General features: G+C 48.7%; 2 protein-coding genes across 2 annotated transcripts; both read right to left on the bottom strand.

Annotated features, from left to right (window-relative positions):
• Positions 1–29,107: 29,107 nt before the first annotated feature.
• On the bottom strand, positions 29,108–29,437 carry LOC147965351 (uncharacterized). The gene has a single exon (XM_087530423.1). The coding sequence runs from the start codon at positions 29,435–29,437 to the stop codon at positions 29,108–29,110; it is 330 nt and encodes a 109-aa protein (XP_087386549.1).
• An 18,029-nt stretch (positions 29,438–47,466) lies between these two features.
• LOC125517128 (ergosterol biosynthetic protein 28) lies at positions 47,467–48,783 on the bottom strand. The gene is made up of 3 exons (XM_048682316.2): positions 48,542–48,783; positions 48,266–48,472; positions 47,467–47,706 (listed from the first exon to the last, which is right to left on the bottom strand). The coding sequence occupies exons 1-3, from the start codon at positions 48,684–48,686 to the stop codon at positions 47,636–47,638; spliced, it is 423 nt and encodes a 140-aa protein (XP_048538273.2). The 5' UTR covers positions 48,687–48,783; the 3' UTR covers positions 47,467–47,635.
• Between the last annotated feature and the right edge of the window lie 23,306 nt (positions 48,784–72,089).

Raw genomic sequence — 72,089 nt, 5'->3', positions numbered from 1 at the left:
GTCAAGCCCCCAAGGGTACAAGGGTAATGTTACAACACCGTAGGGTCGGGTTGTCAGTGTCCGGGAACCCGGCGCTGGGACCCACCGGTACCAGGGCTCGCCGGGTTCTCCGGGCGTGGGCCCCATGCGCCTAGGGGGCACTGTGCACCGTCTTGTCGATTGTCAGGGCGTGGCCGAGTTGAGTCGGCTACAGTGGCGCTCCGTCAGGTCACCGCTTGTTGGCGTCATGGGTCACGTCGGGTGCACTGTTGCTACGCTAGCCATGGTCAGCGGGTAGGTGAGGGGCACTGTTGCTTTGTCCGGCTGACCAGAGGCATGGGCGGGGTACTGTGGCTTCGGTCGTTAGTTGGTGGAGACTCATCCCATCGTACGGCTGGGATGGGACGGCCGCTGACCCTCGTCCAGGTTTGGAGAACATGCCAAGGGCGGTGCTGGCTTGCTGGGGAAGTCTTGAGCTTGGTTGTTGGGGCCGAGTTGAGGAGTCTGGCCGGGTTGCAGAGCTCGGCCGGGTCGCAGGGCTTGGCCGGGTTGAGTGACCCGGTCAAGCGCGAGCCGGGTTGAGGGGCGATGTTGGCCTCGTTGTTTTTTAAAAGGATTCGGGTTGCGTTGCTTGCCTGGGGTCCATCCCCCCTGTCAGTGTCAAAACCGGCGGATCTCGGGTAGGGGGTCCCGAACTGTGCGTCTAAGGCGGATGGTAACATGAGGCAGGGGACACGATGTTTACCCAGGTTCGGGCCCTCTTGATGGAGGTAATACCCTACGTCCTGCTTGATTGTTCTTGATGATATGAGTATTACAAGAGTTGATCTACCACGAGATCGTAGAGGCTAAACCCTAGAAGCTAGCCTATGGTATGATTGTATGTTGTCCTACAGACTAAAACCCTTCGGTTTATATAGACACCAGAGGGGGCTAGGGTTACACAAGGGAGGAGATATACATATCCGTATTGCCTAGCTTGCCTTCCACGCCAAGTAGAGTCCCATCCAGACACGGGACGAAGTCTTCAATCTTGTATATATTCATAGTCCAATAGTCCGACCAAAGGATATAGTCCGGCTTTCCGGAGACCCCCTAATCCAAGACTCGCTCAGTAGCCCCTGAACCAGGCTTCAATGCTGATGAGTCCGGCGCACAGTATTGTCTTCGGCATTGCAAGGCGGGTTCCTCCTCCGAATACTCCATGGAAGAGTTTGAACACACGGATAATGTCCGACCCTGCAAAACAAGTTCCACATACCACCGTAGAGAGAATAATATTTCCACAAATCTAATCTGCTGACACGTTTTGACATCATGACATCACGCCACGGCCCGGTCATTATTCGAACCGTTTTTCTCAACCAGCACCGCACATATCGCGAGTCGGTTTTCTTGACACGTCTTGTCAAAGCAGAGATCGTGTTCCCCTTATCACGGGATTCTCATCAATACGGATGTGGGTAACCCAACCGCGCCATCAATTATGGCGCCTGGGGAATAAACGGTTTTACCAGGCAAGTGGGGAGACACATCGCCTCTTCCGCCCTTATAAAGGGACAAGGATTTACTCTTTTCACCCACGCCTTCTTCCTCCTTGCTTACCCATTCCCGCACACTTGAGCTCTAGCGCCCAAGCTCGTGTTCTTCTTCTCAAACCACTCCAAGCATGTTCGGAGCAGGAGGCAAGTGGATGGTCTCCTCCTTCACGAAGGAGAACATCAAAAAGTTACGGGAAGCCGGATATCTGGCCACGGATATCGCGCACCGGCTGCCAGATGCGGGGCAGATCATCCCTACGCCTGAACCCCATGAGAGGGTAGTTTTTCTTACCCACTTCATCCGCGGACTGGGATTTTCCCTCCACCCGTTCTTCCGCGGGCTCATGTTCTACTACGGGCTGGATTTTCATGATTTGGCCCCCAATTTCATCCTCAACATCTCGGCGTTTATCGTCGTGTGCGAGGCTTTCCTCTGCATCAAGCCCCATTTCGGCATGTGGCTGAAGACCTTCAATGTCAAACCGAAGGTGGTGGTCGGCCAGCAGGCAGAGTGCAGAGGCTCCATGGTGGGCAAGATGCCTAACATCACCTGGCTCGAAGGCTCCTATGTGGAGACCATAAAGGGGTGGCAATCGGGGTGGTTCTACATCACCGAGCCGCGCGACTCCAACTGGGTGGCGGCCCCAAATTTCGATCCGGAGTTCCCATGCGGCTCACCTCCTGGAAAGAGAAGGGCCTATCCTGGGGTTCTTCGGTAGAGCTGACCGGACTCCAGACCTGCATCCAGAACATGACGAACAACAAAATCAAGCTTGTCAACATGGTCCAGGTTATGCTCTTCCACCGGATCCTTCCGTGTCAATGACGGGCATTTGATTTGTGGGAGTTCGACTCGGCCAAGCACCAGACGCTGCGAGAGCTCTATGACATGACGCACGAGGACGTCTGGACGGTGCTGTTCAAGAGCGCCGAGACTCCTCCCTCCCTCAATGAGGACCGTGGACTCAGCGCAAAGTGCCGCGCCAATCCGGTGGGCTTTTATGTCTCTCAGGGTATTTGTTTGCCCCGGTTTAGTTATGTGCAGGATCTAAGCTTCCATGTCATTAACAGGACTGGATAGAGACGGCGGAGCAGCTTGATTGCCCAGCCCCTCTGCCCGAAGATCCCGCAGACGCTCTTCTAACGAAGATGCTGACTCTGACACCTTACGAGGTGCCGGCAAAGAAGGCCAAGAAGAAGTCCACGGGGACCCAAAAGGGTCTCCGGTGCAAGGTTGTATCGGACTCATAGTCCGATGACTCCAATGCGCACTCCTCCCACGGAAACGAGGAGGAGGAGGAGAAAAGTTCTCCCCCAGCCGAGGAGACAAGAAAAGGAAGGCCTATCCATCCGGGGAGGCCGAAGGGTCCAAGAAGGGAAGGACCCTCCCTCCGGACTGCGCCACGACGGCCGCCGACGGCGGCGACGAGTGGCTACCCAGGGTCAAGCCCCTGGCGAAGTCGTAAGTGTCCGGGCACCATAGTAATTCATGGTATGTTTTATTGCACTGCTTCTCCTTATGCCGAACATGATTATGCAGTCCGTCCCGAGCCCATATCGACGTATCTTCCTCGAGCGGTTCATTGGACTCGTCAGATGTGAACAGTGGTTCTCTCCCGACTGCTTCCACCCCTCGCCCTACGGACAACGTCGAGGTGTTGTCTCAAAAGGCACCGAGCCAAGGGGGGTGGTCCTGGGGGCGCCTCGAGGCGACTTCCCGGACCCTGGGTACCAAGGGAGCGAGGCACCTACGGGCTCCGAGTTCGGCCTCCAGCCGAACACTGTGCCGGAACCTTTGATGGTTTCGGACTCCGGGAGGCAGAACCCCGTTAAGGGGGGCCAACCATCCATGCCGGTGTCCTGTGTCCATCCAGAGGCACCGGACAACTTGCTGGAAGCGCTTCGCAGCGCTTCCATCGACGAAGAGCACCGCACTATCATGAGTGCGGTGGTCGAGAAGGTTCAGTCCGCCAAAAACGGGCTGACCGAAGCTTACGCCAGCCTCCTAACAGGCTTTGAGGTAAGTAATCAAAATATAAGAAAATATTACCATATAGATAGTAGCCCCTGATGCTCTGTTGGTGTTCAAGAAGAAAAGCAGAAGAAAAGCCGAATAGAGGATCAAATGATGACTCAGGAGTCTAATCAGAATGTATCTATGTGTATGTGCAGGCTTCACTGCTAGCCGCTGCCGCACGTACTGCGGAGGTCTCTGCACTAAAGCATGACCTGGAGCGGTCCGAGACTGAGCTAGGCCTTACAAAGAGGCAGCTCGAGGAGAACAAAGGTAAGCAATACCTTTGTCTGTGTATTTAAAAAGAAGTTCGGGTGTAAAGTAATAGGATCATCATGGGTTTGCCAGGGGCCACGACCGAAGTGGCGACCCTGAGGAAGGCATTGTCTGAGGGCGAAGACAAAGCGGCCAAGGAGCGCATTGAACGGGAGAAGCAAGAAGCCCGAGTAGGCGAGGTGCAGTAAGAGCTCGAGGCTCTCGCAAAAAAGCACGAGTCCTTGGAGCTTTGACTCTAAGACGTGAGAGTCTGAGCTCATGCAGGCACTTGAAAGCATCCGAAGCGCCAAGGCCGAAGCCCACAAGGCCCTCCAGGAGATTGACGCGGTGAAGAAGATAGCAGCGGGTAAGGCATTCGTTATGAAAAGCAAGCACGTGAAGGAGACTTTCCTTTTTCTTACCCGAGTTCGGAGCTCTCCAGGAGCGTTTGCAGATCTTCCCCGTAGTGTACTGGATGCCGCGGAGTTTTACCGAGCTGAGGAGGGGAGCTCGACGGAGAAGTTGTTCTGGTCTCAGTATACTAGGACCGAACACCCCGTGCCCTTGAGCGACCAGCTGAAGCAGTTGGTCGAGCTTCACAAGGCGGCCGAACAGGCCATGAGGGGCCTTATAATCTGGATGTGGCCTGGCGAGCCCCTGTCCGACAGCTACTTCGGTCTGGTGAGGCGGCTTGTGGAAGCCTGCCCACGGCTTGAAGTCATAAAGCGGTCCGCCTGCATCGAGGGTGCGCGCAGGGCTTTTGCCCGGGCGAAGGTGCACTGGGCGAAGCTGGACGCCATGAAGCTGGTGAAGGAGGGGCCGCCGGAGGGCAAGGAGCATCGCTGCCCTGAGAATTATTATGAGAGTGTCCTGAAGGGTTCCCGCCTAGTGGGGGATGAGTGTGCCAAGGATGTAATTTTTGAATGAGCATGCTCATGTGATCCTGTAATATGAAACGAGTTCATTTGCGCCATGCGATGCTTTCTTAATTAATTTAAAATATTACCTTCTGTGCGGCTGTTTATAAAATCTGAGAGTTGGGCAGTCGTCGGCTTCTGCCCCCATGTAACTAGTACTGGGGTGTTCGGGATAAAACTGAGCACTCTTTACCCCAATTTTGGGTCCTTCGAGGGAGGTGTTCAGCGCAACGAACCAGGCAATGGGACTATAATGCTTTATCACTCTCACTTAGCCATAGAAGTCTATAATTTTAAATTTTGGCAAAGCCCCTGGTATTCGAAGGGCCGAATTTGGGGCGCTATACACGCCTAAGCCGGACAAGGCCGACTCCTCGCCCGAAGCGAAAAAAGTCTTTAAGGACTTGAGACCTCTCGAACAGCGACCAGTCTCTCGCCTTATCATGACAGTCAGTTTTCGGCTTTCTCTACTGAGGTGCTCGTCCGGAAGAACCGAGACACAATCATAGTAGTTCTCCCACCGCTACCTTAGCCGATACAGCTGAACGTAAGGTACCATAGCATGGGAGCCAGGCAAACCCAACATTTGACCAAAGACATGATTCGGAGCTGATGCATATAATGCTATAAGTTCGGGGCGCCGCACTGTCGAAAGTGTTCGGACTTCTTGCGCCGTATTATGGGGTAAACGAGAGCCCCTGGTGTACTGACCATACCCGAACGTACAGGTGCGGATTGTCGTAAATGGACATATAAGAGAGAAAAGAAAAAAGCTTAAATAATGCAATGATAGACTATCGATATGCATTGTTATTCAAATAACACGTTGAAGCGTACTAGTACAAGTAGTGTAATAAGCAGAAAGTAGGGCAATTCGAAAAGTCCTATCCCAGGGCAAGCTGCACATAGATAGTAAAAAACGGGTATATCAATTATTATTAGAGACCACCTGGGGGTTCCCGTGTTCATCTTAGCTTCTTGCCGCCTTGGTTGTTGCTTCCGGAATGTGTCTGGCAATCGTACTGCCGGAAAGGGCTTCCAGAGAGTTAGGCCCTGAAAGAGAAAAGGAATGATAAAGGTATATAGCCCCTAGGGCGGTTAAGCCACATTGCGGGGCGTGTCCTGATCGTGCCCCCACCTATGTCCATGGTATTTTCAATGCGTAGTTATGTACGCGCGGCACGGATTTTGTCGCTTGACTGGGACTGGGACGGGGGCCGAATTGCTAGGCGAGCTCTGATCCTGCCAGGCGACCCTGTTGCAGCTTGTTACGGACTCGCTTGAAGGTGTCCGGGGGCTGTGACGCCGAATGAGTGGTCTGCCTTAAAAGGATGCTTTGTGCTTCTGCTGCAAGGGCCGCAGTGTGCTCTTCCGTGCGGAGCGAGGGTTCTGTGTTTCCATTTACTGTTATGACCCCCTGGGTCCTGGCATCTTGAGCTTGAGGTATGCGCAATGCGGCGCTGCATTAAATTTTGTAAATGGTGTCCGTTCGAGCAGTGCGTGATAGCCACTGCGAAACGGGACGATATCGAAGATTAACTCTTCGCTTCGGAAGTTGTCTGGTGATCCGAAGACCACTTCCAGTGTGATTGAGCCTGTGCAATGGGCCTCTACACCTGGGATGACGCCTTTAAAGGTGGTTTTGCTGGGTTTGATCCTCGAGGGATCGATACCCATTTTTCGCACTGTATCCTAATAGAGCAGGTTCAGGCTGCTGCCGCCGTCCATAAGGACTCGAGTGAGGTGAAATCCGTCAATGATGGGGTCTAGGACCAGTGCGGTGGATCCGCCATGACGGATGCTAGTGGGGTGGTCTCTGCGATCGAAGGTGATTGGGCAAGCAGACCATGGATTGAACTTTGGGGCGACGGGCTCCATCGCATAGACGTCCCTTAGTGCACGCTTCCGCTCCCTTTTGGGAATGTGGGTTGCGTATATCATGTTCACCGTCTTCACTTGTGGGGGAAACCCCTTCTGTCCTCCTGTGTTTGGCGGCCGGGGCTCCTCCTCGTCATCGCTATGCAGCCCCTTGTCCTTGTTTTCGGCATTTAACTTGCCAGCCTGCTTGAACACCTAGCATTCTCTGTTGGTGTGATTGGCTGGCTTGTCGGGGGTGCCGTGGATTTGACACGAGCGATCCAGTATGCGCTCCAAACTGGACGGAGCCGGAGTATTTCTTTTAAATGGCTTTTTCCGCTGACCGGATCTAGAGCCTCTGAATCCGGCATTGGCTGTCGTATCTTCGGTGTTATCACCGTTATTGCGGCGCTTTGGTCTGTTACGATGTTGCCTACTGTTAACATCTTTGGTATCTGAGGTGTCCGGATTCCTCGATGTGTTGTTGCTACGAGCCAGCCAGCTATCCTCGCCCGCGCAAAAGCGGGTCATGAGTATTGTGAGGGCTGCCATGGAGTTCGGCTTCTCCTGGCCGAGGTGGCGGGCGAGCCACTCGTCGTGGATGTTATGCTTGAATGCCGCTAGGGCCTCTGCGTCCGGACAGTCTAAAATTTGGTTTTTCTTAGTCAGGAACCGTGTCCAAAATTGTCTGGCCGATTCCCCTAGCTGCTAGATTATGTGGCTCAAGTCATCAGCATCCGGTGGCCGCACATAAGTGCCCTAGAAGTTGTCAAGAAATGCATCTTCCAGATCCGCCCAACTGCCGACGAAATCTGCTGGCATGCTGTTCAGCCAATGCCGAGCTGGTCCTTTGAGTTTTAGTGGGAGGTACTTGATGGCATGTAGATCATCATGGCGAGCCATGTGGATGTGAAGGAGGAAATCCTCAATCCATACAACGGGATCTGTTGTGCCATCGTATGATTCGATATTTACGGGTTTGAAACCCTCCGGGAATTCGTGATTCATAACTTCATCAGTGAAGCATAGGGGGTGTGCGGTGCCTCTGTGCCGGGCTATATCCCGACGCAGTTCATATGAATCTTGTCTGCTATATTCGGCCCGGCCGGATTTACTCTTGGTGTATCCGACGCGACGATCACCGTCCCGTCTTGGCGCACGTGTCCCTGACCCATATATTAACCTTGCGATTTTTGCCTTACTGTCCAATACGTCTTGCAGGTTCCTTGTGTTGTCCCGGGCCTTAGTATTTTTGATTGAGTGGCAGCGGGGTGCAGGCTGAACTTCAGGCTGAAACGCCTCTCTGGCTCGGCCATGCTATGGACGTTCAGCCGCATCGTACACTGGTGAATGAGGTTTCAATGCTTCCTCCTCGAGGTGAGGTAGCAACCTGCGTTTTGGGTAACTCTTGGAGGGGCGCTCGAGTTCATACTCCTCGGCCACAAGGACTTCGGTCCACTTGTCTGCTAGCAAGTCTTGATCAGCTTGAAGCTGTTGCTGCTTTTTCTTCAGGCTATTTGCCGTGGCCATAAGCCGGCGCTTGAAGCGCTCTTGCTCGACGGGTCCTCAGGCACGATAAATTCTTCGTCGCCGAGGCTCGCCTCGTCTTCGGAGAGAGGCATGTAATTGTCCTCCTCCGTTTCTCCATCTGCTGCATGTTCTGGAGGGCTAGCTAGTTCGTTCTCCGGCTCTACATCGTGCTGGAGAGGATTGTTGTTGTCTTCGGCACTATCGGAGTGTTATTATCTCTTGTGCCGGTATCACTGCTCTTGCTGTGGTGGGACTTAGAGCGGCGCCGCTGACATCGGCGCTTGGGTTGCTTCTTGGAGGGGTCATCCTCCGCTGTCTCGTCGCCATTGCCTTCTTTGGGTGTGTCCACCATGTATATATCATATGCTGAGGTGGCGGTCCAGCGCCCTGTGGGCGGTGGTTCCTATTCGTCTCTGGTGTCGTCGTCCATACCATCGAAGTCTTCGAAGTCGAAGTCAAGCATGTCGGTTAAGTCGTCGACAGTGGCTACTAAGTGGGTTGTGGGTGGGCAACGAATTTCTTCGTCGTCCGCATTCCATTCTAGCTGGACATAGTTCGGCCAATGTTCTCCTGACAGGGAGAGAGACCTTAGTGAATTTAGCACATTGCCGAAAGGTGAGTGCTGAGATATATCCGTGAAGGTGAACTCCATGATCGGCGCCCAATCGGATTCGATGGGTGCGGATGCAGGCGGCTCGGAGCCCGTGGCCGGAGAAGAATCCAGTGGTTCGGCGACGCGGCTCTCGTAAAGGGTGAAGTCAGTATCCGGCTCTATCGCCACTGAGAGTGTGGCCTCCATGGCGGGGTCTATCCCTCCGCTCTCGGATGGCGCAATTTGCTCCGTATTGATGGCCGGAGTAGTTGCAGATGCAATCTCCCGAACATTGTCCGACGGCATAGTTACGTCACGCTCGTCGCGACTAAGCGGCACACCTGACATTGTCTCAAATCCGTCGAAGATCAAGTCTCCGCGGATGTCGGCCGTGTAGTTCAAGTTTCCGAATTTGACCGGATGTCCAGGTGCGTAGCTCTCTATCTGCCCCAGATGGCCAAGCGAATTGGCCCGCAGTGTGAAGCCGCCGAATACAAAAATCTGCCCGGGGAGGAAAACCTCACCTTGGACCGTATCGCTAGCGATGATTGAAGGAGCCATCAAGCCTTACGGTGACAACACAGTGGAACTCTCAATGAAAGCACCAATGTCGGTGTCAAAACCGGCGGATCTCGGGTAGGGGGTCCCAAACTGTGCGTCTAAGGCGGATGGTAACAGGAGGCAGGGGACACGATGTTTACCCAGGTTCGGGCCCTCTTGATGGAGGTAATACCTACATCCTGCTTGATTATTCTTGATGATATGAGTATTACAAGAGTTGATCTACCACGAGATCGTAGAGGCTAAACCCTAGAAGCTAGCCTATGGTATGATTGTATGTTGTCCTACGGACTAAAACCCTCCGGTTTATATAGACACCGGAGGGGGGTAGGGTTACACAAGGTCGGTTACAAGGGAGGAGATATACATATCCATATTTCCTAGCTTGCCTTCCACGCCAAGTAGAGTCCCATCCGGACACAGGACGAAGTCTTCAATCTTGTATCTTCATAGTCCAACAGTCCGGCTGTCCGGAGACCCCCTAATCCAGGACTCCCTCACCCCCAACAGTAGTCCCCGAAGCTGTGAAGGTCCGCCGTCTTCAGATGGGTGGGTCTTCGCAGTTTCCTCCTTTGCAGAGGCGGATTTGGTGACCGCTGGGTTCGGCAACACCCACTGTGTGTCGGCTTCCGGAAGCCGGATCACAGCGTCTCGCTCGTGGTGGGAAACCAGGAGTTCGACGAATCTTGGGCAATCTTTCGGGCTTCGCGTGGCCGCCATGTGGCGCCTGGGAGCCGGAAGGGCCTGACAGGCCACGCGCATGATGGGGCGACGGCCTGGGGCCTGCCGCCGTGCGCCCTCGGCCCACGCGCGCAGATTTATTGCGGCATCCGCGGGTCGGTTCCCATTCTCAAGGCAGTTACTGCATTCGTACGTGCGCACTTATTGCGAGGAAGTGGGAGGGGCGAGCGCAAAAGATCCCACTTCCCCACGTTTCGAATCGTGGCCTATGAATTGGGGGCAAGGGGGCGGCGGAGATCATTCACGCTCGCGCTCCCCTGCCTCTTCATCCTCCCTCAGCTTCCGACGGTCGCCGCTAGCTGCGATGCCCGCCGTCATGAGCAAAGCTTTCTTGCCATCTTCTACTCCCTCTCCTTATTCTTCATGCAGGGGTCGATGGCGCTGCTGTCAGGGTCGTGGATGCGCTCGACCGTCACCTTTGACGACATCGCCTACCTCCACGACACCAGGCGCATGCCGAGGGCAGAGGAGGTCGAGGCACGCCTCCCGCAAGGCGAGCGGGAGCCGCGGCCCAAGGGCTCGGAGCAGGTGGTCTTCCTACCGCACTTCAAGCGCGGGTTCGGGCTGCCTGCGAGCGGCTTCTTCCACGAGTTTCTGGAGTTCTTTGGGCTCCAGCCCCATCATCTTGGTGCCCGCGCGATCGTGCAGCTGCCCGGCTTCGTCACCCTCTGCGAGGGGTACCTGGGGGTCGAGCCTTCGATCGACCTCTGGGTGCACTTCTTGTCTCTGAAGCAGCAGGGGCCGAAGGCCGGAGAGATGTCCGAGTGCGGGGCGGCCGTCATCACCAAGCGGTCGGGTGCCAACTGCCCGAAGGTGCCACTGGAGGGTTCTGCCAAGAAATGGCAGAATTCTTTCTTCTATGTCCGCAGTCTTGGCGAGGACCGCATCAACCTCCCGCCGTTCATCAACTCGCCGCCGTGGGGGAAGCAGAAATGGGGTACTACCCCAAGCACCCGTCGCAGGAGGTGCTCAACCTGTGCGAGCGGGTGTCGGTGATGAAGGAGCGGGAGGGGCTCACCGGCACCGACCTCATCGCCGCCTTCATCGTCCGGCGGGTGCTGCCGATGCAGGTTCATTCCATCCTAGGCCAGGTCAAGACCACAAGGTAAGTATATGCATCAAAATCATGAGTATGAGGAGTTCTTGCTTATGTACATACTGTTTGCAAGAAGGACTCACGAGCATGAAGGTATTTTCCTTGATAATCTTTTGCTCTGATGCATATGGCCAAGATACATGTAACACATTGCGTACTCTGTCATGGTTATGCTCTCACATGCCTCTATATTTCATATTTACATGAGTGCATACATGTAGGGGGAGCCTATGCTTGTTACATGTCCTTCCAAAGCTTTACTTGCTGTTCTTTATATCTTTATCTAAAGCTTTGATGTATGTTGCCATCAATTACCAAAAAGGGGGAGATTGAAAGCACAAGTGCTCCCTAGGTGGTTTTGATAATTGATGACAACATATCTCTTGTTGGACTAACATTTCGATCTAGCATGTTTCAGATAAGTTCAACAGTGGAGTGTCATGGATGTGAAAGTGGAACCCTCAAAATGCTAAGGAAAAAGGATTGGCTCAAGCTCAAAAGCTCAAGACTCTTCATTTTATATTTTAGTGATCCAAGATCACATTGAGTCTTTAGGAAAAGCCAATACTATCAAGGAGGGATGAGGTGTTGCTTAATGAGCCTCTTGCTTCATGTGCTTAGTGATATGCTCCAAAAACCCTCAACTACTTTCCCATATCCACATATGACCTAAACCCTAAGCCAAACTCGGTCCTACCGATTCTTCCTATCCGGCGCCACCGAGTTTCACTTGTCATTAGCCACTGCCGAACCCTAGCAATTCGGCTCTACCGATAGGGATCTCGGTCTCACCGAGATGGGATTGCAAACTCTCTGTTTCCCTTTCGTAACTTTTCGGTCTCACCGAAAGAGCGAATCGGTGCCACCGAGATTGCAATGTAAATTCAGTGTTTCCCCTTTGTAACTTTTCGGTCTCACCGAAAGAGCAAATCGGTCCCACCGAGTTTGCCTGACCAACTCTCTGGTTAGCTAATTACCAAATTCAGTCTCACCGAGTTTGTGTAATCGGTCTCACCGAGATTAGTTATGCCCAAACCCTAACCATATCGGTCCTACCGAGTTGCATGTCAGTCCCACCGAAAATCTCTAACGGTCACTAGGTTTACATTTTCGGTCCGACTGAGTTTGTTGATTCGGTCCCACCGAGATTGGAAAACTGTGTGTAACGGTTGGATTTTGTGTGGAGGCTATATATACCCCTCCACCTCCTCTTCATTCGAAGAGAGAGCCATCAGAACGCATACACCATTCCAACTCATATGTTCTGAGACAGAACCACCTACTCATGTGTTGAGACCAAGATATTTCATTCCTACCATATGAATCTTGATCTCTAGCCTTCCCAAGTTGCTTTCCACTCAAATCTTCTTTCCACCAAATCCAAATCCTATGAGAGAGAGTTGCGTGTTGGGGAGACTATCATTTGAAGCACAAGAGCAATAAGTTCATTACCTACACACCATTTGTTACTTCTTGGAGAGTGGTGTCTCCTAGATTGGCTAGGTGTCACTTGGGAGCCTCCGACAAGATTGTGGAGTTGAACCAAGGAGTTTGTAAGGGCAAGGAGATCGCCTACTTCGTGAAGATCTACCGCTAGTGAGGCAAGTTCTGTGTGGGCGATGGCCATGGTGGGATAGACAAGGTTGCTTCTTCGTGGACCCTTTGTGGGTGGTTGCTTCTTCGTGGACCCTTCGTGGGTGGAGCCCTGTGTGGACTCGCGCAACCATTACCCTTTGTGGGTGGAGCCCTATGTGGACTCTCGCAACCGTTACCCTTTGTGGGTTGAAGTCTCCATCAACGTGGATGTAGGATAGCACCACCTATCCGAACCACGGGAAAAACATCCGTGTCTCAAATTGCGTTTGATCTCTCCAAACCCTTCCCTTTACATTCTTGCAAGTTGCATGCTTTACATTCCGCTGCTCATATACTCTTTGCATGCTTGCTTGATATGTATTGTGTGTGTTGAAATTGTGCCTAAACTCCACTTAAACCGAAAAAGCTTAAAAATTGCAACTTTAGCATTAAGTGTCTAATCACCCCCCCCCCCTCTAGACACATCTACTTCTTGATCCTACACGAGGGCTTGGCCTGGCGGGATCGGAACCGGGCCGAGGCAGAGCTGGAGGCGGCGTCAACCCAGGCCTGGGTCAGTGCCGTGGTGGCGTGGGTGCAAGCCGGCGAGGAGTCGGCGTGGCCGGAGATGCCAGCGGGGACGATGGTGGCGACGATGGTCTTCGTGCCGGCGTCGGCAAGGGAGCACGGCCAAGGCGGTCGTGCAAACGCGATGGACCTCGACCGGGAGGTCGTGGTTGTCGAGGCCGGCACCCCGCCGTGGACCAACGTGGTCGAGCGGGAGGGGACTGATGGAGGCAGCGGCGACGCCGTCTTGGTGGAGGCGGCGCGGGCAGCGCCGGAGGGGGCGTCCTGGACGCCAACGAGCGAGGCGCCGCCAGTGGTGGGGCATCAAGCCACTCCGCCCACCGAGCCGGCGTCGGTGCCGGGGAGGGCGCTGGAGAAGGCACCGGCTTCAGGGGAGGCGGCCAGCGGAGGGCACGCCCTGGCGATCAGGGCCGGAGGACGCCGGGTTGCCGAGCCGTGGCCGTCACGGAGCGGCACCAGCGAGGTTCCCTTCGGACCTCTGACCCAGGAGGAGGCGGCGATGGCCGCCGTGACACGTCGCCTGCGAGGGCGGACGGACCGGATCCAGACCTTCGCCCAGGCCGAGGTCGAGGTGACGTAGGAGCTAGAGCGCGCTGTCTTTGTAAGTGTTCGTTTGCGCTCTGCCTTTTCTTCTCCATCGTTTTCTTCTTTGTGGGGGCGCGTCAGCGCACCCACTGGGTGTAGCCCCCGATATTCAGGCCAACTGCGTGGCAGTTGGGTCGAATCTTATCTTGCTGTCTTGCGCTGATTGTTTCCTCTTGTAGCAACTTGACTCCTACCGAGTCAACGTCTTCAACCGGCTCCTTGAGACACATCGGCATCTCAAGGAGAGGCTCGCCGCCAAGGAGGAGGAGCTCCGCGTCGCGACAAGTATTTCTCCTTCATGCTCTTTTCTAATGGGGGCGCGCTAGTGCACCCACTGGGTGTAGCCCCCGAGATTCGGGCCAACTGCGTAGCAGTTGGGTCGAATCTTAAAATAGTACTTTGTCGCTGAGTTTTTTCTTCTGCAGCCGAGGTGCTGTCTTGGAGGACCCGTCTGATTTGGGCTGGTTTTCACTATGACCGCCTCGTCGCAGACGTCGGCTGGCTCGGGGCCGAGGTGGAGACGGCGAAGGCGGAGGCGACGGGAGCCCGACAGGCACTTGATGAAGCCAACCGGCTACGGGAGCAACTGGCGGGCGACAAGAGCCTTCTCGAGGCCGAGGTGGAGCGCCTCAAGGCGGAGGCCGCCAAGGTCATGGAGGCACAGCACGCCCTTGCCGAGGCGGACTAGCAGCGCGGCAAACTGGCCGACGATAAGGGGCAGCTCCAGGCCGAGGTGGAGCACCTGAAGGTGGTGGTGGCCACGACGGAGGAGACCCGACTCCGCGAGCAGGACGTTAAGGTGGCCGAGGACAAGGACGCCGAGCAGAAGGCGGCCCTTGCCAAGGTCGCCGACCTGGAGAAGGTGCTGGAGGAGCTTGACCGCACCATCGCCCGGGAGCGGCGTGGTACGTTGCTCGAAGTGCAACACCTGGAAGAGTCCTTCTCCAGTAAGTGCTTTCCTTTGGTCCCACCATGTCGAGTCTTGAAGGGCCCCACCATGTCGAGTCCCCAGACCGCGAAGGGCCAGGCGATCGGGATGGTCCGGAGTGTCGACGCCGACTGGTGGTTGCGCTTGCTGAAGCGTTGGCATCCCTCGCACTTGAGGACAAGCGACTCTGCGTCCTCGAGGGACGTGGGCCAGTAGAAACCGTGGCGGAAAGCCTTGGCCACCAGGGACTGCGAGGCGGCGTGGTCCCCGCACTCGCCCTAGTGTATGTCAAAGAGGATCTCAATGCCCTTGCCATGCTCGACGCAGTGCTGGAACACGCCGGTGGAGCTGCGCTTGACGAGCTTGTTGTTCATGATGCTGAAGGCAGACGCTCGGTGCTGTACTTGCCGAGCTTCGGTCTCGTCCATGGGGAGGACCCCGTTTTCTAGGAACTCTGAAATGGGCAGGGCCCAGGATGGTGCCGCGACCCTAGTGAGGGTGGCCATCGCGACGGGTTCCGGGGTGTCAGCCCCGAGCCGGGTTCAGCGGCCCTAGGGCCGGGTTGGGGTGTGGTCGGGTTGGCTGGAGCAGTCCCCGGGCTGGGTTGAGGCACGGCCGGGTCGGTCGGAGCAGTCCCCGGGCCGGGTTGAGGCATGGCCGGGTCGGTCGGAGCAGTCCCCGGGCCGGGTTGAGGCGCGGCCGGGTCGTCTGGGAGATGGATGTACTCGGAGTCCGGAGACGGCTTGACGGATGGCTTGTGTAGGTGCTCAAGGGAGACGCCAGACAGAAGGGACTGCTAGGACGAGGCGATTTTGGCTAGCGTGTCAGCCGCTTCATTCTCTGCGCGCGGGATGTGGAGGAACTCGCAGCCCGCGAAAATCTGGACAGCTTCTGGATGAGGAAACGGTAGCTCGCCATGTTGGAGTCGTGCGCATCCCACTCTCCTGAGCACTGCTGCACCACTAGGTCCGAGTCGCCGAAGCACAGGATGCGCCGGATGCCGAGTTTCACTTGTCATTAGCCACTGCCAAACCCTAGCAATTCGGTTCTACCGATAGGGATCTCAGTCTCACCGAGATGGGATTGCAAACTCTCTGTTTCCCTTTCGTAACTTTTCGGTCTCACCGAAAGAGCGAATCGGTCCCACCGAGATTGCAATGTAAATTCAGTGTTTCCCCTTTGTAACTTTTCGGTCTCACCGAAAGAGCAAATCGGTCCCACCGAGTTTGCCTGACCAACTCTCTGGTTAGCTAATTACCAAATTCGGTCTCACCGAGTTTGTGTAATTGGTCTCACCGAGATTACGTTATGCCAAAACCCTAACCATATCGGTCCTACCGAGTTGCATGTCAGTCCCACCGAAAATCTCTAACGGTCACTAGGTTTACATTTTCGGTCCAACCGAGTTTGTTGATTCGGTCCCACCGAGATTGAAAAACTGTGTGTAACGGTTGGATTTTGTGTGGAGGCTATATATACCCCTCCACCTCCTCTTCATTTGAAGAGAGAGCCATCAGAACGCATACACCATTCCAACTCATATGTTCTGAGAGAGAACCACCTACTCATGTGTTGAGACCAAGATATTTCATTCCTACCATATGAATCTTGATCTCTAGCCTTCCCAAGTTGCTTTCCACTCAAATCTTCTTTCCACCAAATCCAAATCCTATGAGAGAGAGTTGAGTGTTGGGGAGACTATCATTTGAAGCACAAGGGCAAGAAGTTCATTACTTACACACCATTTGTTACTTCTTGGAGAGTGGTGTCTCCTAGATTGGCTAGGTGTCACTTGGGAGCCTCCAACAGGATTGTGGAGTTGAACCAAGGAGTTTGTAAGGGCAAGGAGATCGCCTACTTCGTGAAGATCTACCGCTAGTGAGGCAAGTCCTGTGTGGGCGATGGCCATGGTGGGATAGACAAGGTTGCTTCTTCGTGGACCCTTTGTGGGTGGTTGCTTCTTCGTGGACCCTTCGTGGGTGGAGCCCTGTGTGGACTCGCGCAACCATTACCCTTTGTGGGTGGACCCCTGTGTGGACTCTTGCAACCGTTACCCTTTGTGGGTTGAAGTCTCCATCAACGTGGATGTAGGATAGCACCACCTATCCGAACCACGGGAAAAACATCCGTGTCTCAAATTGCGTTTGATCTCTCCAAACCCTTCCCTTTACATTCTTGCAAGTTGCATGCTTTACATTCCGCTGCTCATATACTCTTTGCATGCTTGCTTGATATGTATTGTGTGTGTTGAAATTGTGCCTAAACTCCACTTAAACCAAAAAAGCTTAAAAATTGCAACTTTAGCATTAAGTGTCTAATCACCCCCCCCCCTCTAGACACATCTACTTCTTGATCCTACAAGTGGTATCAGAGCATTGGTCTCCATTGCCTTGGTTTAATTACCATTGGAAGAAGATGGATGTGTCTACTCTAGGGAGTCTTAGACATAGAGTGCCTATTCTTGATGGAAAGTATTTTCATGAGTGGAAAAATGAGATGCTTGTAATCTTCAATCAATATCATTTGAACAAGTATATTGCTAGCCCTTGTGCACTTCATATTGATCCTTTGCTTCCTACCCTAGATGAAGATATTGACATGATTCGCAATCTTAGAACTATTGAGCTCATCATTAGAGGATTGCCCAAAAACTTGATTGCTAGTTTGCCTACTCAAAGTTGTGCCTATACTATATGGAAATTTCTTGAGGAACGATTTCCCGATCATTCCTTGAAAACTTTGGATGAAATTTTCCATAAATCTATTGCCTTGAGTAAGATGAATTCTAGTGATCCTAGTTTTGGTAAATGTCTATTTGAACTTACCAATCTTAAGCATGCTAAAGGAGATGTTGGAATCATTAATGATATCATATTCAAAGCTATAAGAATTCATAAAAGTGACCCCTTTGATGATCATTTATCTAATGAATTACCCTCTCTAGGAAATGATGAGTCACAAGATCATGATGAACATGAATATTATGATGATGATGATAGTGACTTCGATCTTGATGATGCAATGAGACATTTTGGTCTTATGGCAAATCTTCGGGGATATGAATCAGGAGGAAAGGAATGGGTTCTTGATAGTGGATGTACTGATCATATGACCGGAGATGAAGAGATGTTTCGTGAGCTTGCTGAAAATGACGGCCCTCAAAAATATGTCACCTTTGGTGATAATTCAAAGGGTAAAGTGGTTGGCCTTGGTAAGGTGGCCATCTCACATGATAGTTCCATTCAAAATGTCATGCTCGTTGAATCTCTTGGCTACAACTTACTTTCAGTATCTAGACTTGCTGACTTCGGTTTGAATGTCCTATTTACTGAGGTAGATTGCCAAGTATTTCGTCGAGACAATCATAAAATGGTCTTTACGGGTATGCGTAGAGGTGATCTTTACATTGTCGATTTCTCTAAAAAGGCACAACCTAAAACTTGCTTTGTTGCTAAATCCTCAAAAGGTTGGTTGTGGCATAGACGACTAGGTCACGTTGGCATGAGAAACCTTGACAAGCTTATTAAAGGAAATCATATCCTTGGAGTCAACGATGTCATATTTGATAAGGATAGACTTTGCAGTGCTTGTCAAGCAGGTAAACAGGTTGGAGGAAGACATCCCGTGAAGAACATCATGACCACAAGGAGACCACTCGAGCTACTTCACATGGATCTTTTTGGTCCCAACGCCTACAAGAGTCTCGGTGGAAATTCCTTTGGTCTAGTTATAGTTGATGATTTTTCAAGATTTACGTGGGTGTTCTTTCTTAATGACAAGTCGCAGGTCCAGAAGATCTTCAGAAACTTCGCTAGGAAGGCCCAAAATCAGTTTGATGTGAAGATCAAGAAGGTTCGGAGTGACAACGGAACGGAGTTCAAGAACGCAAATGTGGACACCTTTCTTGATGAAGAAGGGATTTCACACGAGTTCTCGGCTACGTACACACCTCAACAAAATGGAGTTGTTGAGAGGAAGAACCGGACGCTCATCGAAATGGCAAGAATGATGCTTGATGAATACAAGACGCCAAAGCACTTTTGGGCAGAAGCGGTTGAGACAGCTTGTCACGCAACAAATCGCTTATATCTTCACAAGCTACTCGGCAAGACGGCATACGAGCTTCTCACCGGTAACAAACCCCAAGTTGGATACTTTCGAGTATTCGGCTCAAAGTGCTACATTCTTGATAAGCATCGTCGTTCAAAGTTTGCTCCTAAATCTCATGAAGGTTTTCTACTTGGTTATGGCTCAAACTCTCACAATTACCGTGTCTACAACAATTTCACCCGAAAGGTTGAAGAGACGGTAGATGTGAAGTTTGATGAATCTAATGGCTCGCAAGTAGAGCAATTGCCAATTGATGTAGGAGACAAAGACTCTTCAGAAGCAATTCAAGAATTGTCCATTGGCAAAATTCGTCCAACGGAGGTAAAGGAGAGTACTTCATCCATCCAAGTGGAAGCTTCTACTTCACGACAAGGTGAACCAAGAATCGACACGGAAGCATCCACAAGTGGGACACACCAAGATGAAGAAAACGAGGAAGTACGTCAAGATGAACATCAACAACCTCCTTCTCCACCACGACAAGAGAACGACGGCGTCAACAATGAAGAAGGCCAAGAAGAAGAACAAGATGAAGAAGATGTTCAACGAAGACCCAAGAAAAAGCTCTCACGAGTTCGAGCAAGAATTGCCAAAGATCATCCCGTCGAGCAAATCCTCAATGATATACAAACCGGGAGAATCACTCGCTCAAAGACTCGTTTAGCTAACTTTTGTGAAAACTATTCATTCATCTCTAGCATTGAACCTATGAAGGTTGAAGAAGCATTGGAAGATCCAGATTGGATAAACGCTATGCATGAAGAGCTACATAATTTTGAGAGAAACCAAGTTTGGACATTGGTCGAGAAGCCCGACAACAACCACAACATCATTGGTACCAAATGGGTGTTTAGCAACAAGCAAGATGAAGATGGACAAGTGGTTCGCAACAAAGCACGTCTTGTCGCCCAAGGGTGCACACAAGTCGAAGGTATGGACTATGGTGAGACGTATGCTCCCGTTGCTAGACTTGAGTCCATTCGCATCTTACTTGCCTATGCTAATCACCATAATATCACCTTGTACCAAATGGACATTAAAAGTGCTTTTCTAAATGGTGAAATAGAGGAGGAAGTTTATGTCAAACAACCTCCCGGCTTTATCAATCCTAAGAAACCAAATCATGTTTACAAACTTCACAAAGCTCTTTATGGTCTTAAACAAGCTCCTAGAGCATGGTATAAATGCTTGACCAAGTTCCTTACTACAAGCGGTTTTGAAATTGGTAAAATTGATTCTACTCTTTTTACTAAAAGGGTTAATGGAGAACTATTTGTATGCCAAATTTATGTTGATGATATCATATTTGGTTCAACTAACCCTCTCTTTAGTGAAAAGTTTGGAAAGCTAATGTCAGAGAAGTTTGAGATGTCTATGATGAGTGAACTCAAATTCTTTCTCGGGTTGCAAATCAAGCAAACTAAGGAAGGTACATTTGTCTCTCAAACAAAGTACACCAAGGACTTATTCAAGAAGTTCAATATGCAAGAATGCAAAGGTATGTCTACACGCATGCCTACTAGTGGACATAATGATTTAACCAAAGATGGTGAACCGGTTGATCAAAAGGTTTATCGCTCTATGATTGGTTCATTGTTATACCTATGTGCTTCACGTCCCGATATTATGCTAAGTGTGTGCATGTGTGCACGATATCAAGCTGCTCCTAAAGATTGTCATCTTAAGGCTGTGAAAAGGTAGTGAGATATTTAATCCATACACCAAATTTTGGCATTTGGTATCCTAAGAGGTCTTCTTTTGATCTTGTTGGCTATTCTGACTCGGATTATGCCGGAGACAAGGTTGACAGAAAGTCCACTTCGGGTACTTGTCAATTTCTTGGTAGATCTCTTGTGTCTTGGTCTTCCAAAAAACAAAACTCGGTATCCTTATCCACCGCCGAAACGGAATACATTGCCGCTGGTTCATGTTGTGCTCAATTACTTTGGATGACCCAAACTCTTAAAGATTATGGGATTTATGTGAAACATGTTCCACTGCTTTGTGACAATGAAAGTGCTATCAAAATTGGTCATAATCCTGTACAACATTCTCGAACTAAGCATATTGAAGTTCGTCATCATTTCATTCGAGATCATGTTGCTAAGGGTGACATCAATCTCAAGCATGTTTGCACCGACAAGCAATTAGCGGATATATTCACTAAACCACTTGATGAGAAAGTGTTTTGCAGGTTGAGAGGAGAATTGAACATCATTGATGCTCCGAACTTGGAGTAGAAACTCCATTGGATACATGCAAGACATGAGCTTATGACTAATCCATGATATATCTCTTATGATAACTATCTTATGTCTTGGATATATTTGCACCTTGCATGTTGCCTAACCCATGTAGGTGCTTGGTTGAATCTAATTCCATGAGATTGCGACTCACTCACATCTTGAGCAATCTCTACAAGACCAAGACTCTACACAATAGTGGTTGAAGACAAGGAAGCACAAAACCACTCAAACATATCCTTTGACAAATTCTATGTTAAGCTTCATGATTGTCATTTTTGGATACACAAGTGCTCCTCCTTGCAAGAACTAACCCATGTAGGTAGATGAACTCAAACTCCAAGTGGTGCTCCCAACTCTTGATGAGCTACATCAACCTTGAGCACCCACACAAGTTCAACTACATGAGCAAGAACCACACCACCACCCAAGGTATGTTATTCCATCTTAGAGAAGCTTTACTCCAAGACATGAGTCAAAGCAACTTAACAAGGTGAGAATACATCAAGATGCTTAAACAAAAAATGGTAACCCCATTTTGAGCTTAAAACGATGAGTATGACCTACGATCAAGTGTCCTCACTTGACTCCTAAGTCAATATACTCTAACATAGGTGACTATGTCACCGCCCAATTCTAGATGAAGTTCTCTTGTGTTCTTCTCTCAGTTATTGCATTTGTCCCTTGCATATTTGTTTCCCTCTTTTTCAAACAAAAAAACTTCATCTAGAAACTTTCACTTTTTTCTTTTTGGTTTTTGTTCTGCATATTTCTGCATCAAATTCCTTGCAAATCTTTCAGCTAATTCATTGCAAATCTTTGTGAGATCTTACTTGACTAGTGAGCTGAGGTGACAAGTGTTTATCTCTATGATGAACTCGGTTTCACCGAATTGCCATTTTCGGTCCAACCGAATCCCTTCGGTACTACCGAAACATGCCACTCGGTGCCACCGATTTCGCAACAGGAAAAACAGTTTGCCACATATTCTATATTTCTTCTGATCCAGCTCCACTCAATGAATCTTGTCCTCTACAAGCATCACAGTTTTATTCTCTGCTTTGTACTGAATCTCAAGGACCAAACCTATTCGACGGATTCCAGAAAAAACCTTCTTGGAAATTGATGTCAAAGGGGGAGAGAGAGAGATCACATCAAAGCTTATCATCAGGGAGAGAGAGAGATCACATCAAAAGCTTATCACCTACAAAGGAGAAAGTACAAAGGGGGAGAGAATACTCAAGGATTCCATATATTAAGGGGGAGAAAGAAATCTCCAAGGGGGAGAGAATACTCAAGGATCCCAGATGCTTGATGTTCAAGAGGAGAGATGCCACATGTCTTTTTAGGGGAAAGACATGTTCATATGAACTGAAAGACATGTTCATATGAACTCATTTGAATTAAGTTCTATTCATATCTTTCAGCTCTGATTTTCTATTTCCTATCTTCTCCCAATATCCCATGTACAATTCAGGGGGAGCAAGACACCTAAGGGAAAGAAATCAGTCAAATTCATTGCATATCTTTATTCTTGGGGACATGTTGAATCCAATGTGGTATCTTGTACTCACTCTCTACATGTCATCCTAGTCTTGGTATTCTTGTGGTTTCTTTTGTTTGCTCTGGCTAGTGGATGTACCCGTGTTATCTAACTTTGTTTGTGCAGGTTCATTCCATCCTAGGCCAGGTCAAGACCACAAGGTAAGTATATGCATCAAAATCATGAGTATGAGGAGTTCTTGCTTATGTACATACTGTTTGCAAGAAGGACTCACGAGCATGAAGGTATTTTCCTTGATAATCTTTTGCTCTGATGCATATGGCCAAGATACATGTAACACATTGCGTACTCTGTCATGGTTATGCTCTCACATGCCTCTATATTTCATATTTACATGAGTGCATACATGTAGGGGGAGCCTATGCTTGTTACATGTCCTTCCAAAGCTTTACTTGCTGTTCTTTATATCTTTATCTAAAGCTTTGATGTATGTTGCCATCAATTACCAAAAAGGGGGAGATTGAAAGCACAAGTGCTCCCTAGGTGGTTTTGATAATTGATGACAACATATCTCTTGTTGGACTAACATTTCGATCTAGCATGTTTCAGATAAGTTCAACAATGGAGTGTCATGGATGTGAAAGTGGAACCCTCAAAATGCTAAGGAAAAATGATTGGCTCAAGCTCAAAAGCTCAAGACTCTTCATTTTATATTTTAGTGATCCAAGATCACATTGAGTCTTTAGGAAAAGCCAATACTATCAAGGAGGGATGAGGTGTTGCTTAATGAGCCTCTTGCTTCATGTGCTTAGTGATATGCTCCAAAAACCCTCAACTACTTTCCCATATCCACATATGACCTAAACCCTAAGCCAAACTCGGTCCTACCGATTCTTCCTATCCGGCGCCACCGAGTTTCACTTGTCATTAGCCACTGCCAAACCCTACCAATTCGGCTCTACCGATAGGGATCTCGGTCTCACCGAGATGGGATTGCAAACTCTCTGTTTCCCTTTCGTAACTTTTCGGTCTCACCGAAAGAGCGAATCGGTGCCACCGAGATTGCAATGTAAATTCAGTGTTTCCCCTTTGTAACTTTTCGGTCTCACCGAAAGAGCAAATCGGTCCCACCGAGTTTGCCTGACCAACTCTCTGGTTAGCTAATTACCAAATTCAGTCTCACTGAGTTTGTGTAATCGGTCTCACCGAGATTACGTTATGCCCAAACCCTAACCATATCGGTCCTACCGAGTTGCATGTCAGTCCCACCGAAAATCTCTAACGGTCACTAGGTTTACATTTTCGGTCCGACTGAGTTTGTTGATTCGGTCCCACCGAGATTGGAAAACTGTGTGTAACGGTTGGATTTTGTGTGGAGGCTATATATACCCCTCCACCTCCTCTTCATTCGAAGAGAGAGCCATCAGAACGCATACACCATTCCAACTCATATGTTCTGAGACAGAACCACCTACTCATGTGTTGAGACCAAGATATTTCATTCCTACCATATGAATCTTGATCTCTAGCCTTCCCAAGTTGCTTTCCACTCAAATCTTCTTTCCACCAAATCCAAATCCTATGAGAGAGAGTTGAGTGTTGGGGAGACTATCATTTGAAGCACAAGAGCAATAAGTTCATTACCTACACACCATTTGTTACTTCTTGGAGAGTGGTGTCTCCTAGATTGGCTAGGTGTCACTTGGGAGCCTCCGACAAGATTGTGGAGTTGAACCAAGGAGTTTGTAAGGGCAAGGAGATCGCCTACTTCGTGAAGATCTACCGCTAGTGAGGCAAGTTCTGTGTGGGCGATGGCCATGGTGGGATAGACAAGGTTGCTTCTTCGTGGACCCTTTGTGGGTGGTTGCTTCTTCGTGGACCCTTCGTGGGTGGAGCCCTGTGTGGACTCGCGCAACCATTACCCTTTGTGGGTGGAGCCCTATGTGGACTCTCGCAACCGTTACCCTTTGTGGGTTGAAGTCTCCATCAACGTGGATGTAGGATAGCACCACCTATCCGAACCACGGGAAAAACATCCGTGTCTCAAATTGCGTTTGATCTCTCCAAACCCTTCCCTTTACATTCTTGCAAGTTGCATGCTTTACATTCCGCTGCTCATATACTCTTTGCATGCTTGCTTGATATGTATTGTGTGTGTTGAAATTGTGCCTAAACTCCACTTAAACCGAAAAAGCTTAAAAATTGCAACTTTAGCATTAAGTGTCTAATCACCCCCCCCCCCTCTAGACACATCTACTTCTTGATCCTACACGAGGGCTTGGCCTGGCGGGATCGGAACCGGGCCGAGGCAGAGCTGGAGGCGGCGTCAACCCAGGCCTGGGTCAGTGCCGTGGTGGCGTGGGTGCAAGCCGGCGAGGAGTCGGCGTGGCCGGAGATGCCAGCGGGGACGATGGTGGCGACGATGGTCTTCGTGCCGGCGTCGGCAAGGGAGCACGGCCAAGGCGGTCGTGCAAACGCGATGGACCTCGACCGGGAGGTCGTGGTTGTCGAGGCCGGCACCCCGCCGTGGACCAACGTGGTCGAGCGGGAGGGGACTGATGGAGGCAGCGGCGACGCCGTCTTGGTGGAGGCGGCGCGGGCAGCGCCGGAGGGGGCGTCCTGGACGCCAACGAGCGAGGCGCCGCCAGTGGTGGGGCATCAAGCCACTCCACCCACCGAGCCGGCGTCGGTGCCGGGGAGGGCGCTGGAGAAGGCACCGGCTTCAGGGGAGGCGGCCAGCGGAGGGCACGCCCTGGCGATCAGGGCCGGAGGACGCCGGGTTGCCGAGCCGTGGCCGTCACGGAGCGGCACCAGCGAGGTTCCCTTCGGACCTCTGACCCAGGAGGAGGCGGCGATGGCCGCCGTGACACGTCGCCTGCGAGGGCGGACGGACCGGATCCAGACCTTCGCCCAGGCCGAGGTCGAGGTGACGTAGGAGCTAGAGCGCGCTGTCTTTGTAAGTGTTCGTTTGCGCTCTGCCTTTTCTTCTCCATCGTTTTCTTCTTTGTGGGGGCGCGTCAGCGCACCCACTGGGTGTAGCCCCCGATATTCAGGCCAACTGCGTGGCAGTTGGGTCGAATCTTATCTTGCTGTCTTGCGCTGATTGTTTCCTCTTGTAGCAACTTGACTCCTACCGAGTCAACGTCTTCAACCGGCTCCTTGAGACGCATCGGCATCTCAAGGAGAGGCTCGCCGCCAAGGAGGAGGAGCTCCGCGTCGCGACAAGTATTTCTCCTTCATGCTCTTTTCTAATGGGGGCGCGCTAGTGCACCCACTGGGTGTAGCCCCCGAGATTTGGGCCAACTGCGTAGCAGTTGGGTCGAATCTTAAAATAGTACTTTGTCGCTGAGTTTTTTCTTCTGCAGCCGAGGTGCTGTCTTGGAGGACCCGTCTGATTTGGGCTGGTTTTCACTATGACCGCCTCGTCGCAGACGTCGGCCGGCTCGGGGCCGAGGTGGAGACGGCGAAGGCGGAGGCGACGGGAGCCCGACAGGCACTTGATGAAGCCAACCGGCTACGGGAGCAACTGGCGGGCGACAAGAGCCTTCTCGAGGCCAAGGTGGAGCGCCTCAAGGCGGAGGCCGCCAAGGTCATGGAGGCACAGCATGCCCTTGCCGAGGCGGACCAGCAGCGCGGCAAACTGGCCGACGATAAGGGGCAGCTCCAGGCCGAGGTGGAGCACCTGAAGGTGGTGGTGGCCACGACGGAGGAGACCCGACAGAGGGAGACCCGACTCCGCGAGCAGGACGTTAAGGTGGCCGAGGACAAGGACGCCGAGCAGAAGGCGGCCCTTGCCAAGGTCGCCGACCTGGAGAAGGTGCTGGAGGAGCTTGACCGCACCATCGCCCGGGAGCGGCGTGGTACGTTGCTCGAAGTGCAACACCTGGAAGAGTCCTTCTCCAGTAAGTGCTTTCCTTTGGTCCCACCATGTCGAGTCTTGAAGGGCCCCACCATGTCGAGTCCCCAGACCGCGAAGGGCCAGGCGATCGGGATGGTCCGGAGTGTCGACGCCGACTGGTGGTTGCGCTTGCTGAAGCGTTGGCATCCCTCGCACTTGAGGACAAGCGACTCTGCGTCCTCGAGGGACGTGGGCCAGTAGAAACCGTGGCGGAAAGCCTTGGCCACCAGGGACTGCGAGGCGGCGTGGTCCCCGCACTCGCCCTAGTGTATGTCAAAGAGGATCTCAATGCCCTTGCCATGCTCGACGCAGTGCTGGAACACGCCGGTGGAGCTGCGCTTGACGAGCTTGTTGTTCATGATGCTGAAGGCAGACGCTCGGTGCTGTACTTGCCGAGCTTCGGTCTCGTCCATGGGGAGGACCCCGTTTTCTAGGAACTCTGAAATGGGCAGGGCCCAGGATGGTGCCGCGACCCTAGTGAGGGTGGCCATCGCGACGGGTTCCGGGGTGTCAGCCCCGAGCCGGGTTCAGCGGCCCCAGGGCCGGGTTGGGGTGTGGTCGGGTTGGCTGGAGCAGTCCCCGGGCTGGGTTGAGGCACGGCCGGGTCGGTCGGAGCAGTCCCCGGGCCGGGTTGAGGCATGGCCGGGTCGGTCGGAGCAGTCCCCGGGCCGGGTTGAGGCGCGGCCGGGTCGTCTGGGAGATGGATGTACTCGGAGTCCGGAGACGGCTTGACGGATGGCTTGTGTAGGTGCTCAAGGGAGACGCCAGACAGAAGGGACTGCTAGGACGAGGCGATTTTGGCTAGCGTGTCAGCCGCTTCATTCTCTGCGCGCGGGATGTGGAGGAACTCGCAGCCCGCGAAAATCTGGACAGCTTCTGGATGAGGAAACGGTAGCTCGCCATGTTGGAGTCGTGCGCATCCCACTCTCCTGAGCACTGCTGCACCACTAGGTCCAAGTCGCCGAAGCACAGGATGCGCCGGATGCCGAGTTCCTTGTCCAGCCGGAGGCCGTGCACAAGGGCTTCGTACTCGGGACGTTGTTGGAGGCGGCGAAGTGGATCTCGAGCGCGTACTTGAGCCGGTCGCCCTTGGGGGAGGACAGCACGATGCCGGCCCCCAGGCCGAGTCTCATCTTCGAGTCGTCGAAGTGCATGCGCCAGTGCGTCGAGTCTGGCGGCGGCGGCAGGTACTGGGTCTCGGTCCGGTCAATGAGGAAGTCGGCCAAAGCCTGGGACTTGATCGTGGTGCGGGGCTCGTAGAAGATGGTGTGGCCTGCTAGCTCGAGCGCCCACTTGGCGACCCGGCCAGAGGCATCCCGGCACCCGATGATCTCACCGAGAGGGGCCATGCTGACCACGGTGATGACGTGCTCTTGGAAGTACTGCTTCAGCTTCTTGGCGGTGAAGTACACGTCGTAACACATTTTCTGGTAGTGCAGGTAGTTCTGCTTCGAGGTGGAGAGCACCTCGCTCAGGTAGTAGATGGGACGCTGGACGGCTTGGACCTTGTCCTTCTCTGGTCGCTCGACCACCATCACCGTGCTGACCGACCGCGAGGTCGCGGCGACATAGAGCAACATCGGCTCCTTCTCGGCCGGTGTGGCCAGGACCGGTGCGGTGGAGAGCATGCGTTTGAGATCCCGGAAGGCTTCGTCCGCCTGGTCGTTCCACTCGAATGGCATCATCTTCTTCATCAGCTGATACAGGGGCAAGGCCCTCTCGCCCAGCCGGCTGAGAAACCAGCTGACCGAGGCCAAGTAGCCGGTGAACTTCTGGACCTCGCGCAGCCGAGCCGGCTTGCGCATGTGCTCGATGGCCTTGATCTTCTCCGGGTTCGCCTCAATGCCGCGCTCCGAGACGAGGAAGCCGAGTAGCTTTCCGGTCGGGATGCCGAAAACGTATTTTTTGGGTTGAGCTTGACCTTGTATTCGCGCAGGTTGGCGAAGGTTTCCTTCAAATCATTGAGGAGCGTGAGGTGCTGCTTGGTCTTCACCACGATGTCGTCCATGTAGGCGTGGATGTTGCGGCCGAGTTGCGGCAGCAGGCATTTCTGCATGCAGCGCTGGAAAGTGGCGCCGCCGTTCTTCAAGTCGAACGACATGGTGATGTAGCAATACGCCCCGAAGGGCATGATGAAGGACGTCTTCAGGGCGTCGGCCGGGTCCAGCTTCATCTGATGATAGCCGGAGTAAGCATCCAGGAAGGATAGGAGCTCGCACCCGATGGTGGAGTCGATGACTTGGTCGATCCACAGGAGGGCGAACGGGTCTTTGGGGCAGGCCTTGTTCAGGCTGGTGTAATCGATACACATGCGCCAGGTCTTTTTCTTCTTCAGGACGAGGACTGGGTTGGCCAGCCACTCGAGGTGAAATACTTCCATGATGAAGCCGGCCGCCAAGAGCTTGGCGACCTCTTCACCAATGGTACTTCTCTTCTCTTCGGAAAAGCATCATAGGGGTTGACGAATAGGCTTGGCGTCCTTGCGGACGTGGAGTTTGTGCTCGGCGTACTTCCTTAGGGTACCCGGCATGTCCTTGGGGGTCCATGCAAAAATATCCCGATTCTCACGGAGGAAGTCGACGAGCTCGCCTTCCTATTTGCTGTCGAGGCAGGTGCCCACGACAACATACTTGCTGCAGCTGGAGTCTTCTGGGTTCAGCTTCACCTTCTTGGTCTCCTTGGAGGGCTTGAACGCGGCCTCATCAGCCGTCTCCTCGGTCGGGATCTGACTGGCTGATGCCTCCTGGACCAAGGCGACGATCCGGTCGAGTTGGCGCCGCTCCTCAGCTATCACCAGTGACTCGGCTAGCTTGATGCCGTCTCGGGCGCAGTCCAGGGACTTGCGGTAGTCGCCGGTGATGGTGATGAGGCCCTTTGGACCCGGCAGCTTCATCTTCAGGTAGGCGTAGTGGGGGACCGCCATGAACTTGGTGAGTGCGGGCCTACCCAGCAGCGCATGGTACGCGCTGGACAGGTCCACCACCTTGAACCAGATCGGCTCGCGTCAGAAGTGGCTGCTGTCGCCAAACAGGACGTCGAGCCAGATCCGGCCGATCAGGGAGCAGGAGAGGCCGGGAACGACGTGGAAGATCGTCTGGGTCGGCTCCAGGTCCTTGGCCTGGAGGCCGAGTTTGGTCATGGTGTCACGGTAGAGAATGTTGATCCTGCTGCCGCCGTTGACGAGAACCCGAGAGAACTTGCACGTGCACCGGGGCGCGACGATGGTGGGGTCGAGGACGAGAGGGTAACCACTTGGGTTTGGCATAACGGCCGGGTGGTCTTCCCAGGTCCAGGTGACCGGGCGCTCCGACCAATGCATGTGCTCCGTCTTGGCCGGGATGACGGTGTTCACCTCCTGCCAAAGGAGGCGCTCGCTGCGCTTGTCATCGTCGAGGCTCGTGAAGACGACGTAGGTCGCGTTCTGGGCCGGGTAGGGATCTTCGCGCATCGCGCCGTCGGCTGGAGGTGGTGGCGGAGGCGGCTGTCCTGCTCCCGGAGCCGGAGGCGGTGGGATGTCGCCCCTGGCGATGCGCTTGGTGATGGCGCACTGTCGGAGCATGTGCGTAGACGGCCTCGCGTCGCTGTGGTGCTTGCAGGGAGCGTCGAGCATCTCCTCGAAAGTCATGGCGGGTTGCCATGTCATTTTGCCGGTGTTTCGGTGTTTGGCGGCCGGGTCGGCCGCGGGCGCCTGCTCGGCGGCCGTGATGAGCCCGTTGTCATAGCGCTGAGCCGGTTGATCGGCTTTGCGCTTGTTGTTCTGCTGGTTGTGCTGCTGCCGGCTTCCCTCGCCGGCAGGCTTCAGAGGCGGCACCGGCTTTGCCTTGCCGGCTTCGTCCAGCGCCACCTGGATCTTCATGGCGGAGTCGGCGTTGGCGTACTTGTCCATCGTTACCATGAGCACAGCCATGGTGGCCGGCTCGGAGAGCAAGAGCTTGTGCTTGAGGAGGGTGCCGTCTTGGCACGTTGACGAAGTACTGGATGGCTTGGACTTCGTGGACGCCCTCGCAGCTGTTCCGGAGCTTGGTCCAGCGTGCGAGGTACTCACGGCCAGTTTCCGCCGGCCCCTGCACGCACATGGCGAGCTGACTGGGGCGGCCGGGTCGCTTGTAGGAGCCGGTGAAGTTGTGCACGAAAGCCTGCTCGAAGTCGACCCACGTGTTGATGCTGCTGGCCGGCAGACTGTTCAACCAGGTGCGGGCCGATCCCAGGAGCATGAGAGGCGCGTAGCGCACGGCGATGCAGTGGTTGCCTCCAGCGGTCGTGTAGTCGGTGAGCCAGTCCTCCGGCTTCACAGTGCCATTGTACTTGGGGGTGTCGCGAGGGAGCGTGAACCCTTTGGTGAAGGACTCGCCCCGGATGCGTGGCCCGAAGTACACTGGTCTGATGGGGCCGGTCTCCTCTAGCTCCTGGGAGAGGGCGAGTCGGTCGAGGTAGTGACGAGCGTCGGCGTTGTCGATGGCACGTGGGCCCAGTCAGTCGGTGACCGTGCCACGGGGGGCCGGGTCGCCTGCAGCCGGACATCGGCCGGGTTGGAGCAAGGGGTCGAGGCGGCGCCGGTCCTCGGAGGCCGGATCGTCCGCCAAGCCGCCAACGACAATTGGGGCGGGGATGCGCTGGGTCCGGGTGCAGCTGGAGTGTGCCTCACCGGGTGGTAAAGACGTCGTGTGTTGGTTGTCGCCGGATCCGGCGACTCGGACGGAGCCGGAGCCGGCCGGCGAGGCGAGCTGGTTGAGGCGGTCCTGCTGCGCATTAGCCGCAATGAGGAGGTCGTTCACCCTCTTGAGGCGGTCCTGCAGCTCTTCGCCCGCGAGCTGGTCCAGGCCAACCGCGACCGCCTGGGCAGCGCATGTTCTTCACGAGAGTCTCATAGACGGGAGGGAGGGCGCCGAAAGCACGCCTGATCGCGCCACCCCAGGCTCGCACGTCGGCGACCCGGCTTGGCTCAGGGGCGGTAGGCGTGAAGCCGTAGGCGGCATCACGCTCCAGCTGGGCGGAGTAGAGGCGACACTGCGTGGCGGCGAGTGTCTCGGTGAGGTCCAGCAGGCGCTGGTGATCGTCGTTGAGGCAAGTCCAGACCTCGGCGATGTTGGAGGCATCGATGTCGGTGCCGATGAGAACGTGGAGGCTCTGAATCATGGCGCGCAGCGAGTTGGGCGAGCCGGCCCTATCCGCCGTGGCCTTAGCTTCGGCGGCCTTCCTTGCTGTGCTCGACAATGAGGAGGCATCGATGTCGGTAACGAAAACCTCCACGCAGAGGTCCATCGCACCGGTGGGAGCGTCGTCGTTGATGGGGAGCGGGGAGTCGGAAAAGCTAAGTACCTCGCGGGGGTACTCGTCGTCCGTAGGTGTGTCGGAGATGAGCAACGTGGCGAAGGAGGCGGCGAGCGCATCGATGACGTCGTCCGCCAGCGTGACGGGCTTGTCGGAGTCGAAGAAGATCCCCGTCTGAAGCATGCTCCCGGCCAGGACCTCGAGCTGCCCCACGGTGGGCGCACGGCAAATATCAAGGGATGGCTAAAGATAGGAGGAGGCTCGAGGGCACATGTGGGCTCCAGAGGTGAGGTCGGCATGAGCGAGCCCGGGACGCAAGACATACCCAGGTTCGGGGCTCTCCGGAGAGATTACACCCCTAGTCCTGCCGAGTGTGGTTTATATGTAACAGTACAGAGCTGCTCCTAGAGTTGTATGGAGGAAGAAGGAGGTCTGGCCAAGGCTTAGGCTGCTCCCTCTCCTCAGGTGTTGCTTGCCAGGTGTGTGTGTGTGTGTGTGTGTGTGTGATCGCCTGTGTGAATGAGGTGGTTGCCCGCATGTATGGGGCTCCTAGGGAGTTTTATGTCAACCCCCAGGGATACAAGGGTAATGTTATAAGGACATAGGGCCGGGTTGTCAGTTTTCGGGAACCCGGCGCTGGGACCCGCCGGGTACCAGGGCTCGCCGGGTTCTCCGGGCGCGGGCCCCATGCGCCTAGGGGGCACTGTGCACCACCTTGTCGATCGTAAGGGCGTGGCCGAGTTGAGTCGGCTACAGTGTCGTTCCGTCAGCTCGCCGCTTGTTGGCGTCATGGGTCACGTCGGGTGCACTGTTGCTATGCTAGCCTTGGTCAACGGGTAGGTGAGAGGCACTTTTGCTTCGTTCGGCTGACCAGAGGCATGGGCGGGGTACTGTGGCTTCGGTCATCAGTTGGTGGAGACTCGTCCCATCATACGGCTGGGTTGGGACGGCCGCTGACCCTCGAACGGGTTTGGAGAACACGCCAAGGGCGGCGCTGGCTTGCTCGGGAAGTCTTGAAGTTGGTTGTTGGGACCGAGTTGAGGAGTCTGGCCGGGTTGCAGAGCTCGGCCGGGTCACAGGGCTTGGCCGGGTTGAGCGACCCGGCCAAGCGCGAGTCGGGTTAAGGGGCGATGCTGGCCCCGTTGTTTTTGAAAACGATCCGGATTCCGTTGCCTGCCTGGGGTCCATCCTCCCGCCGCCCCTATTGCAAGCATCCGCAACTACAACAGAAGTATTAAGGTAAACCTAACCATAGCATGAAACATATGGATCCAAATCAGCCCCTTATGAAGCAACGCATAAACTAGGGTTTAAGATTCTTTCACTCTAGCAACCCATCATCTACTTATTACTTCCCAATGCCTTCCTCTAGGCCCAAACAATGGTGAAGTGTCATGTAGTCGACGTTCACATGACACCACTAGAGGAAAGACAACATACATCTCATCAAAATATCGAACGAATACCAAATTCACATGACTACTTATAGAAAGACTTCTCCCATGTCCTCAGGAACAAACGTAACTACTCACAAAGCATATTCATGTTCATAATAAGAGGGGTATTAATATGCATAATGGATCTGAACATATGATCTTCCACCAAGTAAACCAACTAGCATCAACTACAAGGAGTAATCAACACTACTAGCAACCCACAGGTACCAATCTGAGGTTTTGATACAAAGATTGGATGCAAGAGATGAACTAGGGTTTGAGATGAGATGGTGCTGATGAAGATGTTGATGGAGATTGACCCCCTCCCGATGAGAGGATCGTTGGTGATGACGATGGTGATGATTTCCCCCTCCCAGAGGGAAGTTTCCCCGGCAGAACAGCACCGACGGAGCCCTAGATTGGTTCCGCCAAGGTTCCGCCTCGTGGCGGCGGAGTTTCGTCGCGTGAGCTTGCTTCTGATTTTTTCCTCGACGAAAGACTCCATATAGCCAAAGATGGGCATCAGAGGGCCACCAGGGGGCCCACGAGGCAGGGGGCGTGCCCAGGGGGTAGGGCGCGCCCCCCACCCTCGTGGACGGTGGGTGGCCCCCCTCTGGTACTTTTTTCGCCCAATATTTTTCATATATTCTGAAATGTGCTCCCGTGAAGTTTCAGGACTTTTGGAGTTGTGCAGAATAGGTCTCTAATATTTGCTCCTTTTCCAGCCCAGAATCCCAGCTGCCAGCATTCCCCCTCTTCATGTAAACCTTGTAAAATAAGAGAGAATAGTCTTAAGTATTGTGAGATAATGTGTAATAACAGCCCATAATGCAATAAATATCGATATAAAAGCATGATGCAAAATGGACGTATCAACTCCCCCAAGCTTAGACCTCGCTTGTCCTCAAGCGAAAGCCGAAATCGAAAAATATGTCCACATGTTTAGAGATAGAGGTGTCGATAGAATAAAATACGGACATGAGGGCATCATGATCATTCTTAGAACAACAACATATATATATATATATATATTGTCATATGATCTCTTATGCTAAAGTAACAATTCATTCACATACTCAAGTATGAATCAGAAACTTCATTGAAAACTAACAAACTATAATCTCAGTCATTGAAGCAATTGCAATTTATCATAACATAGGAAAGAGTCAATATAAGAGCATCTCAGCAAGTCCACATACTCAACCATCATTTAGTCTTTCACAATTGCTAACACTCACACGATATTTATGGTTATGAAGTTTTAATCGGACACAGAGAAAGATAGGGGCTTATAGTTTTTGCCTCCCAACTTTTTACCTCAAGGGTAATGTCAACAATAATTGTTCATGAAAACTCACATCCAATTAGCTATATATACCTGGATCTTTCCAACACATTGTGCTTGCCAAAGGATAAAATGTAAAAAGGAAAGGTGAAGATCACCGTGACTCTTTGCATGAAGTAATAGACAAGAATAAAAGATAGGCCCTTCGCAGAGGGAAGCAGAGGTTGTCATGTGCTTTTATGGTTGGATGCACAAAATATTAATGCAAAAGAATGTCACTTTATATTGCCACTTGTGATATGGACCTTTATTATGCAGTCCGTCGCCTTTATTTCTTCCACATCAAAATATCGTATAAAGCTTATTTTCTCCACACTAATAAATCATACATATTTAGAGAGCATTTTTTATTGCTTGCAATGATGACAACTTACTTGAAGGATCTTACTCAATCCATAGGTAGATATAGTGGACTCTCATGGCAAAACTAGGTTTAAGGATATTTGGAAGCACGAGTAGTATCTTTACTTGGTGCAAAGAATTTTGCTAGCATGAGAGGGAAAGGCAAGCTCAACATGTTGGATGATCCATGACAATATAATTTATCTCAGATGCAAGAAAACATAACCCATTACGTTGTCTTCCTAGTCCAACATCAACTCTTTAGCATGTCATATTTTAATGAGTGCTCACAATCATAAAAGATGTCCAAGATAGTATATTTATATGTGAAAACCTCTCTTTCTTTATTTTTTTGACCTTGAAAACAGCAGGAGAGGCTCCTACTGTGTTGAATTAAATCAAAACATAGTTACATAGTATGTACATGCTCTTGAGGGAGAGCCCTCAAGGAGGGAAGGACTAGTGTCAACTAAGGGGAGCTAACTCAAAAGAGAGGGAGACTGAAAAGATCAGTGGAGGGGATTTAGTTACAAAGATAGGGCAAATAAAGTTATGTAGTCCCAATGAGCTTTGTCCACTCTAAATTTGAGCCAAAGGAGATCTTCCTTGGTTCTCTCTCTCCAGGCTGCCAAAGATGGTGGTATATGCCTGAAAATAAAATTGTTTCTTTCCTTCCAGATATTCCAAGACACAATCCCCACCAATTCAAAGAAGAGTTCCCCGTTAACAGATTGTTTGGTAGCTTGGATGGCTTCTATTCTGGAGTGGTTCATGTTCCAATCGATCCCCACCTTCAACCAGTAAGAAGAGCTGAAGGGACACGTGAAAATTAAGTGCTCAATAGTTTCTTCCACCCCAGAGCTACAAAGGACGCAGTTGAACCCATTATTGGTGTTGAAGTGTCGCCTTCTGAGCATATTCCTAGTATTCAATCTGTCTGCCAGCAAAAACCACATAAAAACTTAAGTTTCATGTGTAGTTTTGACTTCCATATCCAAGAAAATGGAGGCAGCGCCACAATGTCTTTATGACAGTGCTCATAGAATTTTTTGGGAAAATACGCTTGCCCCCAGACATAGGTCCAAGAATCCACTGCATCCGAGTGATTTAGACTTTCCGGCTTAAATGTAAGCACTGATTAAAGTTCCTCGGACACTTCTGGCGAGAGGGGAATGTGGAACATGTCTGACCAATCAATAGCTGCATAGAATTCTCCCACCGAGCAGTCCTCATTAATGACAAAAGAGAAGAGGCATGCAAAACGATCAGCCAAAGGAACCTCATGCCATTTGTCATGACACATGGCAATATTCTTACCATTACCAACCAACGGAGAAGATATGCCTCTGAAAATTGGCATTAGCTTGCAAATTTGTTTCCACCAAAAAGAACCACAAATTGGAGACGCGTGAGGGACAGAGTTTGGGTAGTAAGAGTCCCATATGAGTCTTACCCATGGCAGATCATCCCTGTTGAAGAATTTATCAAGGAATTTGAGCATGAGACCCTGATTCTAAACTTTGATATTGATAACACCAAGCCCCCCATGTGCCTTGGTACAACAAACTCTTTGCCATGCAACCAAAGAGTTGCAAGATTCACCTTGCTCATTCTTCTTAGTCCAAACAAATCTGCGTCTCACTTTATCGAAGTATTGCAAAAAAACTGCATTGAGCTACAGCGTGCACATAGCAAAGTTGATCATAGAAGTAGCAATAGAGTTGACCAAAGTTATCCTGGAAGCATGACAAAGGAGAGAGCATGTGCTGGACAGTCTTCTCTCCACTCGATCCACAAGAGGTGGTAAATCAGTCATAGTAGGCTTGGTGGTGCCGAGTGGGAGGCCAAGGTAAGTAAAAGGCATTTTACCTATCTTGCACCAAAATAGATTTTTGGAAATTAATTTTCAGACCCGAAGAGAGAACAAAATCTTGAAGAATTTGCTTGAGGTGAATTAATTGTTCCTTACAGGCTGGGAGAATAATGATTGTGTCGTCCGCGTATTGAATGATGGGGAATTTACCCTGTCGCGGGATTGGCAGACTTAGATTGCCCTTAGTAAACTCATTATTAATCACATATTGCAATAACTCCACCACTAAGATAAACAATAAAGGCGACATCGGGTCACCTTACCTGGAACAGAGTTCAGCAGCACCGAGGAATGTCCAGAGGCCAATAACAATCTGACCCAATGAATCCATCTGTTATCAAACCCCAATTTTTCCATCATAGAAAAAATCAGATCATGCTCCACCAGATCAAAGGCTTTTTCGAAATCTAGTTTTAGGAGAACAATTTCTCTGCCAGAATGCTCACATTGATGAATATATTCGAAAGCCCAAGCTAAATAGTCCTGAATGGATTTACCTTTAATAAATTTGTACTGATTCTCATGGATGATTTTGAGAATAACTTTTTGAAGGCGATCGGCTAGCTGCTTTGTTAGCAACTTCAGACAACAATTGAGCACAGAAATGGGACGAAAATCATTCACTGTGGTAGGGTTTAGCTTTTTAGGTATGAGGGTGATTAAGGACGAGTTGAGACAATCCAAAGAAACTTTGCCTTCCCAAAAGCTTTGACAAAGATCATAAAAATCAAATTTGATTATCTCCCAGCAAGATTTCAAAAAACACCCATTAAAACCGTCTGGTCCCGGTGCTTTGTCAATAGGAAGATGCTTGACTGCCTTATCGATTTTGTCATGAGAGAAAGGTCGAGAAAGGTCATTAAGATCAACATTGGCCGAAACAAGAACATCCAGATCAAACTTCATCTCAAGTGGAACAGAAACTCCCAACCTATCTCTGAAAGCATGAAAAAGAGCAGCAGCTTTGTTGTCATTATCCTCCAACACCACCCCATTGTCAAGAGTCAGAGCGGCAATAGAATTAAATCTATGCCTTTCTGTGGCCATTCTTTGGAAGAACTTAGTGTTTTCAGCCCCATATTTGATGTAACAAATAGTACACCTTTTGCGCCAATATTGTTGTTTGTAATATTGAAGACGGATAATGTGGGCTTTGGGAATTTTCCTGAAATTCCATTCATGAAGAACTAGCTGTCGTTTCTCCTCAGAGTTTCAGGGCTTTTTCGGAGTTCTCAAGCAGTAAAGAGAGACACGAGAGGGCCTTACTCCACTATTGCAAGGCGTGAGCAAGCGCTTTTAGCTTGCCATTAATTCGTCTAGCTGGATCAGCAAACTGAACTGGAGACGTCCAATAATTCGTGACCACATCTCTGAAGCCCTGGTGAGATATCCAAAAGTTTTCAAAACGGAACAGCTTGGATCTAGTGAAATTGGATTGAACAGAGAAAAGGCGAGGAACATGATCAGAAACTGGTCTCGCAAGCGCTCTTACCGTCGTATTTGGATAGGAGGAGGTCCAATGGTTCGACGTGAGAAACCAATCCAATTGTTCTAAGAGGGGCTCTTGCTGCATATTACTCCATGTAAACGTAGCACCGCAAAGAGGAATTTCCACCAAACTTTGGGATCTAGTGATGTCATTGAAAGTAATCATATCGGCCAAGTCTCCTCCGGGACGATTTCTATTTGCTGGAGAGCGTATGAAGTTAAAGTCACCCATAAGGACCCAATCCTCCGAGGCACCAATTTGCACATCATATAGCCATGAGACAAAATTTAAACGTTCTTCTTCCGAACATGGGCCATAGATGTTTGCAAGGGTCCAAGCGTGAGACGAGTGCATGGATTTAAACGAGATAACTAACGCCCATTGCGCTGAGAAAGAAACTGAACCTGAAAATCTTCCACTATTCGAAATAACCAGAAGCCCACCCGAGGCACCTATCGAGGGAACAAAAGCAAATTTATCGAAACGTTTCGGGCAAAACTTATGCAGATAAGAATGATCAAAGTGATCACGTTTTGTTTCCTGAAGGCAAATTATCGAGCACCCCGAATTATCAATATGAGAATGCAATGCCAAATGCTTTTCATCGGAGCCAATACCACGCACATTCCAAGAGATAATATTCCATGAACTAGCAGCACAATTCATACCAAAATTGGTTCAACGACTCACACTTGGAATAAAACCTAAGAAGAAATAAAATATGACCGGCGCCACACAACCAGATAGTAAAGAGAGGACCTGAAAGCTCAAACGCAAACATAAACTGATGAAATCCTACTATGAGTAGAGGCTGAAGGCGCATAAAAGTGAAGAACCGAGACATCAGATGTTGGGCTGAGAATTCTCCCTCGGGGCAAGCAGCTTATCTTCGGAGAGTTCTGTCAGAGGAATGCCACACTCCATAGACCCCATCTGCTGAATAATTCTCTCTCTTTCTTTATTACTTCCTATTAATTGCAACGATGACCAAAACTATGTTTGTCAACTCTCAACAATTTTATTCATCATACTCTTTATATGTGAAGTCATTACTCTCCATAAGATCCATGTGATCTTTTTATTTCTTTTTATTCTTTCTCTTTTATTCTATTCCCTCAAGATCATAGCAAAATAATCAAGCCCTTGACTCAACACTAATCTTTATTATATATAGCTCACGGACTCGATTACATAGAAGGATCATAAAGCAAAACTAAAGAACTAGATCATAATAAAACTTTATTCTACTAGATCAAGATATTACCAAAAGGATCGAACTAAGAAAAATGGTAAAGATAAAAGTGTGATGGTGATACGATATCGGGGCACTCCCCCAAGCTTGGAAGTTGCCAAGGGGAGTGCCCATACCCATGTGATTATGTCTCCTTCTTTGTTGGTGAAGAAGGTATTGGTGATGATGGATAATCGCACATCGAGCATAGGAGATCCTCCAATTTGTGAATAATACCCTTGAGTGCGATGATATGCTCCTTCAACAAAATATTTTCACTTGTGAGATACTTGTTTTGAATGCGAGCTAACTCAATCATCTTGAAAGCTTCAATCTCCGTTGGGGTAAAGAGATTGTGACGGGGTTGAACGATGTTTTCTTCTACTATTGTCGGAACTTGATCCCCCGCGGCCTTCTTGATCCCATCATCCTTGTTGATCTCTCTGGGCTGTTCTCTCTTCAGCTCTATGTTCATTAGCCAAGCATCGTTTCCCTCATTGTTGGAAGAGGAAGGAGAAGACATGATGCCTGGCCTCGACAACCCTGATAGAAAATAGCTCGAAATAAAAACAGAGGATATTTGCGTGATACGGTGGTCAAAACCTTCGGGAGGTTATTTAATGAATTTTTACCGACCAAAAGAAGTATCGTGCAAGAAAACGGAGTCCGGAGGGCACACAAGGTGAAAAATTGCCATTAGAACTGTTTTGGAGTCGGTTTACTTACCGTACCACGTATCTATTCCTTTTTGGAGTCTAAAAGGTTCTGGAAAGTGTCCCTTATGTTTTCCTCCGGGGTTACGGTTTCAATAACATTAGTTTCAACATTTATAGGATTACCTGAGATATAATGTTTGATTCTTTGATCGTTCACCACCCTCGGATTTGTGCCTTCAAAGTTGTTGATTTTTATGGCACCGGAACGATAGACCTCCTCGATGATGTAAGGACCTTCCCATTTAGGGAGGAGTTTGCCTACAAAAAATCTTAAACGAGAGTTGTATAGCAATACATAATCACCTACATTAAACTCACACTTTTGTATCCTTTTATCATGACATCTTTTAACTTTTCCTTTAAATAGTTTGGCATTCTCATAAGTCTGGGCTCTCCATTCATCAAGTGAGCTAATGTCAAAAAGCCTATTCTCACCGGCAAGTTTGAAGTCGTAGTTGAGCTCTTTAATGGCCCAATATGCCTTATGTTCTAGTTCAAGAGGTAAGTGACATGCTTTACCATAAACCATTTTATACGGAGACATACCCATAGGATTCTTATATGCAGTTCTATAAGCCCATAATGCATCATCAAGTTTCTTGGACCAATTCTTTCTAGATCTATTAACAGTCTTTTGCAAAATTAATTTAAGCTCTCTATTACTCAATTCTACTTGACCACTAGACCGTGGATGATATGGAGATGCAATTCTATGATTAACATCATACTTAGCAAGCATTTTACGAAAAACACCATGAATAAAATGTGAGCCACCATCAGTCATTAAATATCTAGGGACTCCAAACCTTGGAAAAATAACTTCTTTAAGCATCTTAATAGAGGTGTTATGATCAGCACTACTAGTTGGAATAGCTTCTACCCACTTAGTAATGTAATCAACAGCAACTACAATATGTGTATAGCCATTAGAGGAAGGAAAAGGTCCCATATAATCAAAGCCCCAAACATCAAATGGTTCAATAACAAGTGAATAATTCATAGGCATTTCTTGACGTCTACTAATATTAGCAATTCTTTGACATTCATCACAAGACAAAACAAACTTACGGGCATCCTTGAAGAGAGTAGGCCAATAAAAAACCGGATTGCAATACCTTATGTGTAGTTCTATCTCTAGCGTGGTGTCCTCCATAAGCCTTGGAGTGACACTTGCGTAGGATCTGTTCCTATTCATGCTCAGGTACACAACGTCTAATAACACCATCCACTCCTTCTTTATAAAGATGTGGGTCATCCCAGAAGTAATGTCTTAAATCATAGAAGAAGTTTTTCTTTTGCTGGTATGTGAAACTAGGTGGTATAAACTTAGCAACAATATAATTAGCATAATCAACATACCATGGAGCAGTACGAGAGGCATTTATCACAGCTAATTGTTCATCAGGAAAGCTATCATCAATAGGTAGTGGGTCATCAAGAACATTCTCTAACCTAGACAAGTTGTCCGCAACGGGGTTCTCAGCTCCCTTTCTATCAATAATATGCAAATCAAATTCTTGTAGTAAGAGAATCCATCTAATAAGTCTAGGTTTAGCATCTTTCTTTTCCATAAGATATTTAATAGCAGCATGATTAGTGTGAACAGTTACTTTAGAATCAACAATATAAGGTCTGAACTTATCACAAGCAAATACAACTGCTAAAAATTCATTTTCAGTAGTAGCATAATTTCTTTGAGCACTGTCTAGAGTCTTACTAGCATATTGAATAACATTTAGTTTCTTATCAACTATTTGTCCTAGAACAGCCCCTACAGCATAGTCACTAGCATCACACATGATTTCAAATGGTAAATTCCAATCAGGAGGCTGAACAATAGGTGCAGAAATCAAAGCTTTCTTAAGTATTTCAAATGCTTCTACACAATCATCATCGAAGACAAAAGGAACATATTTTTGTAAGAGATTAGTCAGAGGCCGAGAAATTTTAGAGAAGTCCTTAATGAACCTCCTATAAAAACCGACGTGACCAAGGAAACTTCTTATACCTTTAATGTCCTTTGGACACGGCATCTTTTCAATAGCATCAACCTTAGCTTTATCAACTTCAATACCTCTTTCAGAAATTTTATGCCCCAAGACAATACCTTCATTAACCATAAAGTGGCACTTCTCCCAATTCAAGACAAGATTAGTTTTTTCACATCTCTGCAAAACTCGATCAAGGTTGCTTAAGCAATCATAAAAAAAGTTATGTAAATGGAGAAATCATCCATGAATACCTCAACAATCTATTCACAAAAGTCAGAGAATATAGCGGTCATACATCTTTGAAAGGTAGCAGGTGCATTGCATAAACCAAAAGGCATACGTCTGTAAGCAAAGGTACCGAAAGGGCAAGTAAAAGTTGTCTTTTCTTGATCCTATTTTGACATAGGTATTTGAGAGAAACCAGAATAACCATCTAGAAAGCAAAAATGTGTATGCTTGGATAATCTTTCTAGCATTTGATCAATAAAAGGTAAAGGGTAATGATCCTTTTTAGTAGCTTTATTTAATTTGCAGAAATCAATTACCGTTCTATAACCTGTAACAATTCTTTGTGTGATCAATTCATCTTTATCATTGGGAACTATAGTAATACCTCCCTTCTTAGGGACACAATGTACAAGACTTACCCACTGACTATCAGCAACGGGATAAATTATACCTGCCTCTAGAAGCTTTAGTATTTCTTTTCTTACCACTTCTTTCATCTTAGGATTTAACCATCGTTGGTGATCAACAACCAGTTTAACATCTTTCACCAGTTTTATTTTGTGTTGGCATAAAGTGGGACTAATGCCCTTAAGATCATCAAGAGTATATCCAATAGCAGCACGGTGCTTCTTCAGAGTTTTCAATAATTTCTTTTCTTCATGCTCCGAAAGGTTAGCACTAATAATAACAAGATATATCTCTTTCTCATCAAGATAACCATATTTAAGAGTATCAAGTAAAGGTTTAAGCTCAAACACGGGATCACCCTTAGGTGGAGGAGGATCCCCTAAGATTTCAACAGGCAAGTTGTGCTTCAAAATAGGTCTCTGTTACTTCATCTATTTCCCTTCTTTCATTCATAAACATATCATTTTCATGGTCTAGCAAATATTGTTCTAAAGGATCACTAGGAGGCACGACAATAGAACAAGGACCAATAATTTCATCTTTACTAGGCAATTCTTTATCATGGGGTTGTCTACGAAACTTAGCAAAATTAAATTCATGAGACATATCCCCTAAACCAACATAAACAATATCCTTATTGCAGTCTATCTTAGCATTAACAGTATTCAAGAAGGGTCTACCAAATATAATGGGACAAAAGTTATCTTGTGGGGAACCAAGAACAAGAAAATCAGCAGAATATTTAACTTTCCCACACAAGACTTCAACATCTCTAACAATCCCAACTGGTGAAATAGTATCTCTATTGGCAAGCTTAATTGTAACATCAATCTCTTCTATCTCAGCAGGTTTAATATCATGCATAATTTCTTTGTATAAGGAATGAGGTATTGCACTTGCACTAGCACCCATATCACATAAGCCATGATAGCAATGATCTCCTATTTTAACAGAAATAACAGGCATGCCTACAACAGGTCTATGTTTATTTTTAGTACTGTGTCTAGCAATTCTAGCAGATTCATCACAGAAGTAAATAACATGCCCATCAATATTATCGGCCAAGAGATATTTAACCATAGTAACACTAGGTTCAATTTTAATTTTCTCAAAGGGAGTAGGTGTTCTAGTGTTACTCTTACGAACCACAGTTGAAGCTTTAGCATGATCCTTTATTCTAACAGGGAAAGGTGGTTTCTCAATATAAGCAGTAGGAACAACATGATCATTATAAGTAATAGTCTTTTCTTCAACTTTAATAGGTGCAAGTACTTTTACTTCAATGTGAGGATTATATTTAAACCACTTCTCCTTAGGGAGATCAACATGAGTAGCACAGGATTCACAGAAAGAAGCTACTATCTCAGAGTCAAGTCCATATTTAGTGCTAAATTCATGGAAAGCATCAGTATCCATAAAAGATTTAACACAATCAAACTTGGGTGTTATACCTGACTCCTTACCTTCTCGAGATCCCAATCTTCAGAATTGCGTTTAATTCTTTCCAATAAATCCCATTTGAATTCAATAGTCTTCATCATAAAAAAACCAGTACAAGAAGTATCGAGCATGGAGCGATTACTGAGAGAAAGCCGAGCATAAAAATTTTGAATTATCATTTCTTTTGAGAGATCATGATTGGGGCATGAATATAACATTGACTTAAGCCTCCCCCAAGCTTGAGCGATGCTTTCTCCTTCGTGAGGCCAAAAATTATATATATAATTACGATCATGATGAAAAAGATGCATAGGATAAAACTTCTGATGAAATTCCAATTTCAATCGGTTGTAGTTCCATGATCCCAAACAATCACATAGCCTAAACCATGTCAATGCCTCTCCCTTTAAAGATAAAGGGAAGACCTTCTTCTTGATAACATCCTCGGGCATACCTGCAAGCTTAAATAATCCATAAACTTCATCCACATAGATTAGGTGCAAATCGGGATGCAATGCTCCATCTCCTGTAAAAGGATTAGCTAGCAATTTCTCTATCATACCCGAAGGAATTTCAAAGTAAACATTTTCAGTAGGTTCAGTAGGTTGAGGAGCAACTCTTTTCTCTACTGATCGGGGTGAAGATACCACGAACAAGCCCCTCAAAGGATTATGTTCCATAGTAACAAGTGACAGTAAATTTCAGCACACTATAAAAATTTTTCCTTACCAAATTCCACCTACCAAAGGCACTTCACTCCCCGGCAACGGCGCCAGAAAAGAGTCTTGATGACCCACAAGTGTAGGGGATCTATCGTAGCCTTTTAGATAAGTAAGAGTGTCGAACCCAACGAGGAGCAGAAGAAAATGATAAGTGGTTTTCAGCAAGGTATTCTCTGTAAGTACTGAAATTATCGATAACGGATAGTTTTTTGATAAGGTAATTTGTAACGGGTAACAAGTAATAAAAGTAAATAAGTTGCAGAAAGATGTCCCAATCCTTTTTGTAGCAAAGGACAAGCCTAGACAAACTCTTATATAAAGGAAAGTGCTCCCGAGGACACATGAGAATTATCGTCAAGCTAGTTTTCATCACGCTCATATGATTCGCGTTCGGTACTTTGATAATTCGATATGTGGGTGGACCGGTGATTGTGTACTACCCTTACTTGGACAAGCATCCCACTTATGATTAACCCCTATTGCAAGCATCCGCAACTACAACAGAAGTATTAAGGTAAACCTAACCATAGCATGAAACATATGGATCCAAATCAGCCCCTTACGAAGCAACGCATAAACTAGGGTTTAAGATTCTTTCACTCTAGCAACCCATCATCTACTTATTACTTCCCAATGCCTTCCTCTAGGCCCAAACAATGGTGAAGTGTCATGTAGTCGACGTTCACATGACACCACTAGAGGAAAGACATCTCATCAAAATATCGAACGAATACCAAATTCACATGACTACTTATATCAAGACTTCTCCCATGTCCTCAGGAACAAACATAACTACTCACAAAACATATTCATGTTCATAATCAGAGGGGTATTAATATGCATAATGGATCTGAACATATGATCTTCCACCAAGTAAACCAACTAGCATCAATTACAAGGAGTAATCAACACTACTAGCAACCCACAGGTATCAATCTGAGGTTTTGATACAAAGGTTGGATACAAAAGATGAACTAGGGTTTGAGATAAGATGGTGCTGATGAAGATGTTGATAGAGATTGACCCCCTCCCGATGAGAGGATCGTCGGTGATGACGATGGTGATGATTCCCCCCTCCCGGAGGGAAGTTTTCCCCGGTAGAACAGCTCCACCGGATCCCTAGATTGGTTTCGCCAAGGTTCCGCCTCGTGGCGGCGGAGTTTCGTCCCGTGAGTTTGCTTCTGATTTTTTCCTCGACGAAAGACTCCATATAGCCAAAGATGGGCATCAGAGGGCCACCAGGGGCCCATGAGATAGGGGGCGCGCCCCCCACCCTCGTGGATGGTGGGTGGCCCCTCTCTGGTACTTCTTTCACCCAATATTTTTTATATATTCTGAACGTGCTCCCGTGAAGTTTCAGGGCTTTTGGAGTTGTGCAGAATAGGTCTCTAATATTTGCTCCTTTTCCAGCCTAGAATTCCAGCTGCCGGCATTCCCCCTCTTCATGTAAACCTTATAAAATAAGAAAGAATAGTCATAAGTATTGTGACATAATGTGTAATAACAGCCCATAATGCAATAAATATCGATATAAAAACATGATGCAAAATGGACGTATCAGATCGCGGGCGGGGCTAGCGGGAAGATGGCGATCGGGAGAAGCGACGGCTAGCGGGGAGGTGGCGCGACCAGTGCGGGGGACGCACGAGCGGCGGCGGTGACGCGTGAGGAAGCACACGGCGGCGGCGGCGGTGACGACGGAAGCGAAGGTGAGGATTAAAACCTAAAAACTGATATCATGCATTGTTTTTTTCCTTTTAATTCCTCCAAACCGAATGAACCCGAAGTGATGCATCCGTTTCGTTTTTATACTCGGATTTGTAGTCTAACTTCGAATTTGGGGGCGATCAAGATAGCTCTCACGGCATGACTGAGACTATTCTTAGTGGGAGTAACATAGATCATAACATGCATATCACATGATTTTTTTATGTAGGAAGTAACTAAAGACGAAAGAGATAAAGTAAGTAACATAATATTTTACCATCATGTATAACTTCATATGGAAAATGACTATAAAGTAATAAATAAAGGCGGAAATGCATAGGAGCTCTCGGTTGCCATGCACCCCATATGAATGGTAAAATAAAAAAACTAGAAAAAAAATTCTGAAATTTTGGGTACCAAACCTGGTCGTTCATTCTACTCATGTACGAAGTTCCGCGAAGAAATTAAATCCGTGATATTCAGAATGAAGAAAATATAGTCCAACTTACAATTCATTCAAACATTTTTTTATAGAATTGTTTTTTGTCATTTTTGCTGAGAGTACTATGGATGTCATTTCTTCACGGAACTTTACACAGGAATAGAATGGTCGACCAGGTGTGATACCCCGAATTTTTAGATTACTTTTTTTTGTATTTTTAAAAACTTTACTATTCATATAGGGTGCATGGCAGCGGAGAGTTCCTATTCCTATTCATGACACATAAAGTAGAGTGGCAAAGGCATAACAAGAGATCATAAAACCGTGTCGGTACTCTTCCTTTAATAGTTTCATGGATGGAATAATACAGTGTACACACGGCAAAAGTAAACAAAAACAGATTTGCAGCGAAATTTATTCTGTTCATTGGCAATTTCTGAAGGCCCCATCAATTGACGAGGCGGTAACAGTGGAACAAGCTCATGACCGCTTCGTAGCACGGTAGCCAAGAGTGTTCCTCCAATGGACTAGCGTCCATATGATCGATGGGACTGCAAGCATAAGAGAGAATCAAACAGTTATTACTGCTGAGAAAATAAAATTGCACTTGTCACAGATGTTGTAGGTTGTTATGAATAGTAATAGTACTGGGTGCTCCCTCCGTGTGATGATGTAGTACATATACTTCTTTTAAAATAAAACATTGTAAAGTTTGATAGAATTAATTTATAAATATGTTAGTAGCGATAATATCAAATAAATACAGTATAAACATATATCTCATGGTCCATCTAATGATATTTATTTAAAATTATGGGCGCAAATATTTTTTCTATAAGCTCAGTCAAATTTTCTAAAAGTCAATAAGAACTACATCCATGCAAGAGATTAACTGGTTAAGTATATGTTCTGAGCAAGTCATCTCTAGGAGGAGGATTTCACTGCAACCAGCTATTGGTATCTATCTACTCCCTCCGTTTTAAAATAAGTGACTCAACTTTGTACTAATTTTATACTAAACCTAGTATAAAATTGAGTCATTTAATTTGAGACGGAGGGAGTACTAGATACACCGCACCGTGATCATTAGCGCAGAGTCCATTTAGTCACCTGCAAAGAAGCCGAGCGTGCCGAGGCTTGCTGCGGTGATGGTACGGTACACCAGGTACTCCGCGACGAAATGGCCATAGGCGTAGACGAAGGACAAGAGAGTTGCGGCGCAGAGCGGCTTGTTGTCGAGGTTGAAGGCGCAGAGGAAGCAGAGGGTGCACGACAGAAGCGTCCACACCCCAACGGTACGCGCATGCACATCAGTCACTGCACGCGCGCACGCTTGTTAGCCAAGGCTACATGTATACAGGAAGATGAGATCGATCGAGGGCGCACCGTGCGTGTTGGAGTAGGTGCCGGAGCGGACCGCCCAGGCGTCGAAGAAGCCGGACCAGGCGAAGACGAGGCGGACGACGCCGACCACCACGAGCCACCACCCGAGCGCCGGTAGCGCGACCAACTTCCGCCCAGCGGCACCCATGCCTTTGCGTACGGCGCACCACAGGTGCGAGAGGCGTATGGAAGTTGGAGGGAAGGACTGGAATGATCAAAGCTTGAGGCTCAGACCAGAGGGAGTCGGGTATGTTTTATGGGAAACGTTTTCCGCCGGCAGTCCGTACTAACTTTCCGCCGGCCGCGTGCGCGCGCTGGGATAGAAATCCAGTCGATTATCCCTGGCCATACGTTTTTGTGCGGGGTCCATCACCTGGCCTTTCACATGACTTTATCTTCTTCCTCCACGCGACTCTTTCTTCTCCTTTGCCTTTTCGTCCTCCTTTCTCTTTCTCTACAAGGCAGCCATGAGAGCTCCTGCCCGAGCATGTTTTATTCCCCTCCTCTCTCCACATGTCTCTTCTCTGCTCTGTGCTCGCACAGCGGTGGACACGACCAGGGCAACAGGGGGTGCTACGCCCACGACGAGCAGATGCTAGAACTAGTGGCGCCGATGCTGCAACCGACGGCCGCCATGAGAGTCACCGCAAGCGACGGGGAGGGAAGTGTTGCAACCATGGCGTTCAAATGTTGGAACCGTGATGTTTAGATGCTGGAATCATGAAGCCTTTTTGCTACATATATTCACGGCGGAGCTGTGACCAGCGACGCGGGCGACGACGTTTTGCTACAACTGTCGTCGATTTTTGCTTCCACCAATGATTAAATTTGCTACATGCGTTCATGGTGAAGTTGCAACCCGCGACGACGTCGACGGCATTTTGCTGCAACCGTCGTCCGATTTTGCTACGACTGATGAGATTTTTTTGCTGCATCCATCATGATGGAGCTTCGACCGATGACGATGGTGATGAAGTTTTTGCTGCAACCGCCGTCAGGTTTTGCTACGACTGGGCGAGAAATTTGTTACATCCATTCTTTTTTTAGGCAAAGACCGATGGCCGTCGTTCCTGGCGAAACCCGTGCGACGAGCGTCAATGGCGAGGGATGGTAGGCGGTGCACTAGGACCATAGCGCGTCCACGGCGGGGGTTCGAACAGATGGGCGGGGTTGGATTGAAACCAGCGACGTCGGAGCTGCAACCGAAATTAATGGTGACCGGGGGAGAGTTCTTTGGCAAACATCGGGGAAGAGCAGCGCAGCAAGGCGGCGAGATGCGAGCAGCCGGCGGTCGTTCGCCTCGCCGGAGCCGCGGACATGGACGGAGTCATGCGGATGAGGAGGCGAGGGCCTTTTTTTTCTAACTACCAGGCGAGATCCAACGACTCCCATGATACAGATCGGACGGCTGCTACGCGTCCGGCCCAAATTTGGGCCGACGCACCGACACTGATCATTGCCCATGTTTTATTGCTGCTAACAAGTTCTTCCTCCGTTTTAAAATTCTTGTTTTAAATTTGTTTAGATACATATGTACTTCCTTCGTCCCATAATACACTAGTGTTAAAAACGTTTTTATATTATGGGACGGAGGGAATATCTAATACTAAAACTTGACTTGATACATACGTATCTAGACAAATTTAAGATAAAAAATTTGGGACGGAGAGAGTACAACAGTGGACCATAAACCCACTTACATGGCAATTTTACCTATGTGGAGAAGAGAAACATGATTTTTTTTTTGTAAAAGTGAGCTCTGATACAAGAACCAGTCTCTATGCGTGCTCCTAGGTAAAATCATTTATTGTGAGAAAAGAGATAAAGGAAAACTAGCAAGAAAAAGTTATAACCTTATGGCCGACCCTATCTATTGTATGACTAATTAATAATACTAACTCTTGATGATATGACATGTTCATATTATCAGCAGCTCGCTATACTATTAGGCTGGTCTAAGTTACTGTTTTTATAGTGCAAAGTAACATAGTAGAGCAAGTACAATAGAGCCGAGTCAGCGGGTTATAAGGAATAAAATAGTATATTTGTACTTAGTTGGAGGAAAGAGAAGAGGAGAGAGAAGGTAAGCGGGATCTTCGTGAAGAGCCAGCTCTAGCACGTACTCCTAGGCACTTTATGAGAATGAAAGGTGGGCCACATAACAAAAAAAATAGTACACTCTTTTGATCTACTATTGTACATGTTGGATATAAGATGGGTTGTAGATGACATGGCACTGGCTTATAGCCAGCGGCTAGCTATACTATTAACAATGCTCGTAGTACTGTCATAGTTGTCCTCATTTATTAGCTTATAGACTCATTTTTTTAGGAAGTGTTATGTTAAAATAACATATTATGTTACTATAAACACATCTCTTCTTATTAAATACATGTCACATAAGCAATTTTGCCTTTGACTACACTAGTTATTAGCTAAGTTAAATTGATCATAGTAGAGGTAACATAATCAGTATCATACACTTGGGACTATAAAAAACGCTGACATGATAGAAAATTAAATAAAACAAGAAAGTTGGAGTAACATAGATAGATATCGTATCATAATAAATGCTATGCTACTATGCATCATGCATGCTAATAAATAAACTTATCTAAACACATATATGGTACTATTATGTGATATTATGCACTATAAAAATAATATTATACACTAGTATCACATGCTCTTCACTATGAGTAGCCTTACTCCCACTATTAGTAGTCGTTAGCCTGGTGTTTTATTTAAAAAAAATTAAAGAGAGGCTACGCTTGAGTATATACCTGGCCAAACATCGGGCCGGATCGGGCTTTGGGCCGGGCTTAGCCAAGCCCGAGCCAAAAAACCTGGGCCCGAGCCCAGCCTGGCCCGGCCATCGGGCCTAGTTTTTGGGCCCAAGCCCGGCCCGAACATGCAAAAGCCTGCCGGGCCTCGGGCCAGGCCCCTTCAGAAAACTGCAAAAATGCCGGGCCCAGGCCCGGCCCGGCCAGGCAACCGGGCTCAAAATCTAGGCCCGAGCCCGGCCCGGGAGCAGCGTCGGGCCGGGCCGGGTCGGACTTTTTCGGGCCGGGTCGGGTCAGGCCGGCCGGGCCGGGCTGCCCATGGCCAGGTCTATTTGAGTACTTCCCAGTGGGCATTGAAAAATGTTATTTCCTTTGAAAGTTTCCAAAATGCAACTGTAATCATCAGACCAGAATATCCATATTTTATTTAACGACCTCTACGGTCAAGTGCAAGGTTTAGACCATTCAAACTAGGAATTAAATTCTACTATAACCGTAGTAGGTCACTTTGCACCAAATACAATGAACCCATACACACTCTCTTTGGATAGCTGTTGATACCGAAAGAATATCTCTTAATAAAAGCATCTATGATACGGAGCATCCTATGGACATTACCATATCAAGAGTCTGTTCGACAAGTGACACGTGCCACATCTATTCCACATACGTAAAGGTTAATCATCTCCTTTACACATGTTCACTTGACCGCTTCGAGGATGGTATACTACTTGACATCTCTCTCGTGTGCATGTATAGGTATTACCGAAGCTTCATCAACGACGAGGAGGAGTTCAAGCGCAAGAGAACATCTACACCATCCAAGAAGGGAGAAGTGATGACCCACAAGTATAGGGGATCTATCGTAGTCCTTTCGATAAGTAATAGTGTCGAACCCAACGAGGTGCAGAAGGAAATGATAAGCAGTTTTCAGTAACGTATTCTCTGCAAGCACTGAAATTATCGGTAACAGATAGTTTTGTGATAAGGTAATTTGTAACGGGTAACAAGTAATAAAAGTAAATAAAGTGTAGCAAGATGGCCCAATCCTTTTTGTAGCAAAGGAAAAGTCTAGACAAACTCTTACATAAAGGAATCGCTCCCGAGAACACATGGAAATTATCGTCAAGCTAGTTTTCATCACGCTCATATGATTCGCGTTCGTTACTTTGATAATTTGATAGTGGGTGGACCGGTGCTTGGGTACTGCCCTTCCTTGGAGGAGGAAAAAGCACCCCAAGACGTGAAGCATCGGAGCTCTATGGACACCCCGGGTGCCCGCACCATCCACCCCCGGGTGCCCGCACCATCACCAGCGGGTGCCCGGCCCCGCCAACCGCCAAGGGCGCGGCCCCCTGGACGCCCGGGTGCTCGGCCCTCCGTCTCCAGGTGACCCTCGGGCGTCCGAACCCCTTGACCCCGGGTGCCCGGACCCTCCACCGTAGCTACGCATATTTCTGGATAATTTACCTATGTACCCTTGTTTTACCCCCCAATTCGTCCCTAGCTTATATATACTTCTCACCTTGCTCATTAGAGGGGATAGCAAAGTATTTGATAGACAAAGAGAGAGCTTTGCTCATCTTCCTTCTTTTGGAGATCTAGACCTTCTCCTGGAGATCAAGCCCTCCTCTTGGAGAAGGATCCCTATCATAGGATCATCAAGACCTATTTCCTCATAGGATTGGGATGAACTAGTTACCTCTTGTATCTTCTTGTGTTGGATTTGGACCTTTGTATCTCTCTTTGTGTGATTGGATCTAGCACATGTGTGATTGGATCAAGTCAATTTGAGTGTTCCTCTTGTTTTCCGCCTTTGTGTTCTTCTTGTTCTTGGGGATTTCCCCTCCAATTCGTGAAAGATCTCCATCTAGGGTTCCACCCTACAACATTTTGGTATCATGAGCCATGGTTTCTCACGAAATTAGAGCCCCCTTCTTGTTCTCTAGCCTAATTATGTTGTGTTCTTCCCCAATTTTGAAAATTCCCCAGCAAAAATAGCCCCATTTTTGGTGATTTGTTAAATTCCCCACCAAAAATAGCCCCATTTTTTGTGATTTGTTGGTTTGATGAGGTTTTGTTGGATTTGGTCCGTGGATTTTTTTGGTTTCAAGTGGATCTAGACTTCCACCCATCCAACTTCACCTTCCCCTCCACGAAATCCACCAATTTCTCTCTTTTTCCCATGAATTTTCGCCCAAATCCGTCACCCCCGGGCACCCGGTCCTCAAACCCCGGGCACCTGGATTCCCCGCCCAACCCCGCTGACCACCCCGGGTGCCCGCACCCCTTACCCCCGGGCCATCTTCTCCGCCCAACCCTTCTGACCACCCCGGGTGCCCGCACCTCCGACCCCCGGGCACCCCCCCCCCCCGAATCAGCCCACCAACAAAAACCGTTTCGGCCATAACTTTCACCCTCAGAGTCCGATTTTGACATTCTTTAGCTCGATGAGTAGCTATTGACATCCCCCATCCATCTAGATAGGTTCCAACACTATTTGAATCCATCAAAATTTTGGCATTTTTGCATCTTTGCCTAGGTCATCCACCATATCATCCGCAAAACCACCATAGCTTTCTGCAACCTAACCCATTTTGATCCATATAGCATTTGTGGTTGCTTGAGTGGTGACTTGAGTCTCCTAAGGTGTTTCGGCTACTTAGGGATGGTTGCTTCGTCATCAACCACCACCACCACTTCCGCAATGCTAACTCCGGAACCACCAACGCATTCCACTACCACCATTTGACATTTTCCTTTAAGATTTTGAGTTTGCAGGTTTTCCGTTTCCTAGGGTGTTTCAGCTAACTAGGAACGGTTCGACATCGACAACACCGCCGCTGACCTTCGACAAGGACTCGACATCGACCACTTCACCATTTTGACACCCTAACCGTAAGCAAGAACGGTAACCTCTATATCATCTTGGTATCGTGGTATCCCATTATTGTACATTCTTGCCATTACATTGTTAGCCCCTTAGCCCATTTTGCGTCACTTGCCTATCGAGACTAGCCATTTGAGTATTGCCGGCAATGTTACTTGTGCACATTAGTGATCAGTACCTTCCATTACATACATACCATATCATATTGGTATCATCATATCATCCCTTGTGTCACAAGATTGTTCCCACATATACACAATTGCTATCTTGGTTTGTGCATTTTGCATAAGTGGCCATACAAAAGAAAAAATAAAGAGAGAATAAGCTTTTAAGGAAAAAGAGAGCAAAGAAGCTTGTGAGCAAGAGCCATAGCATCGCCACATTACATGCCATACTACCATATTGATCATCTTGGATCATCGTGTGCGAAACACCGGAACATCATACACATATAGCATACTTGGGAGAGAAAGTTGGTACATTTTGCATCTTAGAGGTTGTGCACAAGTGTCGTATCCACCTATTGAGCAATCATGCTAGCGTCTCTCTAGAGTTTTGCAACACGAGCGTTTTCCGTGGATTCCACAATTTGTGCTCATTCCTTGGTTGCATGACCCCATTTATCTATCCGTGTGTGTGTTCCCGTGTGCCACCCATTGCTATTGGTCTACTTGTTTCACTTGCGAATTTGTGAATCTTTTCCAACATTATTGACTCTTGCTAACATTTTGCATCAAATTTTTGTGCCACTATCCTCACCAAGCTCCACCATAAGCCTTACTTGTGTAGGTGTAAGAATTGACAAGATCCGGTACCAATTGTGATATTTCCTTGTTACATTATTGAGTGATCATTGATCCATTTTCAACATTGGAAAGGTACATTTGGTCTAGTTCTTTCCTTTCTTCCACTCACATTTGCTCAAGTCTTGTGATGGATAGGCAATGCATTTCATCTCCGGTCTTCCATGACAATGACGAGTTCGATGCCATGAAGAAAAATTTGGACGCCAAGATGGATGCTCAAATGGAGGAGCTCAAGGTCCTCATCAAGTCCTACAAGAGATCTTCCTCATCTTCGAGAAGACGCTCTAGGGCACATCTTTCCAAGCTACCATCTCCGACAAGGTCACATCGGCATCGACACCATCACCAACAAGAACGTGAAGGTCAAGAGCTCAACACCAACAACCGCTCAACGACTTCACCATCTACCTTGGCATCTTCACCAAGCGACTTCAAGGCACCTTCACCTTTGCACATTCGGCATCTTCGCCTACAAGCACCTCAAGACTACACTCAAGAGAAGCTCCTCAAGCTCAAGTCCGCGACTTCCATGAGCTACTATGATGTGACGCCCCAAGACTGTTGCGCCAGGTGTCTTCCAGTTATTCGCCGTCGTTGCCATGTCTTTCGCTTGCGTGTTGCATCATGCTTGTGTCATATTTTGCATTGCATCATGATCATCTTGCTTGTTGTTGCATGTGCATTTTATTTGTGTATGTCTTGGTGTGATCTCTTTCTCTTCATCTCCATTACCGTTGGCATCTTCACCATTCAAGTTAGTCCATCTCCAAGCAAACCCCATCTCCTTCTTCCTTTCTTCTAAATTCTAGCCATTTACTTGAGTGACATTTTTCCTACCTCAAATAATGTTCAATCTTTCCCTGTAAATCCAACACGTTTCATTTAACCTTTCTGTCAAGTTTCAGCTCTTTTGAAGATGATTTTGTTCGGTTCAAAAATGACTCAAGTTTGAAGTTAATTCAAACTTGGTTTATTTCTCTACTCTAAAAATGGCCAAAGCAATTTATTCAAATAGTGCTTATCTCTAGGAGCTCATTTTAATTCTCATCCTTGCTTCTACCTTCTCCATGCTCTCTGTTATTTTCTGTAATTATTTCATGTCTGAAGGAATTCAGAAAAAAGGGCAGCAGCAGCTCAGCGCAGCAGAGAGCAGGCCCAGCAGCCATCCACGGCCTCCCTTCAGCCCAGCTGGCGAGCTGACCGACTAGGCCAGCCCTTTAGGCTCAGCCAGCCCACCACCAAAGTAGCCTAAGGCAAAGGCCCATCTAACCTTTCCTAGCCCAGCCGGCACCCCCACTAACCCTAGCAAGCTTCTCTCCTCTCTCCCTCGTCTCCACCTTGCGCCGCCAGGAGAGGCCCGATCCCCATCTCCATTCGCTCGATCCTCTCCCTCTCGTTCTCCTAGCGCCGCCGCATGCTTCGCACAGGGAGAGGAGCTCCCGCGCCAGCACCCCCCACTCCGCTGCCTCGCTCTCTCCTCTCGATCCCTCCAGGCTGCCGCCTCCGCACACACGCCCGACCTGGGCGCCTCCTCCTTGCTGCCTCGAATGTCGCGTGCAGGAGCTCCGCCGCCTAGATTTCTGGCTCCGCCCTCCGCCGACCGCTCCCTCCCCGGCCTCGGCCTCGTCCCCTACTACCCAGGCCGGAGCTCCCACCGCTGCGCCTTGGACAGGAGGTCCCTCACGGCCGCCCGCCTTCGTCCTTGTCCGCGCCCAGAGGAGCGTGCCCGCCGAGCTCCGTCACGCCCCCTCGTCGACCCTCCTCCGCACCGTCGCCTCGCCAGGACGCTGCGCCTGCATCTCCCGCTATGCCACCAGAGGTCAACTCCGGCGACCCCGCACCTGCATCTTTGTCGACGCCGTCCATCTCCGTCACGCCCTTCTTCCTCTACCTCGACCACAATGCCCGGAGGCTGCCCTCGTTGCGGCTGCACCCTGCAGAAGCTCCCGCTGGACCCTGCTAGCTTCTACTGCATGTTTGCCGGAGCTCCTCTGCTCCGTCTGTCCTCTGCCAACAACCAGCAGCTATCGCCGCTTCCCTGCTTGCCCTGTCCGCCGTAGTGGACGACCGTGACGCCCCACTGTCATCTTGCACCTCCACTTGCTGTTGCGGTTGACGCCAAGTTCGACCACCGAACATGGATTAGTGCCAAGTACCATGGTGGCCCTCTAAGAATTTGGATTCGACAAGTTCGACGACGCTCTTGTACAACTACGTTACTGAGAGCAACAAGACCGACTACACGAAACCGCTAAGTACCTCTACGCACGGATGCGTCAAGGTCGCCTCGGATATCGCCAAGTACACCACCGAAAAGACCACACGGATGCTCGAACGAGTACTGAACGAAACGCTGAGTACCACGACACGACCATCGACAATGTACCCCTACACCGCACCGAAACGCTGAGTTCGACTACCGCCAACATGTACAACTACCGTCGCCGAGATCGCGAGAACCTCTACCGTCGACCCTAGAGCATGCGGGAACGACTACTTCCATTACGAACTTCCCGAAAACGTCTACTTCCCATACACCACATCGAACTCGAACCGCTCCGATAACACACGCTTCGAAGTTCCGATAACGTCGCGTTTGTGAGGATCTGTTCGACTACATCCGTTTGTCTTCTTCATGGACTCGTTCTTCTTCCTTGCGGGATCTCAGGCAAGATGACCATACCCTCGAAATCACTTCTATCTTTGCTTGCTAGTTGTTCGCTCTATTCCTATGCCGCGATACCTACCACTTGCTATATCATGCCTCCCATATTGTCATGTCAAGCCTCTAACCCACCTTTCCTAGCAAACCGTTGTTTGGCTATGTTACCGCTTTGCTCAGCCCCTCTTATAGCGTTGTTAGATGCAAGTGAAGATGAAGTTTGTTCCATGTTGGAACATGGATATGTTGGCATATCACAATATCTCTTATTTTTAATTAATGCACCTATACACTTGGTAAAGGGTGGAAGGCTCGGCCTTACGCCTGGTGTTTTGTTCCACTCTTGCCGCCCTAGTTTCCGTCATACCGGTGTTATGTTCCTTGATTTTGTGTTCCTTACGCGGTTGGGTTATAATGGGAACCCCTTGACAGTTCGCTTTGAATAAAACTCCTCCAGCAAGGCCCAACCTTGGTTTTACCATTTGCCACCTAAGCCTTTTTCCCTTGGGAGTCGCACTCCCGAGGGTCATCTTTATTTTAAACCCCGGGCCAGTGCTCCTCTGAGTGTTGGTCCAAACTAGAGCACCGTGCAGGGCCGTCCCTTGGCAACTTGGGTTACGTTGGCTCCTGTACGCTTAGCTTATCCGGTGTGCCCTGAGAACGAGATATCTGTAGCTTCTATCGGGATTTGTCAGCACAGCGGGTGGTCTTGCTGGTCTTGTTTTACCATTGTCGAAATGTCTTGTAACCGGGATTCCGAGTCTGATCGGGTCTTCCTGGGAGAAGGAATATCCTTCGTTGACCGTGAGAGCTTGTGATGGGCTAAGTTGGGACACCCCTGCAGGGTTTTGAACTTTCGAAAGCCGTGCCCGTGGTTATGGGCAGATGGGAATTTGTTAATGTCCGGTTGTAGAGAACTTGACACTTGACTTAATTAAAATGCATCAACCGCGTGTGTAGCCGTGATGGTCTCTTTCGTGTGGAGTCCGGGAAGTGAACACGGTTCTTGTGTTATGCTTGAACGTAAGTGGTTTCAGGATCACTTCTTGATCACTTCTAGTTCACGACCGTTGCTTTGCTTCTCTTCTCGCTCTTATTTGCCTATGTTAGCCACCATATATGTTAGTGCTTGCTGCAGCTCCACCTCACTACCCTTTCCCTACCCATAAGCTTAAATAGTCTTGATCGCGAGGGTGCGAGATTGCTGAGTCCCCCGTGACTCACAGATTACTTCAAACAGTTGCAGGTGCCGATGATAATCGTGCAGATGACGAAACCAAGCTCAAGGAGGAGCTCGATGAAGATCGTGTTCATTGTGTTGTTTCGTTTCAAGTAGATCAGTAGTGGAGCCCAGTCGGGGCGATCGGGGATCTATGCTTTTGGGGTTGTCTTTATTTTGGTTCCGTAGTCAGACCTTGATTGTCTCTGGATGATGTAATGCTATATTTATGTATTGTTTGAAGTGGCGATTGTAAGCCAACTCTTTATCCCTTTCTTATTCAGTACATGGGATGTGTAAAGATTACCCCTCTTGCGACATGCCTACTATGCGGTTATGCCTCTAAGTCGTGCTCCGACACGTGGGAGATATAGCCGCATCGTGGTTGTTACAAGTTGGTATCAGAGCCTTCCCCGACTTAGGAGCCCCCCTGCTTGATCGAATCGCTGGCGTTGTTGAGTCTAGAAAACTGTTTTGAGTCTTATAGGATTATATATATCGGAGAGTAGGATTCTTTTTACTCCTCAGTCCCTTCGTCGCTCTGGTGAGGTCTCCTAACGTAGAGTTTTGACTCTTCTCTTCTCAAATTTCACGATTTTTTTAGGATCACGCGGGTATCTTGGAATCGTTCCGATGGTTTTGTGACGAGAACATTGTTCTTGGTACCTCCTGACATTTAGGGGTTGTGGCAGTGTCCCGGGGAGTTGAGCTCTGAGGTGTTGTCGTCACAATTTTATCGTTGCAGTTCTAAAATACCTGAGTTCACCGACATTAAAAATCTCTTTTATTCAGTTGTTGGTGAGATAACCTCGATGCCACCCAGTACTGGGGCGGGATTTCAAGAGTATTGCCATAACTCGTATAACGGATGCTTTTCGAAGGTTGAGGTAAACGATTTCCGAAGGTTTCTTGGTTATGTGTTGAAGGATGGATACAACTGGATGTAGGATTTGTTAGTTTTGGGTGAGATATTATGCTTCCCTTGTATCCCCAACACCTGATTGCATAACCAGAAAGTTTCGGGTGTTTATAAGTGGGAATTCAAGTATATCATAGGATATCTTTCCAACAGACACATGATATGATATGGGGTCTGTCATATGTTTGTTCCAGCTTATTCTGCAAGCCAATCCTTTGTTTTGTTTTGAGTTGTGGCATTCGAGTTTCTTCAAAGTCAAGTGTTGATTCCATTCCTTGCCTAAGTGGTGTTCTCATATTTCTATGGTAGTGCTAATCCTTTTCGATCATCGAGATGGTCATGACAATTCCTGTTCAATCGGTGTGCTTCTCTTCAGTGGATCCGATCATTTCAACATCCGCAAGATCAATTCTAAGTTTCTCAACGGTATTTGTTTCATCTGTCCGAAGTTGTCCTTGTTTTTCCCGCCCTCCCACCCTATTCCTTCAAGGAATCTGATGTCTTAATCAAGTATCCATCTTATTGATGTGAAGTCTCTCCATTCTTTTCCATCAATATTCTTATTCGGTGATTCTCAGGAAGATACTAACGAAGCTTCAAGTTCATCATTCTTCGTTTCTTTTATCTTCTCCGGTGGATTCAAATCAAGCTTTTGGTTTTATCATGTCCCTTTTTCCTCATTTCAAATGCTTTCTCATGCCGGTGCACCTCTTAATCATTCACATCTCACTATTCAATTGTTCCGGAGTACTGAAGATATCTTGAAGATTCGTGTTTCCACGCTACGATCGTTCAAGCTCTTTTGAGGATGTTATCTCATTCAAGCCATTTAATTCAACCAGTGCAATCTCTCTTTTCAAGGAATCGTTCAACGGTGTTTGTTTTGAGTGGGCCCATAACCCACACGTCTTTTCCCAGGATCTTACCTGACTCTTCTAATTTTCACGGAGCTATCCTCAAAGTCTTTCAAAGTTGACGTAAGAATGAATTATCATCAGTCATATGTCTTTCTCCAAGATCTTTCAAATTATTTCATCGTTGGTTCAACCTTCTCATCCTTCATTGTTCCGGCGTGCCTCAATAATTCATGGTGGTGTTTCTCGTCGTCATTCTCAACATGTGAAGACCGAAGAAGAGTTTTTCCTTGAAATATTATCCGTTCTCTCAAAGACGTGAAGTTCAAGATGGATGCCATCCTCTCATAATTGTTTTCGATTGTGAGAATTATTTTCACCCATCCGGAGCAATTCAGGAGTCTTTTCAGTTTGATTCTCCAGAGCCCATCATCTCAGAAGTATTCATTCTCAGCTTTCAGCTCTCTTTCTCTAAATCTTACCGGTGCATCGCTCAAGTATTCTCTAATTAGCTCGTGATCTCTTTGTTCTCTTGTATCAAATCCCCTCAAGTATCTTCATTCATTTTCCAAGTCTTCCCGGTGAATTGTGCCTTTGCTATGTTCTTTTTCAATTCTACGGTGGTTTGTTCAAGATTTCTCTTCCTTTGTGTTCATATCAATTCATTCGTTCTTTCAAATCCTAACGGTGGTTTGTTGAAGTCTTTTCTCAAGTTTGCGCTATATCTCTCTTAACCTTTTCAACGAGAATAAGTAGTATGCCAAATCCGTTGCTTGTCATCAATTTAAATTGGTGAAGGATAAGCATAATGTAACTCTTATTCTTGTTTCATCGAGGGAATTCAATTCCTTATTCTGGAGGTTCATCAAATTCTTGGTTCAAGTGCTTCATACCTTTCTCGGTGTTCCAAGATCTCTCAACTATATCACCATGAAGATTCATTTAAATCATTGCAAGGATTCACCTTGTGTTTTCAACTTCTCTTTCTTTCTATCATCCTTTTATTACCGGAGTTCTTCATGGAGGCTCTACATCGTGGTTCGTCAAGGATTCCTTTCATTCTTCAATTGTCCTCAAGATTTCTCTCGAAGTTATGATCCGCCAAGCTATACTCTCGGATAAACATGGTGTTTGACACATGTCTTATTTTGAGGAGTTCAAGAATTCTTCTTCTTGCATTCCGAAGTGCAATTCTTTCTACCTTATCATTTGAGGTGGTGTTATGTCATTCTTGATAATTTGAGTTCATGTTTCATGATTCACATGTTTCTAAGAATGAGGTATTTTAAATCTATCAATCTCTTCGTTGGAGTTATCTTGTGTCATGTTTCACCTAAAGCCTTCCCTAAGGATTGTTGCTATTTATGGTGCTTATAAATGACCCAAGTTTTTCATTTATCCTCCCGGTGAAATAAGTTTCTCGTCTGCTTGTTCATATCAATCCAATCTTTTTGTTTCTGTAGTGGCAGCATTTCACCTCAATTTTGAGAAATTTTCCATAAGCCCACTACAAGTTTATTCTTTTCATTGTTGGTTTTCCAAAAACTTCGTTATATCTTTCTTGGAAGGGTGCTTTCCAAGCTCACTTGTGGCAGAAGTTGGCATTTTCTTCTCCATTCTTATTCCAATGATCGATATTCTATTCTTTCTCCCGGAGGCTTTGTGATGTTGCTCTTTTCAATCATCATCTCGAATGGTGAGGATCGTGTTCTTTTCATGCTTATCCATTTAACCGGAGTGTCGTGCCCTCTTTTTAAGTTCTTCCCTTTCTGTCAAGTTTTGCCTCCCCTCTCAACCGGAGTGCTATCTGAAATCTTTCTTACCCCTCGTGCCATTCTTTCAATAGTTCTGAAGGTAGTGTGTTGTTGTTTTCATCAAGTATCTTCTCATCTTGTCAAGATCATCTTCAATTCCTTCCATTTACAGTCGGAGTGTTGTCCAAATTATATCATTCTTATTCCTTCTCTATCTTGTTTTAACCGGAGTGTTGTGTCTATCATTCCTCTTCTAACCGGAGCCTCATCCAAGTGCTTTCATTTTGCCAAGTTCATATTCTTTACCTTCCTTTTTCCATCCGGAGTTTTGTCGTAATTGATCCTTATCATTCCTTGTACATCTCGTTTCATCCGGAGTGCTTGCATGTACTTCTTGCCCATTGCAACCCTTTTCTCATGTCTTTCAACCACAGGGTTCTCGTGAGGTTCCTTGTTCATCTTTACCTCTTCTCTTCCTTTTCCGTTTCCCTCCGGTGCCATCCTAGATCTCGGGACGAGATCCTCTCGTAGGGGTGGAGCGTTGTGACACCCCGAGACCGTTGCGCCAGGTGTCTTCCAGTTATTCGCCATCGTTGCCATGTCTTTCGCTTGCGTGTTGCATCATGTCTGTGTCATATTTTGCATTGCATCATGATCATCTTGCTTGTTGTTGCATGTGCATTTTATTTGTGTATGTCTTGGTGTGATCTCTTTCTCTTCATCTCCATTACCGTTGGCATCTTCACCCTTCAAGTTAGTCCATCTCCAAGCAAACCCCATCTCCTTCTTCCTTTCTTCTAAATTCTAGCCATTTACTCGAGTGACATTTTTCCTACCTCAAATAATGTTCACTCTTTCCCTGTAAATCCAACACGTTTCATTTAACCTTTCTATCAAGTTTCAGCTCTTTTGAAGATGATTTGGTTCGGTTCAAAAATGACTCAAGTTTGAAGTTAATTCAAACTTGGTTTATTTTTCTACCTCTAAAAATGGCCAAAGAAATTTATTCAAATAGTGCTTATCTCCAGGATCTCATTTTAATTCTCACCCTTGCTTCTACCTTCTCCATGCTCTCTGTTATTTTCTGTAATTATTTCTTGTCTGAAGGAATTCAGAAAAAAGGGCAGCAGCACCTCAGCGCAGCAGAGAGCAGGCCCAGCAGCCATCCGCGGCCTCCCTTCAGCCCAGCTGGCGAGCTGACCGACTAGGCCGGCCCTTTAGGCTCAGCCAGCCCACCACCAAAGCAGCCTAAGGCAAAGGCCCATCTAACCTTTCCTAGCCCAGCCGGCACCCCCACTAACCCTAGCGAGCTTCTCTCCTCTCTCCCTCGTCTCCACCTCGCGCCGCCAGGAGAGGCCCGATTCCCATCTCCATTCGCTCGACCCTCTCCCTCTCGTTCTCCTAGCGCCGCCGCATGCTTCGCACAGGGAGAGGAGCTCCCGCGCCAGCACCCCCCACTCCGCCGCCTCGCTCTCTCCTCTCGATCCCTCCAGGCCGCCGCCTCCGCACACACGCCCGACCCGAGCGCCTCCTCCTTGCTGCCTCGCATGTCGCGTGCAGGAGCTCCGCCGCCTCGACTTCTGGCTTCGGCCTCCGCCGGCCGCACCCTCCCCGGCCTCAGCCTCATCCCCGACTACCCAGGCCGGAGCTCCCACCGCTGCGCCTTGGACAGGAGGTCCCTCACGGCCGACCGCCGCCGTCCTTGTCCACGCCCAGAGGAGCGTGCCCGCCGAGCCCCGTCACGCCCCCTCGTCGACCCTCCTCCGCGCCGTCGCCTCGCCAGGACGCCGCGCCTGTGTCTCCCGCGATGCCACCAGAGGTCAACTCCGGCGACCCCGCAGCTGCATCTTCGCCAACGCCGTCCATCTCCATCGCGCCCTTCTTCCTCTACCTCGACCACAATGCCCGGAGGCCGCCCCTCGCTACGGCTGCACCCTGCAGGAGCTCCCGCTAGACCCTACTAGCTTCTACTGCATGTTTGCCGGAGCTCCTCTGCTCCGTCCGTCCTCTGCCAACAACCAGCAGCTATCGCCGCTTCCCTACTTGCCCTGTCCTCCGTAGTGGACGACCGTGATGCCCCACTGTCATCTTGCACCTCCACTTGCTGTTGCGGTTGACGCCAAGTTAGACCACCGAACATGGATTAGCGCCAAGTACCACGGCGGCCCTCCAAGAATTTGGATTCGACAAGTTCGACGGTGCTCTTGTACAACTACGTTACCGAGACCGGCAAGACCGACTACACGAAACCGCCAAGTACCTCTACGCACGGACGCGTCAAGGTCGCCTCGGATATCGCCAAGTACACCACCGAAAAGACCACATGGATGCTCGAACGAGTACTGAACGAAACACCGACTACCATGACACAACCATCGACATGTACCCCTACACCGCACCGAAACGCCGAGTTCGACTACCGCCAGCATGTACAACTACCATCGCCGAGATCGCGAGAACCTCTAGCGTCGACCCTAGAGCATGCGAGAACGACTACTTCCACTACGAACGTCCCGAAAACGTCTACTTCCCATACACCACATCGAACTCAAACCGCTCCGATAACGCACGCTTCGAAGTTCCGATAACATCACGTTTGTGAGGATCCGTTCGACTACGTCCGTTTGTCTTCTTCATGGACTCGTTCTTCTTCCTTGCGGGATCTCAGGCAAGATGACCATACCCTTGAAATCACTTCTATCTTTGCTTGCTAGTTGTTCGCTCTATTCCTATGCCGCGATACCTACCACTTGCTATATCATGCCTCCCATATTGTCATGTCAAGCCTCTAACCCACCTTTCCTAGCAAACCGTTGTTTGGCTATGTTAGCGCTTTGCTCAGCCCCTCTTATAGCGTTGTTAGTTGCAAGTGAAGATGAAGTTTTTTCCATGTTGGAACATGGATATGTTGGCATATCACAATATCTCTTATTTTTAATTAATGCACCTATACACTTGGTAAAGGGTGGAAGGCTCGGCCTTATGCCTGGTGTTTTGTTCCACTCTTGCCGCCCTAGTTTCCGTCATACCGGTGTTATGTTCCTTGATTTTGTGTTCCTTACGCGGTTGGGTTATAATGGGAACCCCTTGACAGTACGCTTTGAATAAAACTCCTCCAGCAAGGCCCAACCTTGGTTTTACCATTTGCCACCTAAGCCTTTTTCCCTTGGGAGTCGCACTCCCGAGGGTCATCTTTATTTTAAACCCCGGGCCAGTGCTCCTCTGAGTGTTGGTCCAAACTAGAGCACCGTGCAGGGCCGTCCCTTGGCAACTTGGGTTACGTTGGCTCCTGTACGCTTAGCTTATCCGGTGTGCCCTGAGAACGAGATATCTGTAGCTTCTATCGGGATTTGTCAGCACAGCGGGTGGTCTTGCTGGTCTTGTTTTACCATTGTCGAAATGTCTTGTAACCGGGATTCCGAGTCTGATCGGGTCTTCCTGGGAGAAGAAATATCATTCGTTGACCATGAGAGCTTGTGATGGGCTAAGTTGGGACACCCCTGCAGGGTTTTGAACTTTCGAAAGCCGTGCTCGCGGTTATGGGAAGATGGGAATTTGTTAATGTCCGGTTGTAGAGAACTTGACACTTGACTTAATTAAAATGCATCAACCGCATGTGTAGCCGTGATGGTCTCTTTCCGGCGGAGTTCGGGAAGTGAACACGGTTCTTGTGTTATGCTTGAACGTAAGTAGTTTTAGGATCACTTCTTGATCACTTCTAGTTCACGACCGTTGCTTTGCTTCTCTTCTCGCTCTTATTTGCGTATGTTAGCCACCATATATGCTAGTGCTTGCTGCAGCTCCATCTCACTACCCTTTTCCTACCCATAAGCTTAAATAGTCTTGATCGTGAGGGTGCGAGATTGCTGAGTCCCCCGTGACTCACAGATTACTTCAAACAGTTGCAGGTGCCAATGATAACCGTGCAGATGACGAAACCGAGCTCAAAGAGGAGCTCGATGAAGATCGTGTTCGTTGTGTTGTTTCGTTTCCAGTTGATCCGTAGTGGAGCCCGGTCGGGGCGATCGGGGATCTATGCTTTTGGGGTTGTCTTTATTTTGGTTCCGTAGTCGGACCTTGATTGTATCTGAATGATGTAATGCTATATTTATGTATTGTTTGAAGTGGCGACTGTAAGCCAACTCTTTATCCCTTTCTTATTCAGTACATGGGATGTGTAAAGATTATCCCTTTTGCGACATGCCTACTATGCGGTTATGCCTCTAAGTCGTGCTCCGACATGTGGGAGATATAGCCGCATCGTGGGTGTTACATATGACCTTGACACCGACCACGAGCTTCCTTTCCATGGGACTCAAGACCCTGAAGAGTATCTCGAGTGGGAGCGCAAGATGGATGACTACCTCAAGCTACGTCAAGTCCCTTCCGAAGACCAATTGAAGTGCACCTCAAGTGTTGGGTTCTACGGTAGGGTGCGTCGACTGCAAATTAAAATTTTCCTACGCGCAAAACAACCAAGAACATGCTACGGGAGATGGATCACAGTTCGTTACCACTAGACGCGCAGTGCCGTGCAGCGGAAGAAGAGTTGGGGCAGAGTGTCCACGTGGATCGTCTCCTCCTCGTCCGATCTCCCTCAAACAGCCGGTCGTTGGTTCCCACGTACAGGTTCGCCGGAGCAGCGCAAGTGCACCGCCTCTAATGGTATCCGCGCGTGCAGGAGTAACACCGTGCGGCAGACCGCTAGGTCCGATCACACAGTCGGTGGTCGAGCGGAGGTGGCTATTCGCAACACATGCAGACCCTAGTGACAGCGCCGAAGCGATCAGCCGCATGAGTGTGCCGCACCCCCACTTTATATAGGCATCCGTCGCGGGCTCAACACTTGTGATGAGGAGCATCCCAAGATCATCCCCATGGATGCACCTACACCTCCAACGACACCACTTGGACCAATGACACGAGCCCGAGCCAAGGCTATCGAAGATAAGGTGAACTCACTCCTCTCCGAACTTCCACTTTCTATGCATGAGACATGGCTACTACCTAAGCCCGAGGTGTTGTGCATGATTAGGCACCAAGAGGACCCTCCCGAAGATGCGCATGAAGGTATACAAGTCCCCAAGTCCAGGGATGAGGAGAACCAACGGAAGGAGTCAAGAACATCTCCCAGGCCCCGGACATCTCGCCAAGAACCCGAACATCCGGCCCCTGGAGCGTCATCCACTACAACAGCTCAGCCGCCAGAAGGTACGGGCCCCGGACATCCGGCCTCGACAGCTCGGACATCCAGCCTCTCACGAGCCCCCGGAAATCCGGCCCCTTCGAACCCGTTAGCAACAAATGCCACCACTCCAGCCCGGACAGCCAGCCTCCCCAGCCCGGACATCCGGCGTCACCTGAAAGCCCGGACATTCGGCCTGACCAGCCCGGACATCCGGCCTCCCCTGTCTGCGCATGTGAAGGGCCGAGGCACGTGTATCCCTTCTCCCCCTAGACTATATATACTCCACCTCACCCAACTTTCTAGGGTTAGCAAAGGTGTAGCTCATGTTTGTGTGAGAGCTTTGCTCATCCACTTGGTTACCTTCTCCACGGAGATTCGAGCCTCCACCGGAGAAGATCCCCCAAGCGGATTCAAGACCCCTCTTTAGGGAAGAACTCAAGACCTCCTCACGGAGAAGACCGGCTACCCTTGTATCATCCTTAGTTGTTCGTGGATCGTGTATCCTTATGTACTCGAGGATCTAGCACATGTGTGACTTATTCGTGTTGGTTTAGTGTTTCCTCTTGTGTTTCCCCTTGTGTTTTCCCTCGTTTCCCTCCTCGTGTTCTTCGTATTCATCGCGGGATCCTCTCCTTTCGTGAAAGATCGGTCGATTAGGGTTCCACCCTACATCAACTTGGTCCTCGCACGGACCCTAAAGCCCAAAATCTGTTCGGCCTGGATTCGAGTCCGAGTAGGATCACTTCTGACTCATGGAGTCTGACCGGGCCTCACGGGTTCCTTCCCTTAAGCGTGCGACCCCTTAGGTTCTCGTTCACTTGGTCGCGAGTCAGATCACATCCGACTCGGCTAGTCGGTAGCGACATCTAGCAAAGCGTGCCGACTCCAAGTGTCTGATGAAGCTCGTTAGGCGAACCCGTACATCACACATCTGTTCCCTTTGCCACACGGTATATATTGTCGGGCTCAAGGCAAGTCTGTCATCCTTGTGCTAGCCCGACCTCTTTCTCGTTCAAGTGATGTCGACCACAAACCGGATTATCTCATAATCCTAATCGCATGGCCATGCTTATCTTGGTCGGATCACACGAGGGGCCCAGAGTATATCTCTCTTGATCGGAGGGGCAAATCCCATCTTGTTCGACCATGTCTCGCAGCATGGGTCTGGACAAGCCCGAAACCTACCTTTGTAACTACCCAGTCATGGAGTAGAGTTGGGTTGGCCCAAAGCAAGTCTGTCACCATCTCGAGTACATGCGCCAGCTCAGGTCTTAGGACATAGAACGTATGTTGTACTAGAGACTCACAAATGACATATCGCTGCGTCTCATAGTTGGGTCTGTCCAGCTCGGACCTTATCTCAACTCGGATCCGACTACGTCAAATCCGACCAGATCCTTTTGAGTCCATATTATCCGATTAGCATCCAATGCTCCATGGCTAGTGAGACCAAGCCATCGACCGTGTCATATGCTAGTCTAGTCGGCTGCGCGTCCACACAACCCTTTCGACTAGGGACCTTTTAGGACAGACATCATACAATGCATAGTCCCACAAACAAGTCATGTACTTGCTGATACACATCATTGATAATGTCCAAGGACTATCTTTATTCATAAACACATAGGAAATATCCTCTAGGGCATATCTCCAACAGTCTCCCACTTGCACTAGAGTCAATCAAATAGACAGCAAATGCCCATAGCTCTAACGTGCCGCTCATGCTTGGATTGTGGAAGCGGCTTAGTCAACGGATCTGCAACATTTGCATCCGTGTGAATTTTGCATAACTCAACATCACCATTCTTTACAATCTTTCGTACCAGGTGATATTTCCGATCTATGTGTCTGGTCTTGTGGTGATCCCTCGGCTCCTTGGCTTGTGCGATGGCACTAGAATTATCACAATAAAGGTCCAACGGTTTTACCGAAGCTGGGAAAATACCAAGATCATCCAGAAAGTTCCGGATCCAAACACCTTCCTTTGCAGCTTCACAAGCCGCAATGTATTCGACTTATGTGGTAGATTCGGCCACCGTATCTTCCTTTGAACTCATCCAGCTCATTACTCCTCCGTTCATGACATACACGAATCCGGACTGTTTCGACAATCATCTCTGTCGGTTTGGAAACTAGCATCGGCGTAACCTCTTACGACGAGCTCTTCCTTACCTCCATAAACTAGGAACATCTCTTTAGTCCTTTTCAGGTACTTCAAAATAGTCTTTACCGCTGCCCAGTGAGTCTCACCTGGGTTGCCCTGGTATCTACTTGTTAGGCTTATTGCAAAAGCAACATCAGGCCGTGTACATATCATGGCATACATGATGGATCCAATTGCCGAGGCATATGAAATCCGACTCATCCTGCTTCGCTCATTAGATGTCGAAGGACTCTGAGTCTCGCTTAGCCTTATACCATGTGAGATAGGCAAGAACCCTTTCTTGGCCTCACTCATGTTGAACCGCTTCAACACTTTATCTATGTATGTGCTTTGGCTCAAGCCGAGCAGCCTCCTCGATCTATCTCTATAGATCTTGATGCCTAAAATGTAAACTGCCTCACCAAGGTCCTTCATTGAAAACATGCCATTCAATGATTCCTTGACCAAGTCCAGCATCGAAACATCATTTCCGATCAGTAGTATGTCATCCACATACAAGATCAAAAACACAATCGAGCTCCCACTTAACTGCTTGTATAAACAAGCGTCCTCATCGCTTTTGATGAAATCGAGACTAGTGACGACTTCATCAAAATGAATGTTCCAACTCCGAGATGCTTGCCTCAACCCATAAATGGATCTCTTGAGCTTGCATACCTTACTAGTGCTAGTCGAATCGACAAAACCCTCGGGTTGCATCATATACACGTCCTCGGTTAAATTTCTATGAAGGAAAGCCATTTTGACATCCATCTGCCATATCTCGTAATCGAAATATGCAGCTATAGCTAGTACGATCCTCACCGACTTCAGCTTCGCTACCGGCGAGTAAGTCTCGTCGTAGTCAATTCCTTAAACTTGTCCATAACCTTTAGTGACAAGACGAGCTTTGTGGATCTGAACATTTCCATTCACATCGGTTTTCTTATTAAAGACCCATTGCAGCCAATGGCCTTTACGCCAGGCGGCGGATCAACCAAGTCCCAGACTTGATTTTCATCCATGGACTTTAACTTGGATCTCATGGCCTCTAGCCATGACTCGGAATCCGGTCTCACCATCGCTTCCGCATACGTGGCCGGCTCATCACTTTCTAGCAACAATACATCACACACTTTGCGCAATCTTTTCGATCTCCGTGGTTCTGGTGCCGCTTCCACTATGGGTTCCCTGACAGACTCCGGTATGATCTCATCACTCGTCGAGTCGTCCCCGAGTGGTACTCGAATTTCTTTGAGTCGGACCGTCCTCCCACTGGCCTCCCGACTGAGAAACTCTTTCTCAAGGAAAACCCCGTTCCGAGCAACAAACACTTTGTTCTCTTCCCGGTTGTAGAAGCTATATCCCAAGGTTTCCCTCGGATATCCCACGAATATGCATTTATCCGACTTGGGTGTAAGCTTGTCTGACATAAGTCGCTTGACAAATGCTTCACAACCCCAAATCTTTAGAAAAGACAAACTGGGACTCTTCCCGGTCCACATCTCATGTGGTGTCTTATCTACGGATTTTGATGGTACCCTGTTAAGTGTGAAAGCTGCAGTTTCTAGAGCGTATCCCCAGAATGACAAGGGTAAATCTGATTTGCTCATCATTGACCAGACCATCTCCAACAAGGTCCTATTCCTCCGTTCCGACACGCCGTTTCTCTGTGGCATACCCGGAGGTGTGAGCTGAGGTACTATACCTCGGCTTTTCAGATGATCATCAAACTCCTGGCTCATGTACTCACCTCCACGATCAGATCGTAGAAGCTTTATAGTCTTGCCGAGCTGATTCTCAACCTCGTTTTGAAACTCTTTGAACTTTTCAAAAGTTTCCGACTTGTGCCTCATCAAATAGATATATCCATATCTACTCAAGTCGTCGGTAAAAGTCACGAAGTACTAATAGCCACCTCTGGCAGTTGTGCTCATTGGACCACACACATCACTGTGTATAAGCTCCAACAGCTCGAACGCCCTCTCGCAACTCTTTGCAAAAGGAGACCTAGTCATCTTGCTGAGCAAGCATGATTCATATGTTTCGAACGACCCAAAGTCGGACGAAGTTAGGAGCCCATCATCATGGAGCTTCTTCATGCGTTTCAGACTAATGTGTCCAAGCCGGCAATGCCAGAAGTATGTCAGATTTATCTCATTAGGCTTATGCCTTTTGACATTCACGTTATAGACCGGTTCCTGTTCTAGATTCAATATAAATAGCCCATCAACAATGGGTGCATAGCCGTGGAACATACCATTCAAATAAAACAAACAACCATTGTCCTTTCAATTGAATTCATAACCCTGACACATCAAGCATGAGGCAGA

Source organism: Triticum urartu, chromosome 6A, assembly GCF_056163025.1.
Source record: "Triticum urartu cultivar PI428250 chromosome 6A, HENAU_Tu73, whole genome shotgun sequence".
Lineage (NCBI taxonomy): Eukaryota > Viridiplantae > Streptophyta > Magnoliopsida > Poales > Poaceae > Triticum > Triticum urartu.
Note: the sequence above shows the minus strand (reverse complement) of the source record. Positions and strands in the feature narration are given on the sequence as shown.

Excerpts from the sequence above, each read along its gene's own strand:
- LOC125517128 (XM_048682316.2), bottom strand. The coding sequence starts at position 48,686 with ATGGGTGCCGCTGGGCGGAAGTTGGTCGCGCTACCGGCGCTCGGGTGG. Across the intron at positions 48,473-48,541 it reads CACCTACTCCAACACGCACG|TGACTGATGTGCATGCGCGT; the intron begins GTGCGCCCTCGA and ends GCGCGCGTGCAG. Across the intron at positions 47,707-48,265 it reads CACGCTCGGCTTCTTTGCAG|TCCCATCGATCATATGGACG; the intron begins GTGACTAAATGG and ends TTATGCTTGCAG.
- LOC147965351 (XM_087530423.1), bottom strand. The coding sequence starts at position 29,437 with ATGGCGGTCCCCCACTACGCCTACCTGAAGATGAAGCTGCCGGGTCCA.